General features: G+C 48.0%; 2 protein-coding genes across 2 annotated transcripts; both read left to right on the top strand.

The window, feature by feature from the left end:
* Nucleotides 1-30,690: 30,690 nt before the first annotated feature.
* On the top strand, nt 30,691-45,673 carry UXT (ubiquitously expressed prefoldin like chaperone; the record flags this gene model as incomplete). The annotated part of the gene is made up of 6 exons (XM_080719239.1): nt 30,691-30,812; nt 34,387-34,468; nt 34,605-34,672; nt 34,964-35,071; nt 45,364-45,427; nt 45,620-45,673. Exons 1-6 carry the CDS (start codon nt 30,715-30,717, stop codon nt 45,671-45,673), a joined length of 474 nt encoding a protein of 157 aa, XP_080575365.1. The 5' UTR covers nt 30,691-30,714.
* A 12,767-nt stretch (nt 45,674-58,440) lies between these two features.
* ELK1 (ETS transcription factor ELK1) lies at nt 58,441-67,391 on the top strand (the record flags this gene model as incomplete). The annotated part of the gene is made up of 5 exons (XM_080719237.1): nt 58,441-58,683; nt 64,974-65,423; nt 66,057-66,488; nt 67,091-67,192; nt 67,293-67,391. The coding sequence occupies exons 1-5, from the start codon at nt 58,474-58,476 to the stop codon at nt 67,389-67,391; spliced, it is 1,293 nt and encodes a 430-aa protein (XP_080575363.1). The 5' UTR covers nt 58,441-58,473.
* Nucleotides 67,392-71,087: the final 3,696 nt, after the last annotated feature.

The raw sequence follows: 71,087 nt of genomic DNA, 5'->3' as shown, positions 1-71,087 counted from the left end.
TTTATTTTGAAACAGAGTCTCACTAAGTAGCGAGGGCCTCACTAAGTAGCTGAGGCTATCTGTGAACCACGATCCTCCTGTCTCAGCCTCCCGAATGCTGGGATTACAATCATAATGCCGGGCTAGTAGTAACGATTTGATTTCTCTTAACTAGGAGAGGTACAGAGCAGTAAAATACACACATCAAAGTCATTTGCTTTAAGGCCAGGCGTGGTGGTGCACGCTTGGAATCGCAGCATTTGGGAGGCCGAGACCAGAGGATGGGGTTCGAGGACAGCCTTGGGTATTTAGTGAGGCCCCTTGCAACTCAGTGAGACCCTGTTTCAAAAAATAAAGAATAGAGCCCAGTGTGGTGGCGCACGCTTGTAATCCCAGCATTTGGGAGGCTGAGACAGGAGGATCGTGGTTCACAGACAGCCTCAGCTACTTAGTGAAGCCCTTCGCAACTCAAGAGACTCTGTTTCAAAATAAATAATAAAAAAACAGGGCAGGGGATGTAGCTTGGAGGTCAAATGCCCCTGGGTTCTGTTAAGTTGGGTCCTGCACTCATGTGACTTTGTGTCACATGACCTCTGCAGGGCAAGGGAGGGGCTGAAACCCCCGCGAGAATTGGGCGTTCCCGCGAGTAAACCCCCATCTCGCGAGATGCATACCTTGAAAAGGAGAGCCCGCGTCCTCAAGCTTCGGACAGGCGCGCGGGCCCCACGGTGCCTCGCCCTGATCCCCGGGAGAGCCGTGCCATTAAAACTTTACATGCCACGTGTACCGGACCTCTCTCGTGTTTTTCACACTCCGCCGTACTCACTTATTTTTATTTTACTCGCATTTAATTTTTTATTTTACTTATCATTTGGTGCCGAACCGGGAGAACTCTTGGGTCCCTCCCCATTTTTTTCCTTTTTTTTTTTTCTGTTTTCTCTTTTTATTTTTACTCTCTTTTTGAGCCCCGGACTCTCCGACCCGCCAGCAGCTCGACTGTGAGGTCCCACACCAGCGCTCCGCTTGCAGGCGTTGCTCCCACCACTGCCGCCGCTGCCGCCCCATGCCTGCCTGGACCGTAAGCCTTCTTTCCCAGCCCCGTGCTCTCCGGGAGAGCCGGCGGCCTTCTTCCCGCCCCGGGCTCTGCTGAGAGTCCGCAGCCATCTTTCCAGCCCCGAGCTCTGCTGAGAGCTCACGGCCATCTTTCTGGCCCCGCACTCTGCTGAGAGTCCGCGGCCATCTTTCCAGCCCCGAGCTCTGCTGAGAGCTCACGGCCATCTTTTCGGCCCCGCGCTCTGCTGAGAGCCGGCGGCCTTCTTCCCACCCCAGGCTCTGCTGAGAGTCCGCAGCCATCTTTCCAGCCCCGAGCTCTGCTGAGAGCTCGCGGCCATCTTTCCAGCCCTGCGCTCTGCTGAGAGCCAGTGGCCATCTTTTCCTGCCCATGTGCTCTCTTCTGGAGCGCCGATGGCAATCTTCCACTGCCACTGCGGCCACAGCCACCACTGCCGGGGCGTGCAGGCTCCGCCGGCCGCCAGGCTGCCAGTTCCACCCGCCCGGAGCCAGGCTCCTTGGGTGATGCTGGCACCTGCTCTGCTCCTGCCTGCCGCTTGGACCTCCTAAAACCGCCGTTCCCGCCTGCCCACGCCGCCCGCCGCTGGAATGGGACCGCGCCGCCCGCGGACTGCGCCACACCGTGCGCCTATGTCTTCTCCGCGCCTGGCGTTGCTTAGACCCGCCTGCCGGGGCCGCCTGCCTCCTCCATCTAGGTGGCCGCCACTCTGCTAAACAGCCCCCAGCCCGCCAAGTCCAGCCCGCGCTCCAGCTGGTTCCTCCACTCGGACTCGCGCCCTGGCGCCCTTCACCCTGTGCCTGCCCACCCCCGCTGCCTGGGCCTGGCCATTCCGGTAAGCAGCCACATGGAATTACTGGGGGGGGGTCGCCAGCTTTGGCCCGCCATCTTGGACACGTGGAATCACTGGGGGGCCGCCATCTTGGCCCCACCATCTTTAACCCCTCCCACCCATGGCCTCACTGGAGGCCTCGTCATCTTTAACCCCTCCCACCTCATGGCCTCACTGGAGGCCTCGCCATCCTTAACCCCTCCCACCTCATGGCCTCACTGGAGGCCTCTCCATCCTTAACCCCTCCCACCTCATGGCCTCACTGGAGGCCTCGCCATCCTTAACCCCTCCCACCTCATGGCCTCACTGGAGGCCTCGCCATCCTTAACCCCTCCCACCTCATGGCCTCACTGGAGGCCTCGCCATCCTTAACCCCTCCCACCTCATGGCCTCACTGGAGGCCTCGCCATCCTTAACCCCTCCCACCTCATGGCCTCACTGGAGGCCTCGCCATCCTTAACCTCTCCCACCTCATGGCCTCACTGGAGGCCTCGCCATCCTTAACCCCTCCCACCTCATGGCCTCACTGGAGGCCTCACAATCTTTAATCCCTCCCACTTTCCACTCCTAACCAATCCTAGGAGTCGGCGGCCATCTTTCCGGCCCGAGCCAGGCAGCTTGGCACTTGCTCTGCCTGCCAACTGCCTGCGCAGGCCAGGACCTCTGCCTGCCGCTTGGACCTCCTAAAGCACCGTTCCAGCTTGGTTCTCCGGTCACCGCCGGGACCTCTGGCCGGTTTGCCCCACCCGCCCCGAGCCAGGCTCACTGGCGGTGCTCCTCGGGGCCCAGCCTCAGCGTCTGGCGCGTGCCTGGAAGCCATTTTGTCTCCATGCCGCCTGCCCGGCAAGCCATGCCGCCTGCGCACCCCCACTGATCCCACCTGCGCCAGCCGCCAGTGCCGTCCACACCAGCCACCGGCATCCACGCGCCCCAGCTCCACCACGCTCCCAGCAGCTTCTCAGCGCTTCTGTCGCAGCCAGCGCTGGCTGGCAACACTTCACTCCAGTAAACTGCCTCCTTCCCTTGGTTAGTGGGTTCCGGACTTGGGTCTTCCGGTCCACTGGGACCCAAAAATCCAAGCGCTTGGTGACCCATTGTCCCATGGTCCACTGGGACCACGCTGTGGATGACCAGGTCATCCTCCGGTTTTGAGAAGGAATGAAGACGTTCTTCCCTATCTCTTAACCTCCGTTTCCGTACGATTGAGCAGGGAAATCGGGGACGCCCATTTCCTGTTCTTCGTTTCCGCCCGCGAACCAATTATGGGAAGTCGAACCTTTATACTAGCAGATGCCCTGAGAGCCTGTCTGCCTTGATACGAGTTGGGAAATAGGTTGCGGTGGCCCAGGAATAGTTAGGAACTTTTATAAGCGGTCTGGTATCCCTCCAAATGCTCTCCCCCATCAGCTTCCATTTATTTTCCTGCCAGCTGCCATTTTGTGATGGCGCATAGTCACTGCCTGATGATGTCACAGTCACCATCTTGGCCTGCGCCAGACTGCAATTTTGCTGGGTGGCCCGCTCGGGCGCGCCCTAGGTGCTGCGGGAAACGACAGGCCGGGGCTGGGGCGACATTCTGTCTGCCCGTGCGGAGTCCGCGTTGCCATTCTTGCTGGACACCCGTCTCGGGACGTGCTCTTTGTGAGTAGGTCCGTCGCAGCTGACAGAACCTTAACATAGCATCTAAGTTTTAATTCCAGAGAGAAACAGGCGGAAATGGAGCATACACTCCGACTTTGCCAAAAAGCAGATCCCTGGTAGCTGCCCTTCGGCTGGCGGTGGCGGCTCAGCCCCCTGGAGCGCCACCTAGGTGTGGAGGACTGCAACAACAACTACCTCCAGGAGCCTGCCTCAAGTGGGGCAAAGCCACGCCTACCAATCAGACTGCTCGGCATGTGGCCAGGAGGGCCACTGGAACAGTGCCCTTGGAAAAGGGTGAGCCCCAGGTGCCTCAACACAGGGGGAGCACCTTTCCAGACCAGGCCCCGCCGCTGGCCCTACTCAGCCTGGCTGAAGACTGATGGCTCCTGGATCCCTCAACCTCCATCCTCTTTGCCAGCTCAGGGTAGCTCTCCAGGTACTGAGTAAGCCAGTCTCCTTTTTGGTCGCCTGCTCAATCTCATGATTTGTTTTTTTCTTTAATAGCCCTTGCCTGTTCAAGCCTCCTCAAGCGCACATCACTAAGCTGTCCAGGGTAACCTCCAATTTGCACTGCAGCTATGCACCCACCTGCACCCCCTTCTGGGGGACTGAACTCCCGACTCCTCCCGGCCTGGGGCCCCTGACGACGCCCCTTGACAGCAGGAAGAAGCTAGAGGGTCCAATCGTCATCCATTATCCCTACCATCAAAAGGCCGGAATGTTAAGTTGGGTCCTGCACTCATGTGACTTTGTGTCACATGACCTCTGCAGGGCAAGGGAGGGGCTGAAACCCCCGCGAGAATTGGGCATTCCCGCGAGTAAACCCCCATCTCGCGAGATGCATGCCTTTAAAAGGAGAGCCCGTGTCCTCTAGCTTCGGACAGGCGCGCGGGCCCCACAGTGCCTCGCCCTGATCCCCGGGAGGGCCGTGCCATTAAAACTTTACATGCCATGTGTACCGGACCTCTCTCGTGTTTTTCACACTCTGCCGTACTCACTTATTTTTATTTTACTCGCATTTAATTTTTTATTTTACTTATCAGGTTCCATCCCCAGCCCTGCAAAAAAAATAAATAAAATAAAAAATTAAGGCTGATGTTACGGATTTGGGAGTATGGTTGTGGGGAAACTGTTCCTGGGGACCCCTGTTAGGGTCCCAGACACACTTTCCCTCAAACCACAACAAAACCCAAAATGACCAAAAACAAAATTACCGCGGGTTCTTGTCCTAAGCTAAGAATAAATAGGCATAGCTTGGACAGTTGCTGAAGATTTAAAGAAGTTTATTAGAAAGATAGAAATACAGAGGATAAGTACAGCTCCATACCAGACTGGCATGGAGGGGTGACTCGAATGAATACACCAAAGGGATCACACGTGGACCGGACTTTTTATACCCAAGACCTCCATCCTGTGTTTGCGTAATTCTGACGTAGTGAACGTCCCTGTAAGGTACCTCCCCTTAACCCTGTAAGGTACCTCCCCCAACAAGGTGTGGCAAGGTGTCTCCTTTCATGAAGGTCGACCCCTCCTACCATCTTAGCTAGCTTAATCATGTAGATCTGTCTTTAGATAGAGAAAGGCCTAGTTCTCCTCTCCTAAAATCTTTCTTTAGATAGAGAAAGGCCCAGTTCTCCTCTCCTATTGACTTAATTACCTTTAGCAATGTTAATTTACATTGGAATAGTTGCCTGCTTTTAGTCAGAAACCAAGTCGTTGCACAGATTTGCCCGCACCCAATTTTTAAAATATATTAATAACCATAGCTTTCTCAAATCTTCCTTGGCCATTCCCAACACTGGTACAGCTGGGGAGTGTCACTCAGAGGTAGAAAGAATGCCCCTGGGTTCCATCCCCAGTACCGCAAAAAAGTCATTTTTAAAAATGTTCTGCAAAAAGTAATTTTTTAAAAAAGTTTCATAAAAAACAATATTTTAAACATTGTTCCCTCCCAAAGCCTGTGCAAGTATCTCTGGGTGACACAATTGTTATCAAATCAATTGGTCTAAGTAATTTGGAAAATACTGAAATATTTCATTTTAAATTTAATTATGTCCTCTTTGACACTCTTTATGTAGATCCAAGTTTCTGGCCTATATTATTTTCTTTCTCGCAGAGGAACTTTTGTGTGTTTGTGTGTGTGGGAGGGGGGGTCCTAGGAGCATTCTACCTCAGAGCTATACTCCCAGCCTGATTTTATTTTTATCTTGAAATAAGGTCTTGCTAGGCTGATGTGAGTCAAATATTTGCTGAGGCTGTCCTTGAACCTTTGACCCTCCTGTCTCAGTCTCCAAAGTACTGGAATTACAGACATGCACCACCAAGTGCAGCGAGGAACTTCTTTTTAACAAGGCAGATCTACTGACAATGAATTTGTTTGGTAGTTTTGTTTTGCAGCGGTGGGGATGGAACCCAGGGGCATTCTGCCTCCAAGCTTCACTCCCAGCCCTATTTTTTATTCTTTATTTTGAAACGGGGCCTCACTAAGTTGCAGAGGCCCTCACTAAGTAACTGAGGTTGTCTGAGAACCACTATCCCCCAGTCTCGGCTTCCCAAATACTGGGATTACAAGCATGTGCCACCACATCGGCTCTGTTGGGGGTACTTTAACCACTAAATATTTCATTCCAATCTCTTTTTGTTTGAATGGTTTCCAGCAAGAATTCTTACCCTGTCACTCTCAAGGTCTTTTTCCTTCCTCTGGACGTGCTCCAGATTTTCTCTGCCAGTGATTTTCTTCAGTTTAACTATCATATACCTAGACGCAATTTTTTTTTAAGGGTCTGGGGATGGAACCCAGGGGCATTTGACTTCCAAGATATACCCCCTGCCCTACTTTTTATTCTTTATTTTGAAACAGGGTTTCACTAAGTTGCAAAGGGCCTCACTAAGTAGCTGAGCCTGTCTGCAAACCAAGATCCTCTGTTCTCAGCCTAACAAATGCTGGGATTACAAACCTGCGCCACCACGCCCGGTTTACCTAGAGGCAGTTTGGGTATTTAACATGCTTGCTGGGTCTGTGATTTGGTGTCTGCCATTAATTGTTATGGTTTTGGACTGTTATAGTTTGGAAAAATATACCTGGGGACCTTTGTTAGGCTCCCCAAGACTATCCCCATAAGCTAAGGATAGATATACAATAGCCTGGACTCTTGCTGAAGATTTAAAGGAGTTTCTTTTTTTTTTTTTTTTTTTTTGCGGGTCTGGGGATGGAACCCAGGGGCATTCGACCTCCGAGGTACACCCTCTGCCCTATTTTTTTTTTAATTTGAAACCGAGTCTCACTGAGTTGCAGAGGGCCTCACTTAGTAGCTGAGGCTGTCTGTGAACCCCGATCCTCCTGTCTCAGCCTCCCAAATGCTAGGATTACAAGCGTGCGCCACCACGCCCGGCTAAAGGAGTTTCTTAAAAAGAAATACAGAAGACAGTCACAGCCCCTGCCATTCAGGAGTGGCATGGGGGGGGCGGTGGTTTGAAGGAATTCACCAAAGATTTCTGGACACAGAGTATTCTTATAGCCAGTCTTTTTTTTTTTGGTGATACTGGGAGTGGAACCCAGAGGCTTTCTACCTCCAGGCTATACTCCCAGACCTTTTTTATATTTTATTTGGAAACAGGGTCTCACTAAGTTGCTGAGAGCCTCACTAAGTAGCTGAGGCTGGCTTCGAACCCGTGCAATCCTCCTGTCTCAGCCTCCCAAGTGAGGGGATTACAAGAGTGTGCCACAATGCCCTGCTATAGCCAGTCTCCTAACCCACAAAGATCCTCCCCCTTCTAGGGCCAGTCTTTTGATGTGGGGGATTCCTTCCTGCAGGTCTGTCCTGTTTCCCTAAGACCCAAAATGTGTTATTTGATCATCAGAATCTGCTATCTCTCGAAGGCTTCAGGCATCCTCCCATGATTATCGAAGTCTGGGATCTCCTGAAGTTTTATGGCATCCTTCCACTTCCTTGGAAAATCTTATCTTTACACTGAAAAGGCCCTGAAACTATCTCTGTTGTCTTGCTAATCACCCTTGGTGCCTGGAATCCTGCAGCCCCTTTTTCTGAAGCTCCTGGCTTCTTTACTTCCAAAGATATATTTGAAAAATTGAAAATCTTTCTCAATACTGATACATTAATACATTTTGAAGCCTTTTCCCAATACTGGCACATTAATTTTATAGAATTCCTTGCCTTTTTTTTGTACTTGAGGTTGAATCAGAGGCATTCTACCTCAGAGCTACACCCCCAGTCCTGTTTTATTTTATTTTTACTTTTTTTGTGTGTGGTACTGGAGATAGAACCCAGGAGCATTCTACCTCCGAGCAACACTCCCAGCCCTATTTTTTATTCTTTATTTTGAAACAGGGTCTCACTAAGTTGCAGAGGGCCTCACTAAGTAGCTGAGGATGTCCGCGAACTCCGATCCTCCAGGTCTCAGCCTCCCAAATGCTGGGATTACAAGCATGCACCATCATGCCTGGCTTTTATTTTTTCTTTAAAACAGGGTCTCAAGCCAGGCATGGTGGCGCACGCTTGTAATCCCCGCGCTTGGGTAGCTGAGACAGGAGGATCATACAAGTTCAAAGCTAGCCTCAGCTACTTAGTGAGGCTCTCAGCAACTTAGTGAGACCTTGTTTCCAAATAAAGTATAAAATAGGTCTGGGAGTATAACCCGGAGGTAGAAAGCCTCTGGGTTCCACCCCAATACCAGAAAGAAAGAAAGAAAGAAAGAAAGAAAGAAAGAGAGAGAGAGAGAGAAAGAAAGAAAGAAAGAAAGAAAGAAAGAAAGAAAGAAAGAAAGAAGCCGGGCGTGGTGGCGCACGCTTGTAATCCTCGCGCTTGGGAGGCTGAGACAGGAGGATCGCACGGGTTTGAAGCCAGCCTCAGCTACTTAGTGAGGCTCTCAGCAACTTAGTGAGACCCTGTTTCCAAATAAAATATAAAAAATAGGTCTGAGAGTATAGCCTGGAGGTAGAAAGCCTCTGGATTCCATTCTCAGTACCACAAAAAAAGAAAGAAAGAAAGAAAGAAAGAAAGAAAGAAAGAAAGAAAGAAAGAAAGAAAGAAAGAAAAATTGGGCAGGGAGTGTAGCTTGGAGGTCAAATGCCTCTGGGTTCCATCCCCAGACCCGCAAAAAAAATTAATTAATTAAATAAATAAATAAATAAATAAATAAAACAGGGTCTCACTAAGTTGCTGAGACTGTCTTCGAACCTGTGATCCTCATTTCTCAGCCTCCCAAGTACTAATATTACAGGCATACATGCCTGCTTCATTTATTCAGTTGTAAGCAGTCTTGGTAGGTCTTGCAAATTTTTCGCAGTGCTGGGGATGAAGCCCAGGGGCATTCTACCTCCAAGCTACACCCCCAGCCCTGTTTCTTATTCTTTATTTTGAATCCAGGTCTCACTGATGTTAGGTTGAAAATAGAGTTAGGGGGTTTAGGAGGGAGGTAAAAACACCAACCGGGTTAGCAGACAGCTGTTTTATTAAGCCCCAACCCTAGTACCCTCCGGAGAGTCAGCCGGCCGTGGGGGAAGGGACCGAATGGCCATGCATCTGGAGAGTTGCGCATAGTCCTGATCGGCTGGCTGAGTCATGTGGTGGATCAGAGGCACTGATCTTTTATAGACATGCCGATTCTTGTGACATCTGTAGTCTTGGGATGTTTGGGGTCTCGAGGCACCTGGAGTCCAGCGATATCTCTGCTTCTGGCTTCCGGGGTTCTGCTGTAAGATCACACGGGGGAGGGACCCAACTTATCAACTGAGTTGCGGAGGGCCTAAGTAGCTGAGGCTGGCCGCGAACCACGATCCTCTGGTCTCAGCCTCCTGAATGCTGGGATTACAAGCATGTGCCACCATGCCTGGCTTTGCAATTACTTCTACAAATATATGTTTTGTTCCTTTCTCTGCTCTCTTTCTGCTTTCCAATTACACCTACTTGGCATGCTCTGTTATCACCCTGTTATCACTCTGTTATCTGTTCTTGGGTGTTCTGTTAAATTTCTCTTTTTTTTTCTTCTTTCTTGTATTTCAGTCTGGGAAGTTTCAAGTGACATTTTTTCAGGCTCACCAAATCTTTCCTCTGCTGTGTTTAGTCTATTATGGACTTCTGAAAGACACTTTCTGATAAAGCATTTTTATTTCTAGCATTTCTTTTTTATTCATTTTTAGGGTTTCTCTCTGTCTCTGTGTCTCTTTGGTTCTGGAGATTGAACCCAGGGGCATTCTACCTCTGAACTATACCCCTAGCCTTTTAAACTTTATTTATTTATGTTTTGCAGGTACTGGGGATGGAACCCAGGGGGCATTCTACCTTAGAGCTACACCACCATCCCTATATTTTTATTCTTTATTTTGAAACAGAGTCTGAGTTGCAAAGAGCCTCACTAAGTAGCTGAGGCTGTCCTCGAACCGCGATCCTCCTGTCTCAGCCTTCCAAATGCTGAGATTACAAGCGTGAACCACCATGCCCAGCTCAAACTTTATTTTGAAATGGGGTCTTGATAAGTTGCTTAGGGTCTTTCTAGGTCGCTGAAGTTGGCCTCAAAACGGAGATCTTCCTGTCTCAGCCTCCAAAGTACTGGGCTCACAAGTATTTGCCACAACACAGAGCCCCATATTTCTTCCTCCATTACTTATGTTTTAACATGTTGTCTGTGTTTCCATTAGAGGCTTTAACATATTATTCTTAGTTCTTGTATGTTTCCTATACGATAACATTAAAATCTGCTTCATATTTGAGTTTGGTTCCAATGCTTGCTTTGTCTCTTTGGACTTTTTTTTTTTTGCATTTAGCATACTTTTATAGTTTTCTTTTGTGTGTGTGAGTGGGGTGCTGGGAATTGAACACGGAGGGGTTCTATTTCCCAGCTACATCCTTAGTCCTATTTTTTATTTTCCTATTTTGAAATAATGTCTCACTAAGTTGCTGAGGCTGGGCTCAAACCTGTGATCCTCATATCTCAGCCTCCCAAGTGCTGAGATTACAGAAGTGTCCCACCACAGCTGGCTATTGTTTTTCGGTTGAAAATTTGACATGATATATCAAGTACCCGAGGGATACAGGTGTGTGTGTGTACATGCTACTGGGGATTGAACCCAGGGGCATTTTACCTCTGAGCTTGAAGGGTCCGAGAATTGCCCACCAACCCAAATATCGAAGGACTCACAAGAGATGTAAAATGCAAGCGAGGTTTATTGTGCTGCAGCTGTCCCGGATAGCCAGGGGTCGAGACCAAAACACTATGGCAAGGTTCGACCCCTCCCCACTCCACGCTCTGAATTTTATAACCCTAGGAGGGAGTGGTTACACACGAGGGAGTGGTTACACATGTCAGAGCCCACCAAAAGTTTGAGCTCGCCAACCTTAGAATACAACCAATCGGATACAAGGACAAACAAGTACAACCAATAATTTTAAAACATGCATCCACACACGTCAGAGCCTGCTCTGCCTTGCCAAGGTGGGTCTTGGCTGGGCCAGGCTTATCTCTGCACTGAATAATCTGCCTGGAGAGCAGATTAGCCTGGCCTTGTTTGCTGATGTAGCTCAGAGATATGGGGATGGGGTCCCATTTACAAAGACCTTGGCTGGCAAACTGGAGATTAGAGGCTTTGACCTCGTGGGTCCCCTGTCTTTGTCCTTGAATCCTGCAACCTGGGCAGCTGGGTTTATGGATCTTCATTCTATTTCCAATCCTACCTTACTTCTATATCTTAACTCTTTTAATACCTTATTTCTAATCCTAATATGGAAGAAGACTTCTCTAGTTAACCTCTCATACTGGAGGGGGGGGGGAAGCGCTTCTTCCAGCCTGCTTTCCAGCACCCCTACAAGCTATACCTCCAGCACTTTTTAATTTATTTCATTTCATTTGAAGTAAGGTCTCACTAAATTGCTGGGGGTCTCACAAAGTTGCTGAAACTGACCTTGAACCTGCAGTCCTTCTACCTGAGCCTCCAAGTACTGGGATTACAAGTGTATGGCACTAAGCCTAGAAGGCTTTTGATTAATCTAAGAGTTGATCCATATTTTTTGGTTTGTTTGCTTTTTGTTTGTTTGAGTTTTTGGTGCTAGGGATAGAACCTGAGGGCATTCTGCCTCTGAGCTACACATCCCACCCCCCAGTCTTATTTTATTTTTGGAACAAAGTCTCACTAAGTTGTGGAGGGCCTTACTCAGTTGCTGAGGCTGGTCTCGAATTTGCAATTCACCTTTCCCAGCCTCCCACGTATTAGGATTACAGCTCTGCACCATCACGCTCGTCTAATCCGTGTTGTCTGTAGCTGTAGATGGCAGGCTTCAGATTCCTGTATTGTTTTTCCAGCCCCCTCTGGTATCTTTGGTTTCCCAGAAGAACTTCCTCACTATTTCAATAGAGCCTGTGATACTGACTTCAGGAGCACACATACTAAATTTGGAACAATACAGAGAAGATTAGCATAGCCCCTGCACAAGGATGACCCAGAAATTAGTGAATGACACCCGCAGACCTCAGGAAGGGGAGTAAAAGGTTTATTGGAAGCAGCAGGGAATGGGGGGGGGGAGGGTGGCTGAACACCCCAAAGGGGCTGGAACTCTGGGCCCAGCAGCTGCCTTCAGGACAATACTTTAGAGTAGCCCAAGCCGAATTGCCTTCAGGTGCAGGCTGCTTTCTTCCAGAGTCCACACAATCTGCCAGAAGGGAATAGAGAAAAGTGGCCAAACACCCCAAAGGGGCGGTCGGAACTCCAGGGTCCAGTAGCTGCCTTCAGGGTCACTACCAGAGTGTCACACGAGCCAAGTGCCCATCAGTTGCAAACTACTTTCTCCCAGAGTCCACGCGATCTGCCAGAAAAGAGGTACAGGTCACCCCTAGGGGCCTGGTCAGCCATGATGTCCAGCAGAGGCCTTCAGGTCACTACTCCAGAGTTGCCCGAGCCACATGCCCTCAGATGCACTTTGCCTTCTCTCAGGGCCAACACAACCTGTAAGAGAGAGAACAGCTCCCCAAAAGGGGAGAGGGTCCTGAGCGGGAAAGTCCCCCTTTGTGGTCAGGTCAGGCAAGGCCTCACCGTTTGCATGTCCGCTTTTGGTTAGGGTGATTTTGGGGATTCCAAGGAGAATTTGCATAGGGTATTTGCAAGTCCATTGAAGGGTCTCATCTCCTTTCATTCAGTAGGAGTGTCCACTTGCTCTGTGCTGGCTCCTGGGTTTGTTGATTAGTAAACAGATGGCTTTGTGAAGCTCTGGCCTTTTTATCTCTGAGCCTTTGGAGTTTCAGGCATTTGTTGCCTCTCAGGAAACTCAGGAAATTAGCTTTTTTCTACCGAGGCCTTTTCCCTATCTGCCTATTTCCTTTCTATCTCCTCAGTAGGGTGCAATGGAAAGGAAGTCATCTATTATTTCTTGATGAAATTTTAGTCTTTTAGTGAGCCTGACTCCCTGGGCTGGGATAACAAGTGTTTCTTCTCCCTTTTATCTGCTTTTATCAGGAGGGTTAGAATGGGCTGGAGTTGACTGAACTGGATGCCTTTCCCCCAAGTAGTCAAGTCTCTGAAATTTTTCTTTGGATGGTAGGACTTTGTTATGATGAAATCTCTAGGTATATTTCTTTCTTTTTTTGTGGTACTTGGGTTCCTGAAAACCCTTTTACCTCCGGGATACACTCCCAGACCTATTTTATACTTTTTTATTTAGAAACAGGGTCTCTTAAGCCAGCGCGCCTGGCTTTGAGCCTGTGCGATCCTCCTGTCTCCTGTAATCCCAGTACTTGGGAGGCTGAGACAGGAGGATCGTGGTTAGCAGACAGCCTCAGCTACTTGGTGAGGCTTTCTGCAACTCAGTGAGACCCTGTTTCAAAATAAAGAATAAAATATAGGGCTAGGGGTGTAGCTTGGAGGTCAAATGCCCCTGGGTTCCATCCCCAGTATTTTGGACCCAGGGGCATCATACATCTGAGCCACAATTCTATCCCTTTTTTAATTTTTGTTTTGACACAGGGTCTCACTAGGTTGCTGAGCATCTCCTTACTTGCTGAGGATGGTCTTGAACGTGAGATCCTCCTGTCTCAGCCTTCTAAGTACTGGCATTACAGGCATGTACCACCACGCCCAGGCAGTATTTATTTACATTTTACAGAAAAATTTATGTGCAGTAAAATGAACAAATCTACTATTTGAACAAGTCTACTATTTGATGGGATCTGAAAAGTGCATATGAACTTTTGGCTCTGACCATCCTTGCAACAGGAATAAAAAGCTGAGCTTAAGACTGGGAGATAGAAGGAGAACAAGGGCAAGTAAAAACAATGCAAAGGAGAGGGTGGTGGTGCATGCCTGTACTCCCCATACTTGGGAGGCCGAGACAGGAGGAGCTCAGGTCCACAGGCATCCTCAGCAACTTAGCAACCTAGTAAAACCCTGTTTCAAACTAAAAACTGAAAAGGGCGGGAGATGTAGCTTGGAGGTAGAATGTCCCTGAGTTCAATCCCCAGTACCTAAAACAATAAAGACAAAAATCAACAACTACATACAATATATATATATATATATATATATATATATATATATATATATATGGATGATGTATAGATATGAGCAAATATACTAAAATGTTGATGATAGATTTTTTGGTTGTGGTTTTTATTCTTTTTTTTTTGGTGGTGGTACTGGGGGTGGAACCCAGGGGCTTTTCTACCTCCGGGCTATACTCCCAGACCTATTTTATACTTTATTTGGAAACAGGGTCTCACTAAGTTGCTGAAAACCTCACTAAGTAGCTGAGGCTGGCTTTGAACCCGTGCGACCCTCCTGTCTCAGCCTCTCAAGCGCGGGGATTACAAGCGTGCGACACCACGCCCGGCAGAAGAGGGTCTCATGATTGTCCTTTTACATGCTTTCTGGGGGCGTGGGCAAGAGTTTCTGTTGGGGATGTTCCCAGCAGTGAATTCTTAGTGTGGTGAGGTATGTGAATGTCTAACTACAGAAGGAAATGCTAAACTGTTCTCTAAAGTGGTTTTGCTGATTTACGTTCTCACCAAGAATTAGAAAACAGCCTCACTAACACCTAATTTTTTTTTGAGGGTCTGGTGATGGAACCCAAGGGTATTCGATCTCCGAGCTACACCCCCTGCCCTATTTTTTAGTCTTTATTCATTTTTTTGTAGATTTAAAGAAGTTTATTAAAAAATAGAAATACAGAGGATAGGTACAGCTCCATACCAGACTGGCATAGAGGGGTGACTCGAATGAATACACCTTTTTAGTCTTTATTTTGAAACAGGATCTCACTAAGTTGCGGAGGTCTCACTAAGTAGCTGAGGCTGTCTGCGAACCGCAATCCTCTGGTCTCAGCCTCCAAAATGCTGGGATTACAAGTGTGCGCCACCACCTCGAGCAAGATCTTATATTTCTTACATTGCTAAATTATCACATACTCACCTTTTGATTTTCCTGTCTCAGCTTTCCAAGTACTAGGATTACAGGTGTGCACCACCATGCCCGGCTGGTTGCTAAGTTTTTAGGTGACAGAGAGATGAATAACCAGAGCATAGGGGATATTTCGGACCATAAAACATTCTGTATCATACTTTACTAGTGGGTATATGTCAAAATACATTTGTCAAAATCCATGGAAGCTGGGCATGGTGATGCACATCTGTAATCCCAATACTTGAGAGGCTGAGAAACAGAGGATTGTAGGTTCAAGGCCAGTGCAGTAACTTAGTGAGACTCTTACAACAAAATGAAAAGGGTTGGTGTTACGGTTTGAAATGGTGGGGTTTATTTTTCTTATTCAGCTAAGGTTGGTTGAATAGAAAAATTAAAACTAACAGGCAGCTCAGTGCAGCTTTAACAAACCTTTATTACAAAATTAGGAAATAGAGCAGTAAGAAATAGAGAAGAGAAAGAAAAAGCAGCATGCTGACCCGCGTGCTGGAGAGCCCGAAAATGGAACTCCAGTCCCTTTTGGGGACCCCCAGCCCTTAAATTGATTTAGTATTGGTATCTCTCTCATCAGCGTTACCAAGGCAATGGGATAGTTATTCCTTAGCCAGGTGGTGCCTCTTTGTCTCCCCACAGTGCACTTCCTAAGTGCAAGGGTCAAGAATCTATCTGGTCATAACTTTTATAGAAACTTTAGACAAAGCATCATAAAAGTTAAACACAGAAGGTAAAATTTGTCATGAGTTCGCAATAAAGAAGATCAGTGAGGAAGGCATGTGACAAGCTTGGAAGAAGGAGGGATTAGACATTATTAGGTGGAGGTGACATCAAAGACCGCACCTTAGAGATTACATCAGGTCTTTTGGAATTTGTTTGCTTGCAGACAAATCCCACCCAACCAAATACTACGTATCCAAACTGATCTGGTCTGAAGTGATAATCTCAATGTATGTTCTAAGATGGCCCTGAACATTTATTTTATTTTGTGTTTGTACTACTGGGGACTCAACTCAGAGGCATTCTACCTCTGTGCTAAATCCCCAGTCCTATTGTACTGGTATTGGGAAATTGCTCCGGTATTGATTCCCAATAAAAATGTAAAAGGCAGTCAGAGTCTGGGTGCTGTACATGCACGCAGGCAGGGAAGGACTGTAGGTTTGCCGGCTACACTTCAGAACTTCCCTCCTTCTCCTTTGCCTCAATGTTAACCCATAGGAAGAATGTAGAAGCAATTCCAGGCCTTAAAATATAAAAGCAGCCGGGCATGGTAGTGCAGGCTTGTAATTCCAGTACTTGAAAGGCTGAGACCGGAGGATCGCGGTTCGCGGCTAGCCTCAGCTACTTAGTGAGGCCCTCTGCAACTCAGTGAGACCCTGTTTCAAAATAAAGAATAAAAAATAGGGCTGGGAGTGTAGTTCAGAGGTAGAATGCTCCTGGGTTCCATCCCCAGTACCGCAAAAAAAAAAAAAATCCATATGCTACTTAACAGCACCCATAATTGAAGGGCAACTGGTACAGCAGAGGTGGAGAAAGCTGGATTATCAACACCTGCACTTAGTGCATGGTCTAGAGACAAGGCCACTTGCCTGGGTGAATGAGCTGCTAACCCATTGACTTGGTAATGTTGAGAAGAGAATACCAATAAAAACTGTAGTTAAGGGCCGGGTATCCAAGAGGACAGAGAGTTCCGTTTTCAGGCTCTCTACCATGTCTCTTCTCGGCACGCTGCTTTTTCTTCACTGTCTATTTCTTACTTTGTAATAAAGACTTGCTTAAGCTGACACCGAGCTGTTTATCAGTTCTTTAATTTTCCCAATTCAACATATCTATTTGTTGTTGTTGTTGTTTTGTGGGTCTGGTGATGGAACCCAGGGGCATTCCACCTCCAAGCTACATCCCCTACCCTATTTTTTATTCTTTTATTTTGAAACCAGGTCTCACTGAGTTGCAGAGGGCCTCACTAAGTAGCTGAGGCTGTCTGCGAACCACGATCCTCAGGTCTCAGCCTCTTGAATGCTGGGATTACAAGCGTGCGCCACCACGCCCGGCTTCAACATATTTATTTGAATCAACAAAAAGAATTCACTCTGTCCTTACAACAGTAACACCATTTAATTTATTTGAAACAGGATTTCCCTAAATTGTGGAGGACCTTCCTAAATTTCTGAGGCTTGGCCTTGAACCTGTGATCCTCCTGTTTCAGCCTCCCAAGTTCAGCCTCCCAAGTACTGGGATTACAGGTTCCTGCCACCACACTCAGCTCCTTTTTATTTTATTTTTTTGAGTCAGAGTTTCACTAGGTTGACAAGGCTGACCAATTTGCATTCCTCCTGATTACAGGCACACACCACTGCACCAGGCTCACCTACCTGCCTGCCCTTTTATTTATTTATTTTTTTTGTGGAACTGGGGATGGAACCCAGGGGCATTCCAACTCTGAGCTACACCTCCAGCCCTTTTATTCTTTATTTTGAAACAGGATCTCATTAAATTGTAGAGGTCCTCACTAAGTAGCTAAGGCTGACCACAAACTTGGATTCTCCTATTTTAGCCTCCCAAGTACTGGGATTACATGGTTTACCACCATGCCCAGCTATTATTATATTATATTATATTTATATTTATATTTTGGGGTATTGGGAATGGAACCCAGGGGCATTCTACCCCTGATCTACACCCCTACCTCTATTTTTTTGGGGGGTGGAACTGGGAGTAGAACCCAGAAGCTTCCTACCTCCGGGCTATACTCCCAGACCTATTTTTTATATTTTTTTATTTGGAAACAGGATCTCACTAAGTTGCTGAGAGCCTCACTAAGTAGCTGAGGCTGGCTTCGAACCTGTACGATCCTCCTGTCTCAGCCTCCCAAGTGCGGGGATTACAAGCATGCGCCACCATGCCCGGCTCCCTACATCTATTTTTTATTCTTTATTTGAAACAGGGTCTCACTGAGTTACAAAGGGCCTCACTAAGTAGCTGAGGCTGTCCGCAAACTGTGATCCACCTGTCTCAGCCTCCCAAATGCTGGGATTACCAGTGTTTGCCACCACACCCAGCTATATTTTATTTTACATTTCACAGGTGTGTGTGTGTGTGTGTGTGTATGTTACTAGGGATGGAATCCAGGGACTTTCTACCTATGAGCTACACTCCCAGCCCTATTTTTTATTCTTTCTTTTTGTGTGTGTGGTATTAGGGGTGGAACCCAGGGTTTTTTCTACCTCCGGGCTATACTTCCAGACCTATTTTATACTTTATTTGGAAACAGGGTCTCACTAAGTTGCTGAGAGCCTAAGTAGCCGAGGCTGGCTTCAACCCTGTGCAATCCTCCTGTCTCAGCCTCCCAAGTACTGGGATTACAAGTGTGCGCCACCACGCCCATCTTATTATTTATTTTGAAACAGAGTTTCACTGAGTTGCACAAGGCCTCAGTAAGTAGCTGAGGCTGGCTGTGAACCATGATCCTCCTGTCTCAGCCTCCCAAGTACTGGGGTTATAAGCATGGGCCACCACGCCCGGCTCACAGTCATCATTTTGAAGTGCATTTCTATTTGCAATGAGCAGTTATTCCTTCTGGTACTCATGATAACATAATTTCTCAGTGATGATGTGATTTGTGTCATGAACGGTCCTTGCAAGGTGGGGAGTCTTGCCTTATGGAAAAGTTCTTTGTGAATTTTCATAAATGTTATATCTATTGTTTTAAAAAATATGTGTGCTTCTCAACACTTACATAACCTCTCTGTTGGCTTCTTTCATGTACTTGCTCTGATGAGGGCAGTATCATGGTGATTTGTATATTTCACGGTCTCTGTGTCACCTTTTGCTGCAGTTGAACCTTTTTTATTAGGTACAGATGTGTGTAGTTTTAAAATAGATATTGCCAGCCTGGCATGGTACTGCACACTTGTAATCCCAGTACTTGGGAGGCTGAGACAGGAGGATGGCAGGTTCACAGTCAGCCTCAACTACTTAGTGAGGCCCTTTGCAACTTAGTGAGACCCTGTTTCAAAGTAAAAAATAAAAAAATAGGGTTGGGAGCCGAGCATGGTGGTGCACGCTTGTAATCCCCGCGCTTGGGAGGCTGAGACAGGAGGATCGCAGGGGTTCGAAGCCAGCCTCAGCTACTAAGTGAGGCTTTCAGCAACTTAGTGAGACCCTGTTTCTAAATAAAATGTAAAAAAAGGTCTGGGAGTATAGCCCGGAGGTAGAAAGCCTCTGGGCTCCACCCCCAGTACCACCAAAAAAAAAAAAAATAGGGTTGGGGATGTAGCTCAGAAGTAGAATGCCCCTGGGTTCAATCTCCAGTACCACAAAAAGAAAGAAAGAAAGAAAGAAAGAAAGAAAGAAAGAAAGAAAGAAAGAAGGAAAGAAAGAAAGAGAAAGCAAGCTAGCCGGGCGTGGTGGCGCACGCTTGTAATCCCCGCGCTTGGGAGGCGGAGACAGGAGGATCGCACAGGTTCGAAGCCAGCCGCGCTGGTGTAAGAGACCCTGTTTCAAAAATATAAAATAGGTCTGGGAGTGTAGCCCGGAGGTAGAAGGGCTTGCAGGAACCCCAGTACCACCAAAAAAAAAAAAAAAAAAAAGCAAGCAAGCAAGCAAGCAAGCGAGCTAGGCATTGTGGTGCACCCTTGTAATCCCAATACTTGGGAGGCTAAGACAGGAGGATCACACAGGTTTGAAGCCAGCCTCAGCTACTTAGTGAGGACCTCCGCAAGTCAGTGAGACCCTATTGCAAAATAAATGTCTAGGGATGTAGCTTGGAGGTAGAATGTCCCTAGGTTCAACCCCTATTTCCAAAATAAAATAAATAAATAAATAAATAAGGAAAGAATGAGCCAGGCGTGGTGGTGTACACTTGTAATCCCAGCATTTAGGAGGCTGAGATAGGAGGATCACGGTTTCTGGACAGCCTCAGCTACCCTTTGCTACTCAGTAAGACCCTGTTTCAAAATAAAGAATAAAAAATTGGGCTGGAGGCATAGTTCGAAGGTAGAATGCACCTGGGTTCTATCCCCAGTACCACCAAAAAGAAGAAAGAAAGAAAGGGAGGGAGGGAGGGAGGGAGGGAGGGAGGGAGAGAGAGGGAGAGAGAGAGAGAGAGAGAGAGAGAGAGAGAGAGAGAGAGAGAGAGAAGAAAATAGGAATAGGACTTGGGGTGTAGCTCAGAGGTAGAATGCCCCTGGGCTCAATCCTCAGTATCACACAAAAAAATAGATATTGCCCAGTGACTCACAAAAATATTACAAAGCTGGGTGTGGTGGCACACTCTGTACTCCCACTGGGAGGCAGGTTCAAAGCCAGTGTGAGTAACTTAGCAAGACCCTATTTCAAAATAAAAAATTAAAAGGGCTGTTGATATAGCCCAGAGGGAAAATGTCCCTGGGTTCAATCCGAGTTCCACAAAAAAATTATAAATAGTCTGGGGGCACAGATTATTGGTAGAGTGCTTGGCTAGCATGCCCAAGGCCCTAGGTTCCAATTCCAACACTGTAAAACGGTATAAATATATAATACAGCCGGGCATGGTGGCACATGCTTGTAATCCCAGCATTTGGGAGCCTAAGATAGGAGGATTGCAGTTCACAGACAGCCTCAGCAACTTAAACTCTTTGCAACTCAGTGAGACCCTGTTTCAAAATAAATAATAAAAAATAGGGTGGGGGAATCACTTGGGGGTAGAATGCCCCTGTGTTCCATCCCCAATACAACAACAACAACAACAACAAAATACATAACACATACACACATATCTACCTATATGTTTACAAAATATTCTCATGAGCAATATGCCCTATTTTCCCAAACTCTATCCAACACTGGATGATGATGTTATTCTTTTTCCCTTTTTACCACTGTGTGGATTTAAGAATTGTTCCTAAATCAGATGTGGGGGCTCATGTCTATAATCCTAGTACTTAGAAAGCTGATATGGAAGGATATCAAGTTTGAGGCTAGCCTCAGCAGCTTAGCAAGACCCTCAACAACTTAGTGAAACCCTGCTTCAAAATAAAAATTAGAACCTGGTGTGGTGGCGCACGCTTGTAATCCCAGCATTTGGAAGGCTGAGACAAGAGGATCATGGTTCGCGGATGGCCTCAGATACTTACTGAGGCCCTTTGCAACTCAGTGAGAGCCTGTTTCCAAATAAAGAATTAAAAAAATAGGGGTGGGGGTGTAGCTCAGAGGTAGAATCCCCCTGGGTTCCATCATCAGAACCAAAATAAATAAATAAATAAGCCAGGCGTGGTGGCGCCTGCTTGTACTCCCAGCATTTGGGAGGCTGAGACAGGAGGATCATGGTTTACGGACAGCCTCAGCTACTTAGTGAGGTCCTTTGCAATTCAGTGAGACCCTATTTCAAAATAAAGAATTAAAAGTAGGGCTGGGGGTGTAGCTCAGAGGTTGAATGCCCCTGGGTGCCATCCTCAGTTCTGAAAAAAAAATTAAAAAATAAAAAATAAAAAAAAATAAATAGCAGAAGCTGGATGTGGTGGCACACGCTGTACTTGGGAAGTTGAGATAGGAGGATCACAGGTCCATGGCCAGCGTCAGGAACTTAGTGAGACCCTGTTTGAAAATAAAGAATAAAAGCCGGGCGTGGTGGCGCACGCTTGTAATCCCTGCGCTTGGGAGGCAGAGACAGGAGGATTGCGCAGGTTCGAAGCCAGCCGTGAGCGCTGGCTTAGGAGACCCTGTTTCCAAATAAAAATGTAAAAATAGGTCTGTGAGTGTAGCCCGGAGGTAGAAGGGCTTCCAGGAACCCCAGTACCACCAAAAAAAAAAAAAAAGAAAGAAAGAAAAAGAAAAGAAAGAATAAAAAATAGGGCTGGGGGTATAGCTCAGAGGTAAATGCTCCTGGGCTCCACCCTCAATAAAACACACACACACACACACACACACACACACACACACACACACACACATGCTATTCTCCCAGGCCTTTTTATTTGGAAATCAATAGGGTCACCTATGTTTCTGAGGGTCTTGCTAAATTGCTAAGGCTGGTCTCAAAACTGTCATCGTTCTGTCTCACCCTTCCAAGTACTAGAATTATAGGCATGCAACACCACTCACAGCTGAAACTGGAACTTTTTTTCTTTTTTTTTTTTTTGCAATACTGGGAGTGGAACCAAGGGACATTCTACCTTCAAGTGACACTGCCAGCTCTACATTTTACACTTTATTTTGAAACAGGGTCTCACTGAGTTGCAAAGGGCCTCACTAAGTAAGAGCTGAGGCTGTCCTCGAACCTTGATCCTCCTGTCTCAATTTCCCAAATGCTGGGATTACAAGTGTGCACCACAATGCCCTGCTAAACTGGAACTTTTAATGAATTGCTCAGGGTCAAGTGTGGGCTAGTGCAAGAATATAAAGACCCTGGGGGCTGCAGACAAGGGAGAGTTCTATTTTAGCAGGTTTTTCCTTGAAGAACCCATGAGACTTTCAGAGCAAGATTCCACTGAAAGTCCTGTCTTTTCTTAGCGCTAAGTAAGGAAGGAGAAATCACCTTGAAATCTACCCAAATTAATTTATTTTCTTTGTTATTTGGTATTAGAGAATGAGCCAAGGGACACTGTACCTCCTAGCTATACTCCAGCCCTATTTTTATTTTGAAACAGGGTCTCATTAGGTTGATGAGAGTCTCACTATTTGCTTAGACTGTCTTCAAAACTGTGATTCTGCCGGGCGTGGTGGCGCACGCTTGTAATCCCAGCATTTGGGGGGCTGAGACCTGGAGGATCGCGGTTCGTGGACAGCCTCAGCTACTTAGTGAGGCCCTCTGCAACTCAGTGAGACCCGGCTTCAAAATAAAGAATAAAAAATAAGGCAGGGGGTGTAGCTCAGAAGTCAAATACCCCTGTGTTCCATCCCCAGATCTGCAAAAAAAAAACATTAAAACAAAACAAAACCAAACCAAAAATGTGATCCTCCTGATAAGTAAAATAAAAAATTAATGTGAGTAAAATAAAAATAATGTGCGTACAGCGGAGTGTGAAAAACACGAGAGAGGTCCGGTACACGTGGCACGTAAAGTTTTAATTGCACGGCTCTCCCGGGGATCAGGGCAAGGCACCGTGGGGCCCGTGCGCCTGTCCAAAGCTTGAGGACGCGGGCTCTCCTTTTCAAGGTATGCATCTCGCGAGATGAGGGTTTACTCGCGGGGACGCCCAATTCTCGCGGAGGTTTCAGCTCCTCGCTTGCCCTGCAGAGGTCATGTGACACAAAGTCACATGAGTGCAGGACCCAACTTATCATTCCGGCCTTTTGATGGTAGGGATAATGGATGACGTTGGACCCTCTAGCTTCTTCCTGCTGTCAAGGGGCGTCGTCAGGGGCCCCAGGCCGGGAGGAGTCGGGAGTCCAGTTCCCCAGAAGGGGGTGCAGGTGGGTGCATAGCTGCAGTGCGAATTGGAGGTTACCCTGGACAGCTTAGTGATGTGCGCTTGAGGAGGCTTGAACAGGCAAGGGCCTGACCTGGCAAAGAGGATGGAGGTTGAGGGATCCAGGAGCTGTCAGTCTTCAGCCAGGCTGAGTAGGGCCAGCAGTGGGGCCTGGTCTGGAAAGGTGCTCCCCCTGTGTTGAGGCACCTGGGGCTCACCCTTTTCCAAGGGCACTGTTCCAGTGACCCTCCTGGCCACACGCTGGGCAGTCTGATTGGTAGGCGTGGCTTTGCCCCACTTCAGGCAGGCTCCTGGAGGTAGTCGTTGTTGCAGTCCTCCACACCTAGGTGGCGCTCCAGAGGGCTGAGCCGCCACCGCCAGCTGAAGGGTAGCTACCAGGGATCTGCTTTTTGGCAAAGTCGGAGTGTACACTCCATTTCCTCCTGTTTCTCTCTGGAATTAAAACTTTAGATGCCATGTTAAGGTTCTGTCAGCTGCGACGGACCTACACTCACAAAGAGCGCGTCCCAGGGCTGGTGTCCGGCAAGAATGGCAATGCAGACTCCCCATGGGCAGAGGGTGTCGCCCCAGCCCCGGCGTTTCCCGCAGCACCTAGGGCGTGCCCAAGCAGGCCGGAAAGGGAGCCAGAAGCCGAGCGCATTTAGGACCATGCGGAGCGGCCGGGCAGCCGCCCAACAAAATTGTAGTCTGGTGGGGGCCAAGATAGCGACTGTGACGTCACCAGGCAGCGACTGCACGCCATCACAAAATGGCGGCTGGGAGAAATTAAATGGCAGCTGATAGGGGAGAGCATTTGGAGGGATACCAGACCACTTAGAAAAGTTCCTAACTATTCCTGGGCCACTGCAACCCATTTCCCAACTCGTATCAAGGCAGACAGGCGCTCAGGGCATCTGCTAGTATAAAGTTCGACTCCCCATAATTGGTTCGCGGGCGGAAACGAAGAACAGGAAATGGGCGTCCCCAATTTCCCTGCTCAATCGTTCAGAAACAGAGGTTAAGAGATAGGGAAGAACGTCTTCATTCCTTCTCAAAACCGGAGGATGACCTGGTCATACGGAGGGTGGTCCCAGTGGACCAGGGGACAATGGGTCACCAAGTGCTTGGATTTTTGGGTCCCAGTGGACAGGAAGACCCAAGTTCGGAACCCGCTAACCAAGGGAAGGAGGCAGTTTACCGGAGTGAAGTGTTGCCGGCCAGTGCTGGCTGCGACAGAAACGCTGAGAAGCTGCTGGGGGCGCGGTGGAGCTGGGGCACGCAGATGCTGGTGGCTGGTGTGGATGGCACTGGCGGCTGGCGCAGGTGGGATCAAACGGTGGCACGCAGGCGGCATGGCTTGCCGAGTTTGCGGCGTGGAGACAAAATGGCTTCCAGGCACACGGCAGACGCTGAGGCTGGGCCCCGAGGAGCACCGGCAGTGAGCCCGGCTTGGGCGGGCGGAACGGAGCAGCAGCGAGTAAAGCTATGCCTGGCACGGGTGACTGTGGCGGACACTGAAGCCGGCTGTGCGCCGCCCAATGAGCCTGGCTTGGGGCGGGCGGAACGGAGCAGCAGCAGCGAGTAAAGCTACGCCTGGCACAGGTGACTGTGGCGGACACTGAAGCCGGCTGTGCGCCGCCCAATGAGCCTGGCTCGGGATGGGCGGGACAAACCGGCCAGAGGTCCCGGCAGTGACCGGAGCGCCGAGCTGGAATGGCGGTTTTAGGAGGTCCAAGCAGCAGGCAGAGGTCCTGGCCCGTGCAGGAGGTCGGCAAGCAGAGCAGGTGCCAGCATCACCCAAGGAGCCTGACTCCGGGCGGGTGGAACTGGCAGCCTGGCGGCCGGCGGAGCCTGCACACCCCGGCGGTGGTGGCTGCGGCCGCGGTGGCAGTGGAAGATGGCCGTCGGTGCTCCAGAAGAGAGCACATGGGCGGGAAAAGATGGCCACCGGCTCTCAGCAGAGCACGGGGCCAGAAAGATGGCCACGGACTCTCAGCAGAGCTCAGGGCCGGAAAGATGGCCGCGGGCTCTCAGCAGAGCGCAGGGCTGGAAAGATGGCCGCGGGCTCTCAGCAGAGCCTGGGGCGGGAAGAAGGCCGCCGGCTCTCCCGGAGAGTGCGGGGCTGGGGAAGAAGGCTTACGGTCCGGGCAGGCATGGGGCGGCAGTGGTGGGAGCAACGCCTGCAAGCGGAGCGCTGGTGTTGGACCTCACAGTCGAGTTGCTGGTGGGTCGGAGAGTCCGAGGTTCAAAAAGAGAGTAAAAATAAAAAGAGAAAAAAGGAAAAAAAAAAGAAAAAAATGGGGAGGGACCCAAGAGTTCTCCCGGTTCGGCACCAAATGATAAGTAAAATAAAAAATTAATGCGAGTAAAATAAAAAATAATGTGTGTACGGCGGAGTGTGAAAAACACGAGAGAGGTCCGGTACACGTGGCATGTAAAGTTTTAATTGCACGGCTCTCCCGGGGATCAGGGCAAGGCACCGTGGGGCCCGCGCGCCTGTCCGAAGCTTGAGGACAGGGGCTCTCCTTTTCAAGGTATGCATCTCGCGAGATGGGGGTTTACTCACGGGAACGCCCAATTCTCGCAGAGGTTTCAGCCCCTCCCTTGCCCTGCAGAGGTCATGTGACACAAAGTCACATGAGTGCAGGACCCAACTTATCACCTCCTATCTTAGCCTTCCAAGTACTGGGATTATAAGGTTGTGCCACTATGCCAGGCTTTATTTTTTATTAATTTTATTTTTATTATTATTTTTTGCAGTACTGGAGATGGAACCCAGGGGCATTTTACCACTGAGCGATACTGCCAGCCCTATTTTTTTTCTTTATTTTGAAACAGGGTCTCACTGAGTTGCAGAGGGCCTCACTAAGTAGCTGAGGCTGTCTGCAAACCACGATCCTCTTATCTCAGGCTGGCTTTGAACCAGCACAATCCTCCTGTCTCAGCTTCCTACATGCTGGGATTACAAGCATGAGCCACATGCCTGGCTTTTATTTTTAACTTTTTTTTTTTTTTGGTGGTACTGGGGATGGAACCCAGGGGCCTTCTACCTCCAGGCTACACTCCCAGACCTATTTTATATTTTTTAAAATTTGGAAACAGGGTCTCTTAATCCAGCGAGCCTGGCTTCTAAACTATGCGATCCTCTTGTCTCAGCCTCCCAAGCGTGAGGATTACAAGTGTGCGCCACCACGTCTGGCTATTTTTAATTTTGAAACAGGATCTCACTAAGTTTCTGAGAGTCTTGTTAAATTGCTGAGGCTGGCCCCAAACCTTCGATCCTCCTGTCTCAGCCTCCCAAGTACTGACAATATAGGCATGCACCACCTCACCTGGCCTCATACTGATTCTTCTCATAAAATCAAAGGCTTAATCTCCAGGGGAAAATTAATTAAAACCTATAGGCTGGGTGTGGTAGTACACACCTGCAATCCCAGTACTTGGGAGGCTGAGACCGGAGGATCATAGGTTTGAAGCCTGGTCAGCAATTTAGCAAGGCTCTCAACAACCTAGTGACACCTTGTTTCCCAATAAAAAGTAAAATGGGACTAGATAGAATGTCCCTGGGGTTCAATCCCCGTCACCAATATATAAATAAATAAAATAAATAAAACCTATACTCCAAGGACACTGGAGGGATTTTATTACAGCTAGGGAAAAGGAAGGGAATCAAGGTCTATCCTTCCCCTGTTCTCTACACAGGCCCACAGTGTCTGCCAAAGATTGAGGCTTAATCACATCAGAGATGACCTTCACACTCAACCCATCACCACACCAAAAAAAAATCAATGAGAATACAGTTGGGAGGCTAGGTGTGGTAGCACACATCTGTAATCCCAGTACTTGGGAGGCTGAGACAGGAAGATCGCAGGTTTGAGGCCAGCCTCAGAAACTTAGTGAGCCCCTCAGCAACATAACAAGATTTCTTTCTTTCTTTTTCTTTTTCTTTCTTTCTTTCTTTCTTTCTTTCTTTCTTTCTTCCTTTTTTATTTTATTTCCTTGTTTCCTCTTTTTCTTTCTTTTTTTTTTTTGTACTGGGAATTGAACCCAGGGGCAATCTACCTCTAAGCTACACCCCCAGCCCTATTTTGTTCTTTATTTTAAAATAAGGTCTTACTAACTTGTGGAGGGCCTCACTAAGTAGTTGAGGCTGGCCATGAACCTGTGATCCTTCTCTCTCAGCCTCCCAAGTACTGAGATTACATGTGTGCACTACCACGCCCAATGAGACTGTTTCAAAACAAAAAATAAAAACATGGCTAAGGGTGTAGCTTAAAGGTGGAATGCTCCTGGGTTCAGTCCCTAGTACCATATACAAACAAACAAATAAGCCAGGCATGGTGGCGCACGCTTGTAATCCCCACACTTGGGAGGCTGAGACAGGAGGATCGTACAAGTTCTAAGCCAGCCTCAGCTATTTAGGGAGGCTCTCAGCAACTTAGTGAGACTCTGTTTCCAAATAAAATATAAAATAGGTCTGGAAGTATAGCCCGGATGAAGAAAAGCCCCTGAGTTCTACCCCCAGTACCACCACAAATTAACTAACTAAATAAAATGAAAAAGCAAATACATTTGGGAGAATTACAAGAAAGATTGTTTCTAGAAAATAGAAAAAGGAGACAATTGGTTATTTCAGAGGGTTGTTTGTTTTTTGCAGTACTGGGGATGGAACCCAGGGGCATTCTACCTCTGAGCTACACCTCCAGCCCTATTTTTTATTCTTTATTTTGAAACAGGGTCTCACTAGGTTGCAGAGGGCCTCACTAAGTAGCTGAGGCTGTCTGCAAACCACGATCCTCCCTTCTCAGCCTCCCAAATGCTGGGATGACAAGTGTGCGCCACCATGTCCTGTTGAGAGGGGTTCTTTTTGTAAAGATTTAAGCAGAAGCAGGGAGTGGTGGTGCATGGTCATAATCCCAGTATTTGGAAGGCTGACATAAGAGGATCTCAGGTTTAAAGCTAGTCTCAACAACTTAGCAAGACCCTATTTCAAAATCTTAAAAATTAAAAAAAAAAAGGCTGGGAATGGGTATAATAGCTCGTGGCACACACTTGTAATCCCCACGCTTGAGAGGCTGAGACAGAAGGATCTCACGGGTTCAAAGCCAGCCTCAGCTACTTAGGCTCTCAGCAACTTAGTGAGACCCTGTTTCCAAATAAAATATAAACAATAGGTCTGGGAGTATACCCCGGAGGTAGAAAAGCCTCTGGGTTCCACCCCCAGTGCCACCAAAATAAAAAAGCTCAGTTGTAGAATGCACCCCTGATCAATCCCCAGTACCACCAATAAATAAATAAATAAAGTAGAGGTATTTCCTTATTATGGCAATTAAAACTGGCTTGTTTGGGGATCTGGTTATTATTTTTTGCTTTCCTGATTTTTTTTTACGGTACTAGGAATTGAACCCAGGGGCTTTACCTCACACCCCCAGCCCTATTTTTGTGTGTGTGTGGTGCTGGGGATGGAACCCAGAGGCTTTGTACCTTTGGGCTACACTCCCAAACCTATTTCTATTTTATTTGGAAACAGGGTCTCACTAAGTTGCTGAGAACATCACTAAGTAGTTGATGCTAGCTTCGAACCTGCAATCCTCCTCCTTAGCTTCCTAAGTACTAGGATAAAAGGGTGTGCCACCAGCTCAGCTCGCTCTGCTGATTTTATAACATTTTATTTATTTATTTATTTATTTATTTATTTATTTATTTATTTATTTTTATTTGCAGTACTGGAGACGGAACTCAGGGGTGTTCTACTTTTGAGCTACACACCCAGCCATATTTTTTCATCTTTTAGTTTTTGAAACAGGGTCTCACTGAGTTGCTAAGGGCCTCGTTAAATTGCTGAGGCTGGTCATAAACCCAGGGGCATACTATCTCTGAGCCATACCCTTAGCCATATATAATTTTTAAAATGGGGTCCCGATCAGTTGCAAAGGCTGATCTCGAACCTCCGATCCAATTGTCCCAGACTCCCAAGCATTGGGATTACAGGTGTGTACTACCACACTGACAGAGTTTTAAAGCTTTTGTGTGTGTGTGTGTGTGTGTGTGGTGCTGGGGATGGAATCCAGGGGCATTCTACCTCTAAGATACAACCCTGGCCCTATTTTTAATTAATTTATTTTTTTGGTGGTAATGGGGGTGGAACCCAGAGGCTTTCTACCTCCAGGCTATACTCCCAGACCCATTTTATATTTTATTTGGAAACAGGGTCTCACTAAATTGCTGAGAGCCTCACTAAGTAGCTGAGGCTGGCTTTGAACCTGTGCGATCCTCCTGTCTCAGCCTCCCAAGCGTGGGGATTACAAGCATGTCACCACGCCCGGCTCCCCAGCCCTATTTTTTATTCTTTATTTTGAAACTGGGTCTCACTGAATTGCAAAGGGTCTTAGTAGTAGCTGAGGCTGTCCGCGAACTGCGATCCTCCTGTCTCAGCCTCCCAATTGCTGGGATTATAAACGTGCGTTACCACACCCGGTTCCGTTTTAAAGTTTTTGAAAAGTTCATACTCATTACTGGGAGTAAGCCAAACTTCCCGTGTAAAAATATAAACATCCAGACCGATAAATTACACGAAATTTATTCCCTTGTTTACAAAGTAGGAGTTTAAACAAGTGTGTCTCGACAGCTTCTGTTAACCTGCATTTTAAATCCTAAACGCACGCTTGTAATCCCAGGATTCGGGAGGCTGAGACCGGAGGATCGCGGTTCGCGGCCAGCCTCAGCTACTTAGTGAGGCCCTCTGCAACTCAGTGAGACCCTGTTTCAAATTAAATAAAAAATAGGGCAGGGGGTGTAGCTCGGAGCTAGAATGCCCCTGGGTTCCATCCCCAGTACCACAAAAATTAAAAAATCCTAAATATTTCTCTCCCACAGCCAAGCTCCACCAGCGCGCCCCGCCTCCCCTAGAGCCCGCCAAATGCCATTAAGCTCCACCCCCACCCGCTCCGCGCGCCGCTCTCGCAGTCCTCGATTGGCCAGTTCATTGCCACACGGTCCTAGCGCCCTTGCTCTTCAGGCTTCGGAAAGCGCTTCGGCTTCTCCAAGCCCCGCCCCCCGCCTCTTCCCTTTGGCCGGTCTTCTCTCGTTAAGGACCGCCTTTCCCCACCCGGCTCTTTGGTTGGCCAGCGCTTCTGCTACTACGTCACTCACCGGCCACCCGGAAGTCGCGGTTCGTACCAACAGTTCTTATTGCCGGCGGCCCTGAGGTAAGGGTTGCGTTTTCGTGTCCCTGGGTGAGCAAGTCCCAGAGCTGGGAGGGACTGAGGTGGAACTCCCAGCGTGAGCCGTGTCAGCCCAACCCCAGCACTGAGGGGGTGGAGATGAACTGTACTTGAGGCCAAACGAGTGGTCAGCGTGGTCTTTCCCCCTCCCCACTCCCCAAGAGTCCATCATGGCGACGCCCCCTAAACGGCGGGCGTTGGAGAACACGGGGGAGAAAGTCCTGCGCTATGAGGCCTTCATCACTGACGTGCTGCAGCGGGACTTGCGGTGAGTGTCCGCGCGGGAGGCGGGGTGTTTGGCTCGTTCCACGTGGTGGGTGGGGCAGTCAGAGTCAGGGCCTAGCCTTCGGATTGGTGGGTGAAGCGTTTGGAGTACGGCCTCGTGCACCTTTCAAGCAGCGAGTGGGGAGTGACATCCGGGTGCGATTTGGCTGGGAAGTTTACGTTCACAGCCGAGGGCGTGTCTGCGCACGCGCGGCCTCCGAAATGCGATTAGAGCTCTATTTCTACGGCTAAGAGAGTTCTGTTCGAGCCCTGGCTTGCCCATTTAAGCCTGTTAGTAGAAGTGTTTCAGCGCCTAAATAATCTTTCCTCATCTGGGAAACGGGAAAGTTTATGGAGTCCATCTCATGCCGTGGTTTTGAGTTTCCAAAGTGTTCAGTGCTTGCCAAGAATTCACCATAAGGCCGGGCGCAGTGTCCTGTAGTCCTAGCTATTTCAGAGGTTACAGCGGGAGGGCCGCTTGAGCCCAGGTGTTTGAAAACAGTCTAGGCAACAGAGTCAGACCGCATCGCCAAATAAAAGAAAAATATTGAGGATAAAAACAAAGTCTTACTCAGTTGCTAAGGCTGGCTTCGAACCTGGCAATCCTCCTGTCTCAGCCTCCCAAGGACTGGGATTACAGGCATGTGCCACCACACCTGGCCTAAATAGGTTTTTTTTTTTTTTTTTTTTTTTTAAGAATTTAGTGCAGGTTCAGCCAGGCGTGGTGGCGCATGCTTGTAATCCCCGCGCTTGGGAGGCTGAGACAGGAGGATCGCACAGGTTCGAAGCCAGCCTCAGCTACTTAGTGAGGCTCTCGGCAACTTAGTGAGACCCTGTTTCCAAACAAAATATAAAATACGTATGGGAGTATAGCCCGGAGGTAGAAGGCCTCTGGGTTTCACCCCCAGTAACACCAAAAAAAAAAAAAAAAAATTTAGTGCAGGTTCAAGGCCAGCTCCAGCAATTCATTGAGACCCTATCTTGAAATAAAAAAAATAAAAGGCCAGGCATGGTGGAGCATGCTTGTAATCCCAGCATTCGTGAGGCTGAGACTGGAGGATTGCAGTTCACAGCCTTAGCTACTTAGTGAGGCCTTCCACAACTTAGTGAGACCCTGTTTCAAAATAAAGAATAAAAAATAGGGCAGGGGGTGTAGCTCAGAGGTGGAATGTCCCTGGGTTCCATCCCCAGACCCGCAAAAAATAAAAAATAAAAAATAAATAAAAGGGGCTAGGGGTTTTGCTCAGAGGTGAAATGTTCCTGGGTTCAATCTCCAATACAAAAAAAAAAAGATCATAGGTGCCCAAAGCATGTAGCGACTCAGTGAATATGAAGAACTATGTCACCATCAATCTGAACTAGGACTGTGTGTTCAGAACTAGGACTGTGTGATCATCCATAAAGAACAGGGAGGCTTTTTCCTAGGCTGAGGATGGGACATTTTTTTTTGTTTGTTTTTGTTTTTTGGTAGTATTGGGGGTGGAACCCAGAGGCTTTCTACCTCCGGGCCATACTCCCAGACCTTTTTTTTACATTTTATTTGGAAACAGGGTCTCACTAAGTTGCTGAGAGCCTCACTAAGTAGCTGAGGCTGGCTTTGAACCTGTGTGATCCTCCTGTCTCCGCCTCCCAAGTGAGGGGATTACAAGCGTGCGCCACCACGCCCGGCTTGGATGGGACATTTTGATTGGTGAGAGGCATTAAGAGTTGAGTGTAGCCAGGCGTGGTGGCGCACGCTTGTAATCCCCGCGCTTGGGAGGCGGAGACAGGAGGATGGCGCAGGTTCCAAGCCAGCCGCGCTGGCTTAAAAGACCCTATTTCAAAAATATAAAATAGGTCTGGGAGTGTAGCCCGGAGGTAGAAGGGCTTCCAGGAACCACCAAAAAAAAAAAAAGAGTTGAGTGTAATAATTATGGTATAAATAATAGCTAACATCTATACAGTGCTTAGCATTATTCTTTTTTTTTTTTTTCGCCAGCATTATTCTAAGCACTTTGTAGTAAACACTTATTTGATGCTAAGGACTCTTAGAAGAAAATACTGTCTGTTGTTTTGTTGTTGTCTTGTGGTACTCAAGATGGAACCCAGGGTCATTCTACCTCCAAGCTACATCCTCAGTCCTGTTTTTTATTCTTTATTTTGAAACAGGGTCTCACTAAGTTGTGGAGGGCCTCACTAAGAGGCCAAGGCTGGCTGTGAACCTGCAATCCTCCTGTCTCAACTTCCCAAATTCTGGGATTACAAGCATGAGCCACTGTGCCCGGCTCTGTCATTTGTATTTTGTAAGTGGACCAACTGAGTCCCAACCTAGTTTGTTTGTTTGTTTTATTGGTGGTGCTGGGGATTGAACTGAGAGGCATTCTACCTTTGAGCTACACCCCCAGCCCTATTTTTATTTATTTTATTATATTATTATTATTGGTGGTACTAAGGGTGGAACCCAGAGGCTTTCTACCTCTGGGCTGTACTCCCAGACCTATTTTATATTTTATTTGGAAACAGGGTCTCACTAAGTTGCTGAGAGCCTCACTAAGTAGCTGAGGCTGGCTTTGAACCTGTGCGATCCTCCTGTCTCAGCCTCCCAAGCGTGGGGGTTACAAGCGTGCACCACCACACCTGGCTCTTCTTTTAATTTTAAACAGGGTCTCACTAGGTTAATGAGAGTCTCACTACTTCACTACTTTCTGAGGCGGTCCTCAAACCTATAGTTCTCCTGTCTCAGCCCCCCAAGTACTGGGATTATAGGCATGTGCTACCATGCCTCCCTCCATGCCTGTTTTTTTTAAAATTTTTATTATTATTATTTTTTGGTGGTACTGGGGATGGAACCCAGGGGCCTTCTACCTCCAGGCTACTCTCTCCCAGACCCTTTTTTTTTGAAGATTTAAAGAAGTTTATTAGATAAAAATACAGAAAATAGAAATACAGCTCCATATCAGATTGGCATGGAGGGGTGACTCAAAATGAATACACCACTCCCAGACCTATTTTTATATTTTATTTGGAAACAGGGTCTCTTAAGCCAGCTGAGGCTGGCTTTGAACCTGTGTGATCCTCCTGTCTCAGCCTCCCAAGCGCCGGGATTACAAGTGTGCACCACCACGCCCGGCCAAGCCTGTTTTTTACTTGCCAGAATCACACAGCTAATAAATGGTAGAGCGCTGCTTGGTGTCATGGCACACACTTGTAATCCTAGTACTTGGGAGGCTGAGATAGGAGGACCCACAGGTTCAAGGACAGCCTTAACAAGTAGTGAGACTCTCATCAACCTAGGGAGATTCTTTCAAAATAAAACTAAAATAGGGCTGGGAGTCTAGCTTGGAGGTAGAATGCCCCTGAGTTAAATCCTCAGTATCACATACACACAAATAGGGCTGAGGTTGCATCTCAGAGGTAGAAAGCCACTAGGTTCAGCCCCCAGTACCAAAAAAAAGGTAGCCCCATTCAAATCCAAGTAGTCTGATCCAGAGTCCAAATTATTAATTTCAGTGCAAAAATGCCTATTTAGGACATGACATGAGGTATCCCTAGAGGGACAGGGCTGTCTGTGGGTCACCATTGTATTTTCTTCCTATCAGAAAGGTGCTGGACCATCGAGACAAGGTATATGAGCAGCTGGCCAAATACCTTCAACTGAGAAATGTCATTGAGCGGCTCCAGGTAAAAATGTCAGGCCTGGGTACCAGCTTTTGCATGTTGGGGGGAAGGAGATGGGAAGAGAGACCCTAGACCAAAGCCTGTCACCTAGCCTAAAAGTTGACCTCTGACCCCTACCTCTTTTTCCCTGGCCCCACAGGAAGCTAATCACTCGGAGTTATATATGCAGGTGGATTTGGGCTGTAACTTCTTCGTTGATACAGTGGTGTGAGTGTCTACCTGCCCCTCTGAGCCCACAGGGTTCAGCTTCCCCCTTCCTTCATGCAACAAATACCTTTTAGCATCTTCTATGTGCCACACACCGTGCAAGCTTTTATATTTTATTAGGATATAAACTAGGTGCTGGGGATATGACAGGGAATAAAATAGGACAAAATCCTTGCTCGTCCAGAGCCTCAATTTGGGGAAGGGGAGGGAGTAAGAACACCTTAGATTAACTGTATGGTATGCCAAACAGTCATAAGGACTCTCTCCTTCTTCTGATCTCTCTCTCCTCAGCTCAGATACTTCACGCATCTACGTGGCCCTGGGTTATGGTTTTTTCCTGGAGTTGACACTCACAGAAGCACTCAAGTTCATTGATCGTAAGAGCTCTCTCCTCACAGAGTAAGTTCATTCCATGAGGCTAGTGTCTAAAACACCACCATTGGCTGGAAGTGTAGCTCAGTAGTAGAGCACTTGCCTAGCACGCATGATACCTTGGGTTTGATCCCCACCACATACAAAAGTACATAAATAAAAAACACCAGCATTTTCAGCACTCTTCTCCCTTTCCCATGACTATCTGGGATGAGACTTAGGGACCCATTTCCTCTCCTCCTGAAGCGGTGAGACTGAGCAAAGTGGGGCTGCAAAGCTCAGCCCCAGGTGTAGCACATAATAAGCATTCAATAAATGGTCTTTCACACAGACATTCATTAGGCATCTTCTCTGTGCCTGGCTCTGCTTGGTGGCAGGGATGTAGCAGTTAACAAAACAGAAGGGTTCCTCGAAGGCTAACATTCTAGAGAGGCTAACTTTCATACATATGTACATACATTCAGATAGACAATTATGACCAGATCCCTGAGGTCTCAACCTGATCATCGGTAGCAGTAAAACAAGACACCTCTTTTTTTTTTTTTTTAACGATTCTGAGGATTGAACCCTGGGAGAATGTACCTCTGATCCAATCACCAGCCCTATTTTATTTTTTATTAAGAAACAGGGTTTCACTAAGTAGTGGAGAGCCTTGCTAAGTGCTGAGGTTGGCTGAGAACCTGCAATCCTCTGTGTCAGCCATTCCAGTACTGGGATTACAGATGTGCATCACCACACCTGGCAACAAGTTACTCCTTTTTCCTGTGTATGAACCCAGTGGGATTCTACCTCTGAGCTACACCCTCAGCCCTATTTTATTCTTTATTTTGTGGTACCAGGGATGGAACCCAGGGGCATTCCATCTCTAAGCTATACCCCCAGCCCTATTTTTTTTTTTTTTGGTGGTACTGGGGGTGGAACCCAGGGGCTTTTCTACTTCTGGGCTATACTCCCAGATCTATTTTATACTTTATTTGGAAACAGGGTTTCACTCAGTTACTGAGAGCCTCACTAAGTAGCTGAGGCTGGCTTCGAACGTGTGTGATTCTCCTGTCTCAGCCTTCCAAGCACTGGGATTACAAGTGTGTGCCACCACGGCTGGCTCCAGCCCTAGTTTTTTATTCTTTATTTTGAAACAGGGTCTCACTAAATTGCAGAGGGCCTCACTAAGTAGCTGACGCTGGCCATGAACCGAGATCCTCCTGTTTCAGCCTCCCAAGTTCTGGGATTGTAAGCGTGTACCACCACGCCCAGCTTATTCTGCATTTTGAAACAGAGTTTCACTAAGTTGCAGAGGGCCTTACTAAGTAGCTGGGGTGCAAACCTGCGATCCTCCTGTCTCAGCCTCCCAAGTACTGGGATTATAGGCTTGTGCCTCCACACCCAGCAACAAGTTACCTCTTACTTTGTCTCCTCCTAATACTCCCGCTCACTCACTGTGATCTCTCCACACTGACCTTCACAGGCTTTTCTTTTTGGAACTCAGGGTGTTCTACCTCTGAGCTACACCCCCCCCAGACCTATTTTATACTTTATTTGGAAACAGGATCTCAGTAAGTTGCTGAGAGCCTCACTAAGTAGCTGAGGCTGGTTTCAAACCCATGCGATCCTCCTGTCTCAGCCTCCTGAGTGCTGGGATTACAAGCACTCAAATAGGTTTATTTATTTATTTATTTATTTATTTTGTTTTGTTTTTTTGTTTTGTTTTTGTGGGTCTGGGGATGGAACCCAGGGCATTTGACCCCCGAGCTCACCTCCTGCCCTATTTTTTATTCTTTATTTTGAAACCAGGTCTCACTGAGTTGCAGAGGGCCTCACTAAGTAGCTGAGGCTGGCCGCGAACCTGATCCTCCGGTCTCAGCCTCCCGAATGCTGGGATTACAAGTGTGTGCCACCGCGCCCGGCTTAATAGGTATCTTTTAAATAGCCCAAAAATCACCCCACTGTGGGACAAATGCCATGGCAGTAGATTCTGCAGTGCTCTTTCCCTGTGGCTTCTTTGCTCCTCACTCAATTGTCCTGCTCAACTGTCACTTCCTCAGCTAGGTCTTCTGTAACCTCAATTTAAAATTGCAACTCTTGGCCCTCTCGATTCTCCTCCTTTAACACTGCTGCTTTTTTTTCTACCACTTAGCACCTCCTAATATTTACTGTGAAATTTCTTTCTTTGGAATATTCATCATCTCCTCTCATTAGGTTACAAGTTTTATGAGAAGGAATTTAGTCCTTACCCTAGGAGACTAGAATAGTACACAGTATATGGTAGACATTGTGTTTGTTGAATGAATTTAAAAGGGTGTGCTGGAAGCCGGGCGTGGTGGCGCACGCTTGTAATCCCAGTACTTGGGAGGCTGAGACAGGAGGATCGCAGATTCGCGGCCAGCCTCAGCTACTTAGTGAGGCCCTCCACAACTTAGTGAGACTGTTTCAAAATAAAGGATAAAAAATAGAGCTGAGGGTGGAGCTCAGAGATATAATGCCCCTGGATTCCATCCCCAGTTCTGCAAAAAGAAAAATAAATAAATAAATAAAAGGGTGTGCCTGAAGCACACTGAAGTGGTGATTGAAGCAGAACTACGTGTGAGGTAGTGGGCGGAGAAAGTGTCGGCTGCAGGTGAGTTGAGGTTCGGAAGGGCAAATGGGAACCTGGACGAGGGCTTTGAAATACAGGCAAGAACATGTAATCCTAATACTTTAGAGGCCAAGACAGGAGGGTCTCAGGTTAAAGGCCAGTCTCAGTGACTTAACAAGACTCTGTTTCAAAAAAGAAAAGAAAAAGGGCTGGGAGTGTAGTTTGAATACAGAACACCCCTGAGTTCAGTTTCTAGGACTAAAAAAAGAAAAGAAACAAAAGGCAGTGTAGGTAGAAGAGGCCTCTCAGGAAGTGACATTTGAGTCATTTGAGTGAACAAACCACGGGGCTATCTGGGGAACAGCACTCTTGGCAAAAGGGGACAGTGCTTGGCATGCTAGAGAAAGTGCCAAGAGAGGCAAGCGTGACTCAGAGGGTGAGCGGGGGCATTGAGCAAGAGGCTTCCATTAATGACATCTCCCAAGCATCAGTGCTGCCGGAATAAAATTCCTTCTTGTTATATATTTTTCCAGAATTGCCTCCCTTAGGGTTTCCATAATTGTCCTCTTTTCACGTATTTCTAGGGATTCAGTGTTAGTAGACCTGGGACCTGCTGAGATTTCTAAGTTTTTGTGTGTATTTGCTACTGGGAATTGAAACCAAGGGTAAGCTAAAGCCCTAGCACCGTGTGTGTGTGTGTGTGTGTGTGTGTGTGTGTGTGTGTGTGTGTGTGTGTACACACACTGGGGATGGAACGCAGCAGCTTTCTACTTCTGGGCAATACCCTCAACCCTATTTTATTTTTTATTTTTCTGGTATTGGGGATTGACCTCAGAAGCATTCTACCTCTGAGCTATACCCCGTAATAATTATTTTTATTATGGAATAGGATCTTGCTAGATTGATGACAGTTACTACTTGATGAGTCTGCTTTGAACCTGCAGTCCTCCTGTCTCAGCCTTCGAAGTACTAGGATTATAGGCATATGCTACCATACGCTTCTATTTTATTTTATTTACTTATTTTTTCCCAGTACTGGGGATTGAACCCAGGGGCATTCTACCTCTGAACTATACCCCCAGCCTTTTATTTTTATTTTGAAATAGGGTTTCGCTAGGTTTATGAGAGTCTCACTGTTTGCTGAAGCTGTCCTCACACTTGCAATGCTCCGTTCTCAGCCTCTCAAGTATTGGGATTACAAGCGTGAGCCACCATGCCTGGCTTTTTATTTGGAAACAGGGTCGCCTTAAGTTGCTGAGGCAGACTTTGAACCTGCAGTCCTTCGGTCTCAGCCTCCCAAGTATTGGGATTACAGGCATGGACCACTGTGCCTGGCTTCGTTTTTTTTTTTTTTTTTTAATTTCAAAACAGAGTTTCGCTAAGTTGCTGAGGATGGCCTTGAACCTGTGGTCCTTTTGTCTCAGCCTCCCAAGTACTGGAATTATGGATGTGTGCCATGTCACTCAGCAGATTTCTAAATCTTGGTGATCTCTTTACCACATAGTTTGAAGAGGGGCCCTGCTTTCACAATCAATGCAGTTTTGAACAGGTGATCACTTAGACCAACTCCAGTTTTTATTTTTTGTGGGGGCATAAAGGGAACTGGGAATTGAACCCAGGGGTGGTCTACCTCTGAGCTTTGCTTCCCGCCCTATTTTATTTTTTTATTTGGAAACAGGGTCTCAATTAAGTACCTGAGGCTGGCCATGAACTTGCGATCCTCCTGTCTCAGCCTCCTAAGTACTAGGATTACAAATGTGCGCCATGCATGTCTTCCTGAGATTTTCAAATAGATTTTTTAACTCCATCTCTTTCTCCAAAATGAGATATTTAAATAGTGTCTGCCTCCTTGCCCGGTTCGTGTGTGTGTGTGTGTGTGTGTGTGTGTGTGTGTGTGTGTGTCACTGGGGATGGAACCCAGGGGGGCATTCTACCTCTGAGCTACAACCCCCAGCCCTATTTTTTATTCTTTTTTTTGGGTGGTACTGGGGATGGAACCCGGAGGCTTTCTACCTCCGGGCTATACTCCTGGACCTTTTTTATATTTTATTTGGAAACAGGGTCTCACTAAGTTGCTGAGAGCCTCACTAAGCAGCTGAGGCTGGCTTCGAACCCATGCAATCCTCCTGTCTCAGCCTCCCAAGCGCGGGGATTACAAGCATGTGCCACCACGCCTGGCTCTGAGGCTGTTCTTGAACTGCGATCCTCCTGGCTCAGCCTCCCAAAGCTGGGATCCAAATGCGCCATCACACTGGGTTCTGGTTCTTTTGATATATCGGTCAAATCTATTAGTATGATTGACTCTCATGTTGTTTTATTATATTTGGTAGAACCATCCAAAGGTTTAAACTTTCTAAAAAATGAGTATTTGAGTCTGTACCTGGCACTCCTCTTTAAAATACTTGGAGCCAGGCATGGTGGCATATGTTTGTAATCCCAGTACTTGGGTAGCTGAGCTAGTAAGGTCACAGGTTGGAGGACAGCTGAGCAAGTAGTGAGACTCAACAACCTAGTAAATCCTATTTCTTTTTTTCTTTTTTCTTTTCTTTTCTTTTTTTTTCTTTTTTTTTTTTTTTGGGGCTGGTCTGGATGATGGGGCATTCAACCTCTGAGCTACACCCCCAGCCCTATTTTTTATTCTTTGAGACTGGGTCTCACTAAGTTGCAGAGGGCCTCACTAAGTAGCTGAGGCTGTCCATGAACCGCGATCCTTCAGTCTCAGCCTCCCGAATAATAAAACCATATTTCAAAATAAAAATTAAGCTGGGCATGGTGGCGCATGCTTGATCCCAGCATTTGGGAGGCTGAGACAGAAGGATTGCAGGTTCGTGGCCAGTCTCAGCTACTTAGTGAGGCCCTTTGCAAATCAGTGAGACCCTGTTTCAAAAAAAAAGAATAAAAAAATAATAGGGCTGGGGTGTAGCCCAGAAGTAGAATGCTCCTGGGTTCCATCCCAGTACCGCAAAAAAAAAAAAAAAAAAAAAAAAAATTAAATTTAAAATTTAAAAAAGTGGCTGCGCATGGTGGTGCACACCTTGTAATCCCAGCATTTGGGAGCCTGAGACAGGAGAATTGCAGTTTACAGACAGCCTCAACTACTTAGTGAGACCCTGTTTCAAAATAAAGAATAAAAAAAATAGGGCTGGGAGTGTAGCTTGGAGGTAGAATGTCCCTGGGTTCAATCCCCAGTACTGCCAAAATAAATAAATAAATAAATAAAAATAAAAATTTTTAAAAAGGGCTGGGAGTGTAGCTTATAGGTGGAATGCCCCCGAGTTTAATCCTCAGTACCTAAAAAATAAAAATAAAATAGTTGTTTATTTGGGACATACTTGAAACTAAATTTTTGGGTGTGTGGTACTGGGGATTGAACCCAGGGGCATTCTACCTCTGAGCTACACCCCCTAGCCTATTTTATTTTTAATTTGGAAACTGTTTCACTAGTGTACTGAGAGTCTCGCTAAATTGCTGACATCTTCTTCAAACCTGCGATCCTCCTGTCTCAGCCTTGAAGTACTGGGATTACAGTTGTGCAACTCCAAGCCCAGCCTCACAATAATTTTCTGTGTAAACGAAATTGCCTGCCAGTTTTTTTCAATTTTTTTGTTGTTGGTTTTGTTTTGGTGCTGGGGATTGAACTCAGGAACATTCTGCCTCTGAGCTATCCCCAGCCTTTTGTTTTCAAACAGGTTCTCTGCATGTTGCTGAGGGTCTTGCTAAGTTGCCGAACCTGGCCTTGAACCTGTGATCCTCCTGTCTTAGCTTTCCAAGTACTGGGATTATAGGCATGTGCCACCACACTAGGCTCTTCCTGGTTTTAGTGTATCTCTTTGTTTGGAGAGGAAAGGGTATTAAGTCTGTGTGTATATTCTTTCCTGATTACACAGAAAGAAATATACATCTATTAAATAGAAATGTAATTATAGAAGAAACAGAATACTTATATGACTATTAACATTGCCGTGTGTGTGTGTGTGTGTGTGTGTGTGTGTGTGTGTGTGTGTGTGTGTAATCGGGAGGGAGCATTCTACTTCCAAGCTACAGTCTCAGCCCATTTTATTTTTTAAATTTTGAAACAGCATCTCACCAAGTTGCTGAAACTGCCTTCAAACCTGCGATCCTCCTATCTCAGCCTCCCAAGCACTGGGATCACAAGCGTGCTCCACCATGCCCGGCCGGTACTGGGGTTTGAACCGGAGCTTTTTACCTCTAATGTACACTCCCAGCCTTGTTACCAATTTTTTTGTTTTAGACAGAGTCTCATTAGGTAGCTGAGTCTGGCTAAGGTGCTGAGGCTGTCCTTGAGCCTGTGATTCTTCAGTCTCAGCCTCCCAAAGTACTGGAATCACAGGTGTGGGCCACCATGCCTGTTTTGTTGTCTTTTTTTGTATGTGGTACTGGGGATTGAACCCAAGGGCAGTCTACCTCTGAGCTACACTCCTAGCCCCATTTTTTATTCTTTATTTTGAAACAGGGTCTCAAAGTAATGGAGGGCCTCACTAAGTAGCTGAGGCTGGCTTTGAACCTGTATGATCCTCTTGTCTCAGCCTCCCATGTACTGGGATTACAGGCTGAGAGCCTCACTAAGTCGCTGAGGCTGGCTTTGAACCTGCATGGTCCTCTTGTCTCAGCCACCCGTATGCTGGGATTACAAGCGTGTGCCACCACACCCGGCTCTTTAAGTGGATTTTTTGAAGATGTAGTTGAAGTTGAATTCAGGAGAGAGGACTGGGCTGAAATTCTAAATTTTGGAAATAACTGGTATATAGATAGGCTCATGCTCTTTTTTCCAACTTCACATCATATCTCTTTACCCTTTATTTTTGATTAGTATTTAGAGCTTAGCACAGTCAGGCCTGCATTTCTTATGCTATAGGGACCCTGTAGGATCCTCTTTGTCCTATTTTTGCTCCACCCCCTTCATTCACTGGCCTGGCTCTCTTTAAAAAGCTCATTCCTTCCTCTGGGCTTTCTGTAGAAACGATCCTCCTGCTACTTCTGAACCCACCTTCAGTTGTTTTTTTTGTGTGTGTATTTGGTACTGGGGATTGAACTCAGGAGCATTCTACTTCTGAGCAACACCCCCCTTGTCCTATTTTTAATTTTTACTTATTCTTTTTTTTTTTTTTTGCAGTACTGGGGATTGAACCAGGGGCATTCTAGCTCTGAGCTAAACTCCCAGTCCTATTTTATTCTTTATTTTGAAACAGGGTCTCAGTAAAGTGCATAGGGCCTCACAAGTTGCAGCTAGCCACAAACCTGCGATCCTCCATCTCAGCCTCCCAAGTACTGGGATTATAAGAATACGCCACCACGCCCAGCTTTTTTTTTTTTTTTTTTTTTTTTTTTTTGGTGGTACTGGGGTTCCTGGAAACCCTTCTACCTCCGGGTTACACTCCCAGACCTATTTTTATATTTTTTTAAATTTGGAAACAGGGTCTCTTAAGCCCAGCTGGCTTCGAACCAGCGCGATCCTCCTGTCTCAGCCTCCCAAGCGCAGGGATTACAAGCATGTACCACCACGCCCGGCAACGCCCAGCTATTTTTAATTATTATTATTATCATTATTATTTTGCAGTACTGGGGATGAAACCCAGGGGCATTATACTTCCGGGCTGCACCCCCAGCCCTAATTTTTAGTCTTTTTTTTTTTTTTTTTTTTTTTTGGTGGTACTGGGGGTAGAACCCAGAGGCTTTCTGCCTCCGGGCTATACTCCCAGACCTTATTTTATATTTTATTTGGAAACAGGGTCTCACTAAGTTGCTGAAATCCTCACTAAATAGCTGAGGCTGGCTTCGAACCTGTGCGATCCTCCTGTCTCAGCCTCCCAAGCGTGGGGATTACAAGTGTGCGCCACCACGCCCGGCTTTAGTCTATTTTTAATAAGATCCTGTCTCAAATTTTTAAAACAGTGCTGGAGGTGGAACCCAGGGGTATTCTACCTCTGAGCTACACTCCCAGCCCTATTTTTTTATTCTTTATTTTGAAACAGTGTAGCTGAGGCTGTCCATGGACCCTGTCGCAGCCTCCCAAATGCTGGGATTACAAGTGTGTGCCACCATGCCCTGCTTATTTTTAATTTTTGAAACAAGGTCTCACCAAGTTGCAGAAGGCCTGCTAAATTGCTGATGCTGGCTGTGAACCTGTGATCCTCTTGTCCCCGCCTCCCAAGTACTGGATTACAGACAGGCACCACCACACCTGGCTCATTCTCATTCTTTGTTCGTCAGTTAGGCCTTCCTTGACCCTTTGTATGCATGGACATTCTTGTAGGTGAGACCTGACCCAAATAGCCTTAAGACCAAAAGAATTGACTGGTTTACTGGTTTTATGTAACTCAGCAGTCTCTGGTGGGGTGGTTTTAGGGGACTCCAGCTTCCCATTTGTTTAGGCCTTGCCTCCTCTTTGAGGCTTGTCTCACGCCTAATGATCACCCTCTAGTAAATCTTGTTGGTTCTACCTTGAAAATGTATCCCCAATACAGTCATTTCTTACCACCTCAACTACTGCCACTGGTCTGAGCCTCTGTCTCTTAGCCGAAGAGAAAAAACATACTTAATGTTTTTTCCTGTGATACTAGGAATGGAGCCCGATCTTCACACATGCTGGGCAAGTACTCTACCACTGAGCTACATCCCCAGCCCTGTTTTTAAAATTTGGGACAGGGTCTTATTATGTTGTCCAGGCTGGCCTTGAACTTGTGGTCCTTCCACCTCAGCCTCCAAAGTAGCTGGGAGTATAGGCATGAGCCATCATACCCAACTTCCTCTGGACTCCTGCAGTACCCTTCTTACTGCACTGCCTGCTTCTGCATCAGTTTTTCTACCCCAAGTCTTGTCTCTTTCCAGCATTCAGCTGGATCCTCTTTAAGCTTCAGGCAGTTTCCCTTCTTCCCACACTCACACCCCTCTCCTGCTCTCATCTCCCTTAGCGTAAAGGCCAGGGACTTTGTGCTGGCCTCCTAGGCATTACTCAGTTTGCCTCCCTCCTTTCATCACCTCTAACCCCCCGTACACTTAACCCTTCTCCAGCCACAATGGCCTCTTGGTGGCACCTGGAACATGCTAGGTACACTCCTACCACAGCACCTTTGTATTGGCTGAGTATGGAAACACCCTCCAAATAGCCAAACTAGTCACTTTTCTTTGTCTTGACTCAGATGCTTCTTAGTGAAGACACCATTGGTTGTTTAAAAATTGTAGGCCCTCATCCCCTACTCCTTATCTCCCCCTTATTTTTTCTTGTACTTACAAATTTCTAACACACACACACACACACACACACACACACACACACACACTTATGTATGTATATTTTTTTGGTACTGGGGATTGGAGCCTTGAGTATTCTACCTCTCAGCCCCATTTTATTCTGAAACAGGGTCTTGCTAGGTTGCTGAGACTGTCCTTGAACCTGTGATCCTTCTATCTCAGCCTCCCAAGTACTGAGGTTACAGATGTTGGCCATCACACCTGGCTTTTGTCGCTTAGAAAACATCTAAGCTCCCTGAGGCCCATATTGTTCCTTGTGTTTGCTGCCGTGTCTCCAGTACTTGCACCTGGCTGGCATACAGTAGGCATTCTCTAATCTTTGAATCGGTAAAGTCCAAACGGCGGCCAGCCATCTCTGCATACAAATAGACCAGGCAGAAGCCATCCCGGATGTAGGTACTTCTTGAAGTAATAAAGGGCATCCTCCTAATCACAAGTGGGGCCCACTCTGCCCTTTCTTGTTTCTTTCCTCCAGGCTCAGCAACAGCCTCACCAAGGACTCCATGAATATCAAGGCCCATATCCACATGTTGCTAGAGGTGAGAGCAGCTCACTCCACTTAGACTCTTTCTAGACGTATCTAGGGTGGTGACCTGAAGAAGGGAGAGAGCCAAAGAAGGGAAGGACCAGCTTTCCCTCTAAACCGGAGCAGAGGGAGGGGGAGGTCAGAGTAATCCTGGGGCAAGACCTGGACCCAGCCTCTGTTCAGTCTCTTCTGTCCTCTTTTGCAGGGGCTTAGAGAACTACAAGGCCTACAGAGTTTCCCAGAGACACCTCACCATTGACTGCTTCTTCCCATCCACCGACATTAAAGAGCCTGAATGCCTTTGAGTCACATGGCCCTTCTTTTCCCCTAACCCCTGCTGGTTGCCAAGGTGCCCTTTTTTTAGAGCACTAAGTTCCCGAGTGCTCTAAAGATCCAGTCTCCGTGTAGAACCTCCAAAGCGCCCTCAAAGTCCCGCCTCCAGTGTGTTCCCTGAGTTGCCCTGACTTTATTCTCTGTCCTCTTCTGTCACCTTGGCAACCTGGACCCCCCCACCTCACCATTCCATTCCTTGCCCTGGACACCACCTTTAGAAATGCTGTTAGTGTGTGCGTGCTGATTCAAGGTGGTACTTTTTTTCCACCTTCAGCCTTTTATTGTTGACTTTAAGATTCACCCACACCCCAGTAGTTCCCCACCCGTTTCAGCCCAACCTTGGCCCTAAATGGTTCCAGCTGCTGCCTATAGGCACAGATCCCGCCCTCCCTAGTCCGGTCCCTAGGCTTGGTTGAGTCCGGCTAACTCCCAACCGGCGAGGAGCTGGGTTCCACCCTCTGGCCGCCGCTGGAGTCCTCCCTCCTGGTAGACATTTAATTTGCCACTCAACGCTACTTTGTGAGTCTGGCAGCCATCCCACCCTCCTACCTCCGCTTTCTAAATTCGTCTTTCCTAGCCAATCGTTTTAGAGCTATCCTGCCCGCCCACGCACAGCCCTATCCCACCCTTTCTCAGCTGCTGGCTACGCCCATTTCTATATAAGTCCTGTTTCCGCCGAGCGGCGTGGCGTGCAGCGCCGCCCGCTCGGTGTTTTGGCAGCGACCTAGGAGTCTTATCCGCCAATCAGCTGAAAGAAGGCTCCACCCGCCCCTGTCCTCAGAGGCTGTCTGCCATCCCATGCAGGCCAATCAGTGTGAGGCTGGCGCCCCTGAACATTATCAATCACCCACTGCCTGTCTGTCTGTCTTGAGCCAATCAGCGTGGAGCACTGAAAAGGCGGAGAACATCTCCGCCGGATTTGACCGGCAGCCCGTGGTCTATCATTTCCCTCTGAGCAAATCACCGCATAGCTATGAGGGGGGGCCCGCCCCCCCCCTAAATCTCGAAGCTGTGCCGTAGATCCACAGCGCTTGGGCCAATCCGCGAGCGGCGGGACACTCGTCTCCTCCCCCATGGGCCCACGTGAGCGGTGGGGAAACGCAGGGGCGGCTTCTAGGTGCTCCTGCTGCTCCCGCTGCCGCCGCCGCCGCCTCGGAAGCCAGGCCTGGGGGGCGGTGGGGCCGCGTATGGAGCCCCCGCCCCCCGGAGCTGTCAACACCGCCGCCTCGCCACACACAGGTGAGCCGGGGACCCGAGGGTGGAGGGCCCAGTCCGTGACCCCACGTATCCTTCTCGCCCCCGCGCGGAGGATGTGGCTTGGCGGGTGGCCTGCTGGTGTTCAGCTCCCCACCGCCACGGCCGGTGGACCTGCATGTGGCACTGACCCCCTGTAGTGAATCTGACCGTGCCCTAACCTTCCTCTCCCGCTAGTGTAATGGATTGGCCTGCATGCTTGTATATCTCCCCACCCCAACTTACAGTGGACTCGTCCATGGTCTTACCCCCCCACTCCACTATCTGGGAGCCAGCCCGTGGCATTGTCCAATCCCCTTAATAGTAGGTGCGGCTGACTGTATTTCTCCTAGCCTCAACTTCCAAGGGACCCGACTGTGGCCTTATTTATTCCACCCCCCGTCCTTGTAGTGGACCAATCTGTGGTGTCGGCCCCCCAACACACACACACACACACACACACACACACACACACACACACACACACAATCTCTCGCTCTCTCTTTCTCTCTCTCTCTCCTCTTTGCCAGTGAGTCCATCTGAGTTTGCATTCCTTCCTCCTCCGTACTTCAATGCATCGGTCCATGGCATTATCTAACCCCCCATTTTAGAGTGGATTGGTCTGCTTGCTCGTATACACTTCTATCAGCCCGTTGACCTAACTCTCCTCGCTTATCTGTAGACTCCGGGCATTGGGCATCTGCCTTCATTTTAATAGTAGGTCAGTTTAGTGCTTTGTAGCCCTCCTTTTTCTGTAGCCCAGTCCAAATCCCCGTCAGCCTCATTTTAATCATTGTGATAGCTTTTCTTTTTCTCTAGGATTGTGCAGAAACCAATATGCTCTTTTGCTCCTTTTCCCCCCAAAAGATAAGCTAAGATCTCTCTTTGCAGGGGATCTGCTCATTGGCCTGCCTGCCACCCTTGTGTTTGCATTCACACTGATACCCCACGTCCTCCCACGAGTTCAGTGCTCCTTAGCCTTCCCTGAGGAGGGTCAGCCTGTGCACTTTTATGTCCCTGCTCCTCTCCTTGTGCTGGATCAATATGATTTCTGTCTCCGCCATCTCTTAGTATATAAGCTGGTGTCCTTGTGGCATCCAGGGCTTTTTACCATAGCTCAAACTCCTTAGACAGTGCTAAGCACCGAGATATCTGCCTTGCTGCAGTAAAGGAACACATTAGTGAAACTGATGTTAATGCCAATAGGAGCGCATTTTATTGAGCACATGCTATGAATCAGGCAAAATGTTTTATGTTCACAAGCTCATTTGATCATCAAAGCCCATAAGAGCTGGGTGTGATGGTGCACGCTTATAATCTCAGTACTTGGGAGGCTAAGACAGGAGGATTGCAGGTTCACAGCGAACCTCAGCTACTTAGTGAGGCCCTGTTTGAAAATAAAGAATAAAAAATAGGGTTGCAGCTGTAGCTCGGTGGTAGGATGCTCCTGGATTCAATCCCCAGGACTGCAAAAAGGAAAAGCCCGATGAGATAGGTACTAAGAAAACTGGAACATGAGGGGTTAAATACCTTCCTCAAAAGTGACCTAGTAAGCCAAGTATGGTGGCGCATGCTTGTAATCCCAGCATTTGGGAGGCTGAGACAGGAGGATCGCAGTTTGCAGACAGCCTCAGCTACTACTTAGGCCCTTTGCAACTCAGTGAAACTCTATTTCAAAATAAAGAATAAAAAATAGGGCTGGGGGTGTAGCTTGGAGGCAGAATGCCCCTGGGTTCCATCCCCAGTACCACAAAAAAATAAAAAGTGACCTAGTAAGTACTCATGGTACAGGGTCCTTTTTTACCCTTGGTACTGGAGATTGAACCCAGGGATGATGTACCTCTGGACTAAGCCCCTGACCCTTTTTATTTTTTATTATGAAATAGAGTCTGACTAATACACTGAAGGCCTTCCTGTGTTGCTGAGGCTGTGATCCTCCTGTCTCAGCCTCCCGAGTACTGTGCAGGGTATTTTTTTTGAGGCTCTCTTCGAAGCTTCACCTCATCGCACCCCACACGTGGCCCCATTCCTTACAAAAACAAATGAGTCCCCACCTTCGAGCTGTTGGTTTTGCTGTTCCCTCTGCCCACAGAGCTGTTTCCGTTTCACACCTGGTCTCGGCACCCACCCACCCACAATGCCAACAGTGGTGTGACCTTAAATGAATGACTTAACCACTTTCTTCTTGCACCTGTTTCCTCATTTCTAAACTAGAGGTCAGAACTTGAACCCCCTCCAGTGTAAAGAAAGAATGCCTGCCTGTGAGTTAATAAAGCAAGTCACCTCTCCAGCCTTACCTCCTTCGGCCCTCTGCTGGAACTGTGCTTCGGCCACGCCAGCCTCCCTTCCACTGCTCCTCAAACTCAGAAGGCACGGATCAGTCTCAGGGCCTTTGCATCGGCTGTTCTTTCGGCCCCGACGCAACTCCCAGATCTCTGCATAGTTCCTTCCAGGGCCTTCTTCAGATGCCATCCCCTAAAGAATGCGTTCACCACCCCGGTGCAGGGAGCACACTACAGAAAGACACATGTAGAAAAGATGTTTCCAAGAATATCAGTTGATTGTGAATAAGGCAAGTGCTGTTTTATCAAAAGATGTGTTCAGAGCAGTGCGATGTATGTCAATGCTTTAGAAAGGCACAGATAGAAAAGATGTTTCGGAGAGACTTCATTTCCTTGCATCTGGGTAGTGTTATTTCAGTAAAGCATGTGTTCGTCACACTGTGGTGCTTGGAATAACTATATAAAGGCACATGTATAAAAAATCTTCCTAAGAAGGCTATTTGTGTAAGAAAAGAAAAACAGTTAACACCCCAGGCCATCTGATCTGCATCTCTAGCAGGGCTCAGCCCCTGCCCTGCTTTGTTTGCCCTTTGCCCTCTATCATATTCTGACACGTGTATCATTTTATCATATATTGGATCTCTTCCGATTGTAATGGGAGGACCATAAGGACTTACAGGTTTTATCTGCTGATTCCCTTGTCTGTCTTCAGCACCTAAAATGGACCTAGTAGGAGCTCAAAATTTTATTAGCTGGACATGGTGGTGGACACCTATAATCCCAGTACCTAGGGACCTGAGATATGAGGGCTGTGGGGTCAAGGCTAGTACACAGTAACGTAAGGAGACCCTGTTCCATATGTATGTACGAATGTCCGTACTGGGGATTGAATCCAGAAGCATTCTACCTCCTACCTATACGTATACCCAGCCCTTTTTTTGTTGTTGTTGTTTTGTTTTGAAACAGGGCCTTACCCCTAGTCCCTCTTCGTTTTTATTTTGAAACAGAGTCACCAGGTGTGGTGGCATATGCCTGTAATCCCAGTATTTTGGAGGCTGAGACAGGAGGATTGCGGGTTTGTGGCCAGCTTCAGCTACTGTGAGGCCCTCTACAACTTAGTGAGACCCTGTTTCAAATAAAAGGATAAAAAATAGGGCTGGGGGTTTGGCTTGGAGGTCGAATGCACCTGAGTTCGATCTTCAGTTCCAAAAAAAAAAGTTAGCTGGAAAGCCAGACATGATGGTACAGACCTATAATTCCCGTTACTTGGGAGGCCTAGACAGAAGGATCACAGGTTTGAGGACAGCCTCAGCAAATAGTGAAATTTTCATCAACCTAGCAAGACCCTGTGTCAAAATAAAAATAAAATATGGCTGGGATGTACTGTGGAAGCAGAACGTCATAGGTTCAATCCCTAGTGCTACAGGAAAATAAAGATGTTAGTTGGAGTGGGGCATGATGGCGCACCATACTTCCAGTGCTTGGGAGGCTGAGACAGCAGGATCACAGGTTCGTGGATAGCACAACTTAGTGAAACCCTGTTTCAAAATAAGGAATAAAAAAAATAGGACTGGGAGCATAGCTTGGAGTTAGAATGCCTTGATGAGTAGAAATTTGTTAAAATAGAGGGGGACTGAGTGTGTTGGTGCGTTCCTGTAATCCCAGTACTTGGGAGGCTGAGACAGGAGGATCAGAGGTTCACGGTCAACCTCAGCTACTTAGGCCCTCTGCAACTTAGTGAGACCCTGTTTGAAAATAAAAAACAGAAAAATAGAAAAATAGGGCTGGAGGTATAGCTCGGAGGTAGAATGCCCCTGGGCTCAATCTCCAGTAGAGCAATTAATAAGTAAAATTAACTAAAATAGGACCAGGAGTGTAGCTCAGAGGCTACACACAATCCTCAGCACCACACACAGAAAATCAATGAATAAAAGAGAGTGGAGTGTGGTGGCGCACGCTTGTAATCCCAGCATTTGGGAGGCTGAGACTGGAGGATCACAGTTCGCGGACAGCCTCAGCTACTTAGTGAGGCCCTCCGCAACTTAGTGAGACCCTGTTTCAAAGTAAAGAATAAAAAATAGGGCAGGGGGTGTAGCTCGGAGGTTGAATGTTCCTGGATTCCATCCCCAGACCCGCAAAAAAAAAAAAAAATAGAGAGACAGACTATATAAATGAATCAAGTAAATAAAATGAGATAGTATTTTAGACAGGTGCTAAAGAGAAACAATGAAACAGAACAGAGAAGAATATTGAGTTGCTTGAAATCTTTGGTATAGGGCACAATTGGAAAGGTGACTCTTTAATTAAGGTCTGAAGGATATGAGGGAATGAGACAGAATGTGCAATACCAGGCAGAAGGAACAGCCGCGCAAAGGCCCTGGGGTGGGCTTGTACTTGCCACGTTCAAGGAACATCAAGGAGGCCAATGTAGCTGGAGCAGGATGAAGGGGGGAGAAGGGTAAAGGGTAAGGTCACAGAGTTGTGGGTGATAGGCCGTGGTGTTGCCTAGGATGGGCGAGGTGACACATGAGCTAATGGCCAACATTTATTGAGGGTCTGTCATGCTCCAGAGATCCTTTTCTTTCTTTTTTCCTTCCTTCCTTCCTTCCTTCCTTCCTTCCTTCCTTCCTTCCTTCTTTCCTTTCCTTCCTTCCTTCCCTTCCTCCCTTCCTTCCTTCCTTCCTTCCTTTCCTTTTTTTTTTTTTTTTGCGGTACTTGAGATGGAACCCAGGTGCTTTTAACTTCCGGGCTACACTCCCAGACCTATTTTATATTTTATTTAGAAACAGGGTCTCACCAAATTGCTGAGAGCCTCACTATGTAGCTGAGGCTGGCTTTGAACCTGCGTGACCCTGCTGTCTCAGCCTCCCAAGTGCTGGGATTACAAGTGTGCGCCACCATGCCCGGCTGGAAGGTATCTTTTTGAGATTCCCTGCCTTTGAGAGTAAAATATCCCCATTTTATGGATGAGCAACAGTGAGGCTGAGTAACTGGCTCAGCGCCATACACAGAACAGGGCAAGACAGTAGGAGGCTGGAGAACCAGAGAAGAACAGATAATGTGCAGATCATGTGCACAGACAGCTAATCCTAGGCATTCGGATCACATAGAGGAAGAATTCATTCTGCCCAGAATTTGATGACTGTGGAATAAAGAGTTGGGGGGGGCGTGGTGGCGCACGCTTTTAATCCCAGCAGTTCAGGAGGCAGAGACCGGAGGATTGTGGTTCACCGACAGCCTCAGCTACTTAGCGAGGCCCTTCACAACTCAGTGAGACCCTGTTTCAAAAATAAAAAGACAGGCCGGGCGTGGTGGCGCACGCTTGTAATCCCCGCGCTTGGGAGGCTGAGACAGGAGGACCGTGCAGGTTTGAAGCCAGCCTCACTGGCTTAAGAGACCCTGTTTCCAAATAAAAATATAAAATAGGTCTGGGAGTGTAGCCCAGAGGTAGAAGGCCCCTGAGTTCCATCCGCAGTACCATAAATATATATATATATATATATATATATATATATATGACTAAAAAATAGGGCTGGGGGGTGTAGCTCAGAGGTACAATGCCCCTGGGTTCCATCCCCAGTACTGCAAAAAAAAAAAAAAAAAGAGTTGGGGGAGGGATGGCGCCGATAGCAGGAGAACAGCGCATGTCCTGTGTACCCTCAGAGGTGGCAGCTCTCCTAGGGTCTCTGGGGAGCTCAGGGCCCACCTCAAGGCCTTTGGAGAAGTACACTTCCCACTTGTGTCCACGTGGCCTGCCCCTCCAGGGCCAATGTCACTGCCTGACGGAGGCCCTCCCTGCTTATTCTTCGTAGAATAGCGTCCTTGTCACCCTCTCGCAGCCTACGTGTCTGTGTTTTCCTTCACAGAGAACTCGAGATGGCTAGGATGGCTGACTAGAGCCAGACTGTCTGGGTTCAAATCCTGGTTCCACCGGATTCCAACTGTGACCATGCACAGGTTACCTAAACATCTATCTCCACTACCATGTCTAGAAAATAAGGGAAATAATACCCACCCTTTAGTATTGCTTTGGAGACTAAGTCAGATGATTAAAACAATGTATAATTTTTATATTAATATATTTTATACTACTAGGCGTGGAACACAGGGGCATTCTACCTCTGAGCTGTACCCCTGCCCTATTTTTTATTTTTTATTTTGCAACAGGGTCTCACTGAGTTGCAGAGGGCCTCGCTAAGTAGCTGAGGCTGTCCGCGAACCACGATCCTCCTGTCTTAGCCTCCCAAATGCTGGGATTACATGTATGAGCCACCGCACCCAGCTAATTTTTATTTTAATATTACTCATCTCTCATATATTGGACCTCTTGCTCTCTCCTCAAAGCCTACTCTCAGCTGGGCATGGTGGCACATGCCTGTAATCCCACTGATTGGGAGGCTGAGGCAGAATGATTGCAGGTTTGAGGGCAGCCTCATCAAGAAGTGAGACTCTCATCAACCTAATGAGACCTTGTTTCAAAATCTTAAAAGAGAGAATAGGGCTGAGGGTGTAGCTCGGAGGTAAAATGGCTCTGGGTTCAACCCTCAGCACCAAAAAAAAAAAAAAAAAAAAAAAAGCCTACTCTCGCTGGGCATGGTGGTGCTTACCTGTAATCCTAGTACTTGGAGACTGAGACAGGAGGATCACAGGTTCGAGGCCAGCCTCAGCAACTCAGCAAGACTCTCAACAACCTAGGGAGACCTTGTTTCAAATTTAAAAAGATAGGGCTGCGGTACTACAGTTCAGCATTCAAACATCCCCGGTTCAATCCTCAGTACTTGGGAACAAAAGCACCCGCTCTCTCCCAGTGTTCCATCTCAGTTGATCACGATGCCTCCTTTCCAGGTGATCAGGCCACAGAGCTAGAGTCACCCTTGGCTCACCTCTCTCACCACCACCCTGATGCTATCAACAAATTTGTTGGCTCTGTATTCAGATTTATTTATTTCTGGTTCTGGAGATAGAACCCAGGGACATTCTATCACTGAGCTGTATCCTTAGCCCCCCCAACTTCAGTTTGTGGTCCTGGGGATTGAACCTCGGGACCTTCTACCTCTGAGCCACAGCCCTATTTTATTTGTTATTCTGAAAGAGGATCTCGAAGTTTTTTTTGTTTGTTTGTTTTTTGGTTTTTTTGGTGGTACTGGGGTTCCTGGAAGCCCTTCTACCTCCGGGCTACACTCCCAGACCTATTTTTACATTTTCATTTTGGAAACAGGGTCTCCTAAGCCAGCGCGCGCGGCTGGCTTCGAACCTGCGCGATCCTCCTGTCTCCGCCTCCCAAGCGCGGGGATGACAAGCGCGCGCCACCACGCCCGGCTAGGATCTCGAAGTTTTTGAGGCTGGCCTTAAACCTGCAATCTTCGCGTCTCAGCCTCCCAAGTACTGTGATTACAGTACTTGTAATGAATTACGGTACATTACATGTACATGCACCACCATGCTGGGTTCCAAACTCTTGTTTAAATTTTTGAGACAGGGTCTCACTAAATTGCCCAGTCTGCCCTCGAATGTGCCATCCTCCTGTGTCAGCCTCCTGAGTCACTGGGATTACAGGCGTGTGCCACCGCGCCTGGCCATCTTCAGATTTTAGCCAGACCCCTGCTACTTCTGGCACTCCCGCTGCTATCACCAACATCTCTTGCTTGGACCGTTGCAGTCGCCTCTGGACAGTCTGTTCACTTCACGACAGCCGGAGGGATCCTGTTCAAATCCGTCACCCCCTTACTCACGACCCTCTTATGACCCCGAATCTAAGATCTGATAGCGCCCAAAAAAGCCTCCGTCGGTCTATCTCCCAGCAGCCCTCTGTTCCCATCTCGCAGCACCCTCCTTTCCCCGCTCTCCTCCTCTGAGCTGGCTTCCTCGCTCTCCCTAGCCTGCCAGACCTTCCAGCCTCAGAGCCCTCCGCCCTGGCTGCCCCCAGATAGGCACAAGCCCAGCTCCTGCCATCTTTGCTCACCTGTCACCGCCACAGTGCCCTGTCCTCCATGACTGACCGCTCTCGGAAAACTAATAGCTCCTGCCCTGCTTGATTAACCCCCGTGTCCCTCAACACCATCTGCCATTTTGTTTATTCCCCTGATTTCTTGTCTGCTCCACTGAAATGTGAATCCACTAGAGCAGGGAGTGTTGTCCGTCGTATCGGTGGCCGTGTCTCCAGCACCTGGCCCAAGCGCACACTCAGGAGATGCCCCCTAAACCATTGAGGTAGCGGTCAGTGAAGGCATCGGGGCAGGGCAGGAACGAGAACTCCCGATCAGTGTTGTGCGGTGCTGGGGAGGGAACCCAGGGCCGCACACACGCTCTGCCACCCGCCGCACCGCCAGCCCGACTAGAACTCTTCTTAGAGGTCGAGTGGGAGAAGTGATAATAAGCAAAACATAGACGCCTGCATGCTGTTGAGGCTGGAAGCCAACAGTCAGCATCCACTTAGCCGACAGATTCTGCCTTGGTGCAGAGGAACTGGCGAAATTGCCTGTCTTCGCCACCAGGAGTCACACTCGGCTCTCCCAGCCTCTAAAAAAGCCTGCCTTCCAGTAAACTCGGTGAGCTCTCCTACTGGGTGCTCTAATGTGGCCCTCTACGGGCTTGGTGACTTGTATGCTCGCCGAAGACCGTGTCTACTGCAAACTAGCTCAGATATATAAGTGAATCGTTTTGCAGATTTCATTGCAGATTAAAGAATGGAGCTATAAATAATAATAGAGGGAGGCTCTTTGAAACCTTCCAAAGTGTGTGTGTGTGTGTGTGTGTGTGTGTGTGTGTGTGTGTGTCTGAGAGACAGAGCTGCATTTCCAGCCCAATTTTATTATTTATTTTGAATGGGGCTCACTGAATTGCCAAGGTTGGCCTTGAACCTACAATTCTGTCTCCGCTTCTCACATACTGGGATTACAGGCGTATGTCACCACATCCGCCTCCAAATAGCGGGCTCCTTTTTATTGTTGTTGTTTTGGGAATTGGACCCAGAGGTGTTCTGCTCCCGCCCTTTTTATTTTTTTATGCTGAGAGTAACCTCAAACCTTTGATCCTCCTGTCTCAGCCTCCAGGTCCTGGGATTTCAGGCATGGGCTACCACAGAGGCATTCTACCTCTGAGCCACACTCCTTGTCCCCAGCCCTTTTTATTTTTTCATGGTGCTGGGGTTTGAACCCCAGGGCTTTTATACCTCTGAGTTATACCCCCAGCTCTTTTTTCCCCCTTGAAACAAGGTTTTGCTAAATTGCTGAGAGTTTGACTAAATTGCTGGGACTGGCTCTTTTTATTTTTGTAGCACTGGGGATTGAATCCAGGGGAGTTCTGCCTCTGAGCCACACCCCCCAGCCCTATTTTATTTTATTTTTACTTTGAAATAAGGTCTCACTGGGTAGCTGAGAGTCTCACTACTTAAGGCTGTCCTCAAACTTGGGATCCTCCTGTCTCAGCCTCCCAAGTACTGGGGTTACAAGCATGTACCACCATGCCTGGCTTCTAAAGCTAGCTTTGAACCTATGGTCCTCTCAAATACTGGGATTACAGGTATGTACCACACCAATACCTCCAGCCCTTTGTATTTTGAAACTGGCAAAACTGGTTTCACTAAGTTGTTGAGGGTCTCACTAATTGTTGAGGCTGTCCTCAAACCTGGCCGTCTCCATGTCTCAGCCTCCCAAATACTGGGATTCCAGGTGTGTACCACTGTGTCTGGCATGAAGGTTCACTCTTAATCCAACCGCTTCAGGCAGGTGGACAGTTGCATGATTAAACTTCATTCCGTGGGGAATAGAAATCTCATGTCTATTTCCAGTTTGCTTACAGGAAAGAGCGGCAGTGGGGTGACAGAGAGGAGCCTGTTTTTCGAGGGGCATGCCAAGAGGGAGCAGTAGGCTTGAGGGCAAAGCTTAGAGCACTGGAACCCCTAAACTGCTGGGTCAGGATGCCCCTCCACTGCTTACAGCTGTGCGGTCTGTGAAAGGCACTCGACATCTTGTGCCTCAGCTGCGTCATCTGTAATTTAGTGACAGTCAGAATACCTACTTTCCAGAGTGCTGCTGAGGGAAGAATGAGCCGATGCCTATAAAAATAACAGTGCAGGTCTACATGCCCTTGTCCAAAACTCTTGGGGCCAGATGTGTTTCAGAAGGGCGAATTTTTCAGATTTTCGTAGGTAGTAAGGTGCCCGTGTGCTGTGTTACATAACACCCCAGCAAGCTCTGCGGCGCTCGTGTTTCTGCAGTCGAATGTGTGATGTGACCGTGCACACCGAGGATCCAGGAACAGCCGTGTTCCATCTCAAATCAGTTTTTGCTGCCAGAAGAGTTACAAAGAAGCTTTCTGTTTCTTAGAGCTTTTTGGATTTGTGGATAGCAGATAAGGAGTTATGAATAATTCCGAAGCTAATATTTATTTAGAGTTTATGATCCCACAGGCATATTAGCTTAATCCACACAATATTCGTTGGTGACTACTGATCGTGATAATCGCTATTTTACAGATGGGCATGTCATCATCCCTGTTGCACAGAGACACACAGCTTATTAGTGGCAGACCCAGGATTCAAACCCTAGCAGTGTGACAATAGAACCCGGGCACTTGTCCAATAAGCCATATTGCCTGTGCTCAGAGCAGCTCCTGACATGTACTAAGCAATCAACAAATGTTAGTTACGCTATAATCAAGAAGGAGCAGGGGGCTGGGAGTGGAGCTCTGCGGTAAAGTGCACGCTTAGCATGTTCAAGATCCTGAATCTGATCCACAGCACTGCAAAAAAAAAAAAAAAAAAAAGGCATGGTGGCTCATGCCTGTAACCCTAGTACTTGGGAGGCTGAGACAGGAGGATTATAGGTTTGAGGCCAGCTTCAGCAACTTGGTGAGATTCTCCACAAGTTAGTAAGACCTTGTTTCAAAATAAAAAATAAGCCAGGCGTGGTGGCGCACGCTTGCAATCCCCGCGGTTGGGAAGCTGAGACAGGAGGATCGCGCAGGTTCGAAGCCAGCCTCAGCTACTTAGTGAGGCTCTCAGCAACTTAGTGAGACCCTGTTTCCAAATAAAATATGAAATAGGTCTGGGAGTATAGCCCGGAGGTAGAAAGCCTCTGGGTTCCACCCCCAGTACCACCAAAAAAATAAATCAAATAGGGCTGGAGGGGTTGCCCCTTTCTGCAGCCTCTCACCTCTAAGCCGTCTGCCCTCCAGGTACCCCTGGGATGGCGTGAGCGCTCCTCCAGCGATGGACCCATCAGTGACGCTGTGGCAGTTTCTGCTGCAGCTGCTGAGAGAGCAGGGCAATGGCCACATCATCTCTTGGACCTCACGGGATGGTGGCGAGTTCAAGCTGGTGGATGCAGAAGAGGTGGCCCGGCTGTGGGGGCTACGCAAGAACAAGACCAACATGAATTACGACAAGCTCAGCCGGGCCTTGCGGTACTACTATGACAAGGTATGGCTGCGGGGACCTCCTGCAGTATCCATCGAAAATTTCTTATTTTTTTATGGTACTAGGGATTGAACCCAGGGACACTCTACCTCTGAGCCACACCCCGCCCTATTTTATTTATTTATTTATTTTGGAAACGGGGTCTCACTAAGTTCGGGAGGGCCTCACTAAGTTGCTGAGGCTGACCGTGAACCCGCGGTCCTCCTGCTCAGCATCCCAAGTACTGGGAGCACAAGCCAGTGCCCCTGTGCCCGGCTTTGTTTTTATTTTCTGAAACGGGGTCTCACTAGGTTGCTTAGAGTCTCACTGTGCTTGCGAGGCTATCCTTAAGCGTGCTCATCCTCCTGTCCCAGCCTCAGGGGTACTGGGATTATAGGCACGTGCCACCACACCTGGCTATCTCAGGTTTTTTTCCCCTTGTATTATTGTTTCAGCTAAAACCTTTCAGCATTATTAATACTCTTTTCCTTACTAGTCTCTCTCAGATTTCCAAAGCTATGGTGCTCCACCATGCCCTGCATGACATTTCATTTTTTTGCCTTATTCCTACATCTGAAACTTTGAAAACACGATAATGACACATTATGTCCTCTGAACTCCTGGACCGATGTTGGATTCCACTCCCTGCCCCCATTTACTTCATAATCTCTTACTCTAGAATATTTCTTTTTTTCTTTCTCTTTTTTGTGGTACTGGGATGGAACCCAGGGGCATTCTACCTCCTAGCTACGCCAACCCCATTTTTTTTTTGTGGTACTGGGGGTGGAACCCAGGGGCTTTCTACCTCTGGGCTACACTCCCACACCTATTTTCTATTTTATTTGGAAACAGGGTCTCACTGAGTTGCTGAGAGCCTCACTAAGTAGCTGAGGCTGGCTTCGAACCTGTGTGATCCTCCTGTCTCAGCCTCTCAAGCGCGGGGATTATAAGTGTGCGCCACCACGCCTGGCACTCTATTTTTTATTCTTTATTTTGAAACAGGGTCTCACTGAGTTGCAGAGAGCCTCGCTAAGTAGCTGAGGCTGTGAACCACAATCCTCCTGTCTCAGCTTCCCAAATGCTGGGATTACAAGTGTGCGCTAACACGCCCAGGCAGGCTATTTCTTACTCTTATTTCTAGAAAAACTATTCTGAGCCTGGTGTGGTGGCACATGCTTGTAGTCCTAGTATATGGGAGGCTGTGTCAGGAGGATGGCAGGTTTGTGGCTAGCTTCAGTAACTTAATGAGGCCCTCAGCTACTTGAATCCTATTTCAAAACAAAAAATAAAATAGGGCTGGGGTGTAATTTATAGGCAGGATGCCTGTGTTAAAAAAACAACAACAGCCGGGCGTGGTGGCACACGCTTGTAATCCCCACGCTTGGGAGGCGGAGACAGGAGGATCGCACAGGTTCAAAGCCAGACACACTGGCTTAAGAGACCTTGTTTCCAAATAAAAATATAAAAATGGGCTGGGTGTGGTGACGCACGCTTGTAATCCCCGCGCTTGGGAGGCAGAGACAGGAGGATTGCACAGGTTCGAAGCCAGCTGTGCACGCTGGCTTAGGAGACCCCATTTCCAAATAAAAATGTAAAAATAGGTCTGGGAGTATAGCCCAGAGGTAGAAGGGCTTCCAGGAACCCCAGTACCACCAAAAATAAATAAATAAATAAATAAATAAATAAATAAATAAATAAAATTAAAAAAAATAAAAATGGGTCTGGGAGTGTAGCCTGGAGGTTGAAGGGTTTCCAGGAGCCCCAATACCACCAAAAAAATTTAAAAAATAACCAAACTGCTCTGATGGGCCAGGTATGGTGGTGGCACACACTTCACGCTTGTAATCCCAACTTCTCTGGAGGCTGAGGCAGGAGGAAGACAAGTTTGAAGCCAGCCCAGGGTATGTAGCAAGACCATCTCAAAAATTTTTTAAAGGCTAGACCAGGCATGGTGGCCTAAGTCTAATCCCAGTACTTGAGGTTAAGTTAGGAGGCTTGTGGATTCAAGGTCAGCCTCTGCTACTTAAGGAATGGTGATGTAGCTCAGTAGGAAATCACTTACTTAGCATGCACTGGGTTCCGGGTTCCATCCCCAGTACCGCAATAAAAACCTAACAGTATTATGCTGACCATTCCTTACTTATATTTTATCAGTTATTTTCACTTCTTCTCTATTCTTTTAACTAAAACCCCCAGAAGATCTTCTATAATACCTGCTCTATACTCCATCCTCTTTGATTCTGACAGCAACACTGGTCTGCGCCAATATTTATATCAATTTTATCACCTTTTTCCTACAATTAAAATTTTTTTATTTTTATTTTTTTGGTGGTACTGGGGTTCCTGGAAACCCTTCTACCTCCGGGCTACACTCCCAGACCCATTTTTATATTTTTATTTGGAAACAAGTTCTCTTAAGCCAGCGCGGCTGACTTTGAACCTGCGCGATCCTCCTGTCTCTGCCTCCCAAGCGCGGGGGATTACAAGCGTGCGCCACCACGCCCGGCTACAATTAAAATTTTAGATTTTTCTTCTCAAGACCCCAGACCAGTGCTAGATTTCCCCTACCCCCAAAATTTCTATCAGATATTTCATCTTATTCCCTTAACTGAAACCTTTCAAAACAATATTCATGAATATAATTTTTTTTAGTATGGGGCATTATGCCTCTGAGCTATACCTCTAGCACTTTTTATATTTTATTTTTTATGGTACTGAGGATTCCCAGGGACATTCTACCTCTGAGCTACACCCCCAGCCTGATTTTTTATCCTTTATTTTGTGGTACTTGGAATGGAACCCAGGGGCATTCTACCTTTGAGCTACACCCTCAGCCTTATTTTTTATTCTTTATTTTGTTTGTTTGTTTGTTTGTTTGTTTGTTTTTGGTGGTACTGGGGGTGGAACCCAGAGGCTTTCTACTTCCGGGCTATACTCCCAGACCCATTTTATATTTTATTTGGAAACAGGGTCTCACTAAGTTGCTGAGAGCCTCACTAAGTAGCTGCAGCTGGCTTTGAACCTGCGCGATCTTCCTGTCTCAGCCTCCCAAGCATGGGGATTATAAGCATGCAGCCACCACGCCTGGCTTAATTCTTTATTTTGAAACAGAGTCTCACTGAGTTGCAAAAGGCCTAAGTTGCTGAGGCTGGCCGTGAACCTGTGATCCTCTTGTCTCAGCCTCCTAAATTCTGGGATTACAAGCATGCGCCATCATGCGTAGCTTAAATTTTATCTTGAAGCAGGTCTTTCTATGTTGTTGAGGCTAGCATTCAAACCTACAGTCCTTCTGTCTCCGCTTCCCAAGTACTGGGATTACAGGCATGCACCACTGCACTGGACTTGATGTACCTTTCTTTTTTTGGTATTGAGGGTGGAACTCGGGATTCTACCTCCAAGCTATGCCCCCAGCACTATTTCTTATTTTTTTTCTTTTTAAAAATTTTTATAGATTTATAATTTCTTTTTGGTACTGGGAATTGAGCCCCAGGACCCATTTTTTATTCTTTATTTTGAAGCAGAGTCTCAGTAAGTTGTGGAGGGCCTCACTCAGTAGCTTAGGCTGGCTGTGAATCTGTGAACCTCTTACTTTGGCCTCCCAAGTTCTAGGTTTACAAGTGTGCGTCACCACACCCAGCTTAATGTACCTTTTCGTTCCTCTTGAGAAACACAAGCCCACCCCGTGGCATACCCAAGCAACATAAGACCTTCTGGAATGTCCTAGTACTCTCCAGATTTCTCTTGTTCCCCAAAACAGCCCTATACCTGTGCTTCACATTCTTAATAACTGAAGATATTTATTCTATTTATTTTTTGGGGGGGCGACACTGAGGATGGAACCCAGGGACATTCTGCATCTTAAGCTACATCCCCTGCCCTATTTTTAATTCTTTATTTTGAAAGAAGTTCTCACTAAGTTGCAGAGGGCCTAAGTAGCTGAGTCTGTCTTTGAACCTGTGATCCTCCTGTCTGAGCCTCTCAAATACTGTGATTACAAGCGAGGGTCACCACACCCAGCTTATTCTGATTTTATATCTTATTCCTTTAGCTCAATCCTCCATCACAATATTAGTAATGAGTACCTCATTCTGTCCTCTGAGATCATTAGAACATCCCTGAGACCCTTCGTGTGTCCTAAAATACCCTCAAGCATACTGTTACCCACCCAAGAAAGCCTTGAGATCCTCCTCTCAGTATGTATGTATGCATTTATGTATGTATTTATGTATGTATTTATTTGGTAGTACTGGAGAAGGAACCTAGGGACATTCTACCTTCAAGCTACACCCCCAGCCCTATTTTTTATTCTTTATTTTTGAAACAGGATCTCACTGAGTTGCAAAAGGCCTCACTAAGTAGCTTGAAGCTGACTGCGAATCACTATCCTCCTGACTCAGCTTCTTGAGTGCTGGGATTACAAGAGTGCGCCACCACACCTGGCCTCCTCTCGGTATTTATACCTGTCCCTCTTTTTTTGGTGGTACTGGGGTTCCTGGAAACCCTTCTACCTCCGGGCTACACTTCCAGACACCTATTTTTTATATTTTTATTTGGAAACAGGGTCTCTTAAGCTAGCAAGGCTGGCTTCAAACTTGTGCGATCCTCCTGTCTCCGCCTCCCAAGTGCAGGGATTACAAGCATGTGACACCACACCTGGCTACCTGTATCTTTTTGGTGTGTGTGTGTTGAGGGTATACTGGGATTGAACCCGGAAGAATTCTACTTCTGAACTATATCCCCAGCCCTATTTTATTTTTTATTTGGAAACAGTCTCACTAAGTTGCTGAGGCTCACAGAAATCTTCTGTTTTAACCTTCTTCTTTTTTTTTTTTTGGTGGTTCTGGGGATGGAACCAGGGGCATCCGAGCTATACCTCCTGCCCTATTTTTTATTCTTTATTTTGAAAACGGGTCTCACTGAGTTGCAGAGGGCCTCACTAGTAGCTGAGGCTGAGGCTGTCCCCGAACCGCAACCCTCCGGTCTCAGCCTTCCGAATGCTGGGATTACAAGTGTGCGCCACCATGCCTGGCTTGTTTTAGCCTTCTAAGTACTGGGATTACAAGTGTACACCACCATATCTGGCCAATTTTTTTTACAGTATTAGGGATGGAACCCAGGGACATTCTGCCTCCGAGTGGCACCCCCAGCCCTATTTTTTATTCTTTATTTTGAAACAGAGTCTCACTGAGTTGCAAAGGGCCTAAGTAGCTGAGGCTATCAACGAACCGCAATCCTTCTGTCTCAGCCTCCCAAATGCTGGGATTACAAGCGTGCACCACCACGCCTGGATCAATTTTCTTTATTTTTGAAATGGTATCAATAGGTTGCTGAAGAATCTCACTGTTTGCTGAGGCTGTCCTTGAACCTGTGATCCTCCTGTCTCAGTCTCCTGAGTACTGGGATTACAGGTGGGCACCACCATGCTCAGCCTTATATCTGTATCTCTTTTTTGGTGGTACTGAGAGTGGAACCCAGAGGCTTTTCTACCTCCGGGCTATACTCCCAGACCTATTTTATACTTGATTTGGAAACAGGGTCTCAGTTAAGTTGCTGAGAGCCTCCATAGCTGATGCTGGCTTCCAGCCTCCTGTCTCAGCTTCCCAAGCACTGGGATTACAAGCGTGCGCCACCACGCCCGGCTCATATCTGTATTTTAATGTTCTCATCTAACTTCCTTCAGTTACTTCATTTTCTTACTGCTTTAGCTTAAATCTACCCAACAGTATTAATAATGAGGCCTCACCTTGCCCTCCTTAGCGACCTTACTTTCTTCCATATCTATAGCGTTAAATGATCCTATCAGCAATTCATCACCCTGTTCATCTAATTTGGAGTCATCCAGTATTTGTATTAGTGACTTCATTTTCTTTTCTTACTGCCCTAGCTAATTTCCAAAACTGTGTCCCAGCAGCCATCCCCAATCTGTGGTTCTTGGAACCAAGAGGAAAACTCGGTCTACATCCGCTCCCCTAAAAGGGCCCCATGGTGAAATGGAGCCAGTAAGGGCAGGGGAGTGGGACAGACAGAGATGAGGAGTGACAGGGGGACTTGAGGGAGCTGAATAGGAGTTTAAAAAGCCTAGAAAGAATTGTGGAGGAGAACTAAAAAAGTGGGGAAGGACACAGAGAAGAGAATCTGTGGAGGGGGAAAGAAAGGGAGGTACAGACTAAGCAAACTGGAGGAGCCAACAAATTAAGAGGTGTGACACAGGAGCAAATGGGAAGAACGTGCCCAAGAGAAGAGAAGCGCCCTTAACTCCTCCTCCCCCTGCTGCTTTCCTCTGAGGCCCTCCGTTCTGTCTCCTCCCTTCCCAGAATATCATCCGCAAAGTAAGCGGCCAGAAGTTCGTCTACAAGTTTGTGTCCTACCCCGAGGTTGCAGGGTGCTCCACCGAGGACTGCCTGCCCCAGCCCGAGGTGTCCGTTGCCTCTGCTGTGGCAAATGTGGCCCCCGCTGCTGTACATGCTGCCCCCGGGGACCCTGCCTCCGGAAAGCCAGGCACACCCAAGGGTGCAGGAATGGCAGGTCCAGGCGGTTTGGCGCGCAGCAGCCGCAATGAGTACATGCGCTCAGGCCTCTATTCCACCTTCACCATCCAGTCCCTGCAGCCACAGCCACAGCCACCCCCCCATCCTCGGCCTGCCTCGGTGCTCCCCAATACCACCCCTGCAGGAGCAGCAGTGCACCCCTCAGGGAGCAGGAGCACCAGCCCCAATCCCTTGGAGGCCTGCCTGGAGGCGGAAGAGGCTGGCCTGCCTCTGCAGGTAAGTGCTAGAATATGGAAGCTCTATAAGGGGGAGGCCAAGGAGGAGGGATACAGGATTTCAAAATGAAGAGCGGGGCGGGTAGTGGAAGAAGGAAGTCCTGTGGCACGACATACAGTGGAAGGAGAGCTACAGAAGTCCCCTTGGAAGAAGGGGAGGGGAGGGAGGTGTGCAAATTCTCTGAAGGGAGATGGAGAGGAAGTTAGTGTACTATAGTCCCCCAATATGCAGTAGGTGCTCTGAATGTCTTCGTTTAATGGACTGGTTCCAACTCCTTAGCTCTCATCAGAGTCACGTGGATGGCTGGTTAAGTCACGGCTAGAGAGGGCCCCGAATTTGCATTTTAATGAGCTTACAAATGAGGCGGATGCTTCTAGTCTGAAGTGAACTTTTGAGAACTGTTCTCATCAAGGGTGGTAGTCCCTAGAGCTTCACAGGCCCTTGGTCTCAGAGGAGGACCTGGCCCAGAGCAAGCCCCATTTCCATGAATAAGTTCCTGCCCTGAGGGACAGTCAGTCCTGCTTCCAGGACCAAATCCCGCTTTCTTGGGAGAATCCTTGAGTGGCCCACGGAGAAAAGTTCTCTACCCCAACCATCCTTATGCGCGCGCCCTTTTGCCCACTCCTCTCACAGGTCATCCTGACCCCGCCCGAGGCCCCAAACCTGAAAGCAGAAGAGCTGAATGTGGAGCCAGGCTTGGGCCGGCCACTGCCCCCTGAAGTGAAAGTGGAGGGGCCCAAGGAAGAGTTGGGAGCTGTAGGGGAGGTGGGGTTTGTGTCGGAATCTGTCAAGGCCGAGCCGGAAGTCCCACCCTCGGAGGGTGTGTCCGCTCGGTTGCCTGCGGTTGTCATGGAAACTACAGCACAGGTGGGTGGCCTTACGGCCTCTACCACTGAGATCACCCAGCCACCGAAGGGCCGGAAGCCCCGAGACCTGGAGCTTCCTCTCAGCCCGAGCCTGCTGGGTGGGCCAGGACCTGAACGGACTCCAGGATCAGGAACTGGCTCTGGTGTGCAGGCGCCAGGGCCGGCGCTGACGCCGTCCCTGCTACCTACGCACACGTTGGTGAGTGCCTGCAGGGGGCGGGCTGGCAGCCAGGACAGATGGGATTGGCCCGTGGCGGGTAACTGACAGCAATTCGAGGGGAGCCTGAGTGGTCTAGAAAAGCATGGCGCTTTCGGGTGTGATTGGCTGAACTGAGGCTTGGGCTAGAATAGGGAAGGCAGGTTTAGGGGCTTTGGGGCACCGAGTGAGGGGTCCAGAGACTTGGGAGCTGTTTCTGGGTGGGACGGGATTGAAAGAACTTGACGGGTGCTTTCTGGTCTGGGATTTCTCACTGTGAGGTACTTAGGTGTGACTTAGGAGTGGGAGGTTGATCTGGGCTGGTGACTTGGGAGGCTGTGAAGCAATGTTTCTGGTGGGTGGCCTTGCCCAGTGAGTGGAGTCTGAGCGAGTGGAGGTGGACTCTCGGGAGTAGGGAGGGTGTGTGTGTGACAGTTGGAGAGATGCCGCGGCCAGGGTCTTAGGAGTTACAGTCTAGGGCTGTGAACTCTTGATTGACCCGGAGGTCTCAGTGGGAAATAGGTGCCAGGGCCCAGACCATATTCCTTCTATCCTCCCACATCCGCCTTCTGCTCACTTGAGCTCTGACCGCCCCTTCCCTGCAGACCCCGGTGCTGCTGACGCCCAGCTCGCTGCCGCCCAGCATCCACTTCTGGAGTACTCTGAGCCCCATTGCGCCCCGCAGCCCGGCCAAGCTCTCCTTCCAGGTAGGATTTCTTCCTCCGCCTTGAAGGGGGTGAAAGATGCCCCGTTGAAAAGGATAAAAGATGGACATTATCCGTGACCTCTTCCTATTTCTGCTCCCAGTTTCCTTCCAGTGGCAGCGCCCAGGTGCACATCCCGTCCATCAGCGTGGATGGCCTCTCGACCCCCGTGGTGCTCTCCCCAGGGCCCCAGAAGCCATGACTACCACCACTACCACCCACTTCTGGGGTCACTCCATCCGTGGCCCTGAACTTCTCTCCAGCCAGCCATCTCAAGGAGAAACATAGTTCAACTGACAGACTTGTGCTTTGGTTGTGGTGGGGTGGGGATCCCTAAGAAGAAGGATCTCTCGCTAATGCCTCCACCGAAAACCCACCACTTTTCTCTCCTTCCTCGTCAGTCCCCCAGTGGCCGCCTTCACACGTCTCCTACTTCAGTGGTAGGGACGGTTTATTTATTTATTTTTTGAAGGCCACTGGGAGGAGCCTGGCACAACCCTTTTAGGGGGGTGGTTCAGACATCTCCCCTATCTCCCCACTTCTTTCCCCAAGACAAGACAATCTGGGTGTGGCTTGAGAAGGACCTTTATTTATTTCTCAGCCTGCCTTTGGGGAAATGAGGGAGTCCTGTTCCCATTTAGGGGTGTGGGTAGAAGAGCCAGTTTGTTTTTTTATCCCTGGCCATACCCAAGGGTCCAGGAAGAATCTGAAGGGTTTAATGGTTTGGGAATCTTGGCCAAAAAAGGATCACACCCCTGGAAGAGGAATTCCACCTCCCCTGCCTTTCTCTCAGACAGCTTGTCCTTTTCTCAACCACCATTTTGGCCGGGGAGAAATAGCCCTTTTCTTCTTCTCCCCCACCCTGAGAAGCCATTCCTTTGTCTGCCAAACTCCCTGGTGTCCTGCCTGTTACCTCCCAATGGAGGGTTTTTTTGGGGGGTGGCCCCCGTCTGGGGGGCCCCTCCGACCAGTACTCCAGGTCTCCCTGTCTCCCACCCCTTGCCATTTTGATAGTATAATCTATTTTTAAATGGGGCTTTTCAATAGGGGAGAGGGAGGCATCTCTTCCTATATCTGATGGGGTGGGTGGGTGGGAAGGAAGGGATTTGGGGGGATCTTCCTGCTGCCCCCAAGTGTTTATTTTTGATACCAAACATGTATTTTCAGCTCCCTCCCTCCCAGCCCCCCAATTTCCTGCGGGCGGGTACAAAGGACCCTTTTAAGTGTCCCTGGAGTTGGGAGGGAGGAATGGGGACGTAAAGCCTATCTTGTCTCAATTCTAGGCTGGAGAGGGTGGGTTCAAAAGCCGCCTGAGCTCACCTGTCAGCACGGGCCCAGCCCGACCCAGGCCTGGGGACCTGGGCGTCGGTGATTTGGGGGACGGTGCTACACTCGTCTCCTGTTTCTTTTACTTCCCCAAAATGGTCCTTTTTTTCTAAGAGTCCCAGAGAATGGGGAATTGTTCCTGTAAATATATATTTTTTAAAGTGTCGCTGGAGGCTGCTGACATTTTTCCCCCCTGTGATGTGTTGGGGACAAGCCGAGTGTGATAGGTTTGACTGGGCACGAAAGGCGGTGAGGGTTGTGGGGTCAGTTGTCAGAGAAATGGCATGCTGCTGTGTTTCCGACAGTAGAGCCTGCCAGTTCGTAAGCGGGTGTGGCGCAAGCACCCGTGGAAAACTGCGGTGGTGATTTCCCATGCATGAGAGAAAGGGCAGAAGTTGCCACCACAAACTTTTGACAGTGGACCTATGTAAGATATGGTGGCTCTGTTTCAGAAACTCAAGACTGAATAAGATACAATACAAGAAGCCAGGCTCAGTGGCACTGACCTGTAACCCCAGTACTTGGGAGGCCGAGACAGGAGGATTGTAGGTTCACGGCCAGCCTCAGCAATTTATCACATCCTTCAGCAAATTATTGAGACCTTGTTTCAAAGTAAAAAGGGCTGGGGGTATAACTCAGAGGTAAAACAACTCTGGGTTCAATCCCCGGTACACGGGGAAAAAATACAGTACACGTACCTGCAGTGGTATGTCTGAGCGATGGTTCTTGAGACAGGAATGGGGACCGCAGACACAGCCTGATGGTGAACGTGTGCAAGACAGACTTAGAAACCACAACCACGTGTGACAGACCGTGTGGGCAGGAAACTGGTGGAGATTTTCAGGGACACTGTGCAGGTGAGAAACCTCACTGTATGTAAACAGGCGACTCCAAATTTGAGAAATGGCGCATGTGTGAAACTGTGAGACTGAAATGTCAGCTACAACCGTAGGCGTGTGTGTGTATGTGTAAGAAGTTGATTTTGTGAGAGCAAGAGGTGACTAGACGGAGACAGCTGTGTGTGTGCAGAGACCGTGGGAAAGACTAAAATGGAGGATGACCGTGGCCAGGAGAGTTCACAGGACCCTGAGACTCGTGGCAAACCGGCTTGCAGTTCGGACTACAGCCTCTCCATAGGTTCTCGAGAGGCCGAGGGACTGTCTGAGAAAGAAGAGGAAGCACTTGTGAGAGGCCAGCAGTGCGAGCACTGAACATCAGCGACTGCGGCTGACACTGTGTGAGTCCATGAAACACATTTCATAAAACTAACCCATAGGCCGAGCGAGGTGGTACCCGCTTCGAAGCCCAGTAACTGGGAGGCTGAGACAGAAGGATCACAGGATCATGGCCAGCCTCAGCTAATACTTAGTGAGGACCTCTGCGACTTAGTAAGAGCCTGTTATGAAATAAAGATTTTAAAAATTGGGCTTTGGAGCCAGGCGTGTGGCGCACGCTTGTAATCCCCGCGCTTGGGAGGCTGAGACGGGAGGATCAAAGCCAGCCTCAGCTACTTAGTGAGGCTCTCAGCAACTTAGTGAGACCCTGTTTCCAAATAAAATATAAAAAAGGTCTGGGAGTATAGCCTGGAGGTAGAAAGCCTCTGGGTTCCACCCCCAGTACCACCAAAAAAAAAAAAAAAAATTGGGCTTGGGACATAGCGCAGAGGTAGAATGCCCCTGGGTTCATCCCCAGTACTGGGGGGAAAAAAGCTAACACACAGACACTGTGTCTATAAAAACAGATTATGAGACTGAGCCAAGAGACACTGAGCAGGGCTTCCAAAACTGTAATTGTGCTTGTGTCTGTGATAAGTTATATCAAATACTCAACTGTGTACTGTATAAAGTACACGAGTGCCAGGCATGGTGGTGCATGCCTGGAATCCCAGTACTTGGGAGGCTGAGATAGGAGGATCGAGGGTTCGAGTCCACCCTCAGCAACTTGGAGAGAACCTTCTTTAAAATAAAATAGAAAAGCTGGGTGTGGTGGCGCACGCCTGTAATCCCAGCATTTAGGAGGCTGAGACCAGAGGATCACAGTTCGCAGACAGTCTCAGCTACTTAGTGAGGCACTCCATAACTCAGTGAGAGCCTGTTTCAAAATAAAGAATAAAAAATAGGACAAGGGGTGTAGCTTAGAGGTTGAACGCCCCTGAGTTCCATCCCAAAACCCACACACACCAAAAAAAAATAGAAAATAGGGCTGACAGTATAGCTCAGAGGCAAAATACCCCTGAGTTCAATCCCCAGTACCATGGGAAAAAGAAATACATGACCCAGCACAGGAGAGGAGACTGCATGAGCCTGACCGACAGCCTGGGTGCAGTGGGAATCAGTGCCCTGTGCATCAAAAGTGGACTGGGCAAGGAAGCCGGCATCTGAGAAAGCAGATGCCGTGCATACTTGTGAAACTGCAAGAGACGTACTGAAAGCTGTAACTCAAGAACCTGAAGCCGGGCATGGTGGCTCAGCTTGTAATCCCCGTGCTTGGAAGGCTGAGAAAGGAGGATCCCAGGTTCGTGGCCAGCCCCAGCTACTTAGTGAGCCTTGTTTCAAAAAATAAGGAGCCGGGC

This window comes from Muscardinus avellanarius, assembly GCF_963383645.1.
Source record: "Muscardinus avellanarius genome assembly, chromosome: X".
In the NCBI taxonomy this organism is placed as follows: domain Eukaryota; kingdom Metazoa; phylum Chordata; class Mammalia; order Rodentia; family Gliridae; genus Muscardinus; species Muscardinus avellanarius.
Note: the sequence above shows the minus strand (reverse complement) of the source record. Positions and strands in the feature narration are given on the sequence as shown.